At 44.6% G+C, this 70,641-nt stretch overlaps 4 protein-coding genes across 5 annotated transcripts; all 4 read right to left on the bottom strand.

The window, feature by feature from the left end:
• Nucleotides 1-22,634: 22,634 nt before the first annotated feature.
• Nucleotides 22,635-24,733, bottom strand: atp5pf (ATP synthase peripheral stalk subunit F6). Its single transcript, XM_080519976.1, has 4 exons — nucleotides 24,608-24,733; nucleotides 23,023-23,192; nucleotides 22,816-22,940; nucleotides 22,635-22,737 (listed from the first exon to the last, which is right to left on the bottom strand). The coding sequence occupies exons 2-4, from the start codon at nucleotides 23,190-23,192 to the stop codon at nucleotides 22,709-22,711; spliced, it is 324 nt and encodes a 107-aa protein (XP_080376102.1). The 5' UTR covers nucleotides 24,608-24,733; the 3' UTR covers nucleotides 22,635-22,708.
• Nucleotides 24,734-26,368: 1,635 nt separating this feature from the next.
• On the bottom strand, nucleotides 26,369-51,427 carry appa (amyloid beta (A4) precursor protein a). 2 transcript variants are annotated; one of them, XM_080519613.1, is made up of 17 exons: nucleotides 51,223-51,425; nucleotides 38,534-38,701; nucleotides 37,009-37,138; nucleotides 36,817-36,929; nucleotides 36,190-36,380; nucleotides 35,702-36,024; nucleotides 35,185-35,352; nucleotides 32,892-33,025; nucleotides 32,149-32,223; nucleotides 31,813-31,971; nucleotides 30,074-30,202; nucleotides 29,875-29,974; nucleotides 29,238-29,450; nucleotides 29,070-29,123; nucleotides 28,640-28,731; nucleotides 27,906-28,052; nucleotides 26,369-27,602 (listed from the first exon to the last, which is right to left on the bottom strand). In XM_080519613.1, exons 1-17 carry the CDS (start codon nucleotides 51,280-51,282, stop codon nucleotides 27,501-27,503), a joined length of 2,358 nt encoding a protein of 785 aa, XP_080375739.1. In that variant the 5' UTR covers nucleotides 51,283-51,425; the 3' UTR covers nucleotides 26,369-27,500. The 2 variants fall into 2 exon arrangements, with proteins under 2 accessions (XP_080375739.1, XP_080375740.1); XM_080519614.1 differs by lacking the exon at nucleotides 35,185-35,352 and having other exon boundaries at nucleotides 51,223-51,427.
• Nucleotides 51,428-51,900: 473 nt separating this feature from the next.
• cyyr1 (cysteine/tyrosine-rich 1) lies at nucleotides 51,901-58,799 on the bottom strand. Its single transcript, XM_080519973.1, has 4 exons — nucleotides 58,531-58,799; nucleotides 55,422-55,521; nucleotides 54,424-54,584; nucleotides 51,901-52,389 (listed from the first exon to the last, which is right to left on the bottom strand). The coding sequence occupies exons 1-4, from the start codon at nucleotides 58,595-58,597 to the stop codon at nucleotides 52,256-52,258; spliced, it is 462 nt and encodes a 153-aa protein (XP_080376099.1). The 5' UTR covers nucleotides 58,598-58,799; the 3' UTR covers nucleotides 51,901-52,255.
• A 3,968-nt stretch (nucleotides 58,800-62,767) lies between these two features.
• adamts1 (ADAM metallopeptidase with thrombospondin type 1 motif, 1) lies at nucleotides 62,768-67,883 on the bottom strand. The gene is made up of 8 exons (XM_080520059.1): nucleotides 66,906-67,883; nucleotides 65,623-65,963; nucleotides 65,392-65,524; nucleotides 64,813-65,270; nucleotides 64,534-64,720; nucleotides 64,243-64,421; nucleotides 63,903-64,078; nucleotides 62,768-63,812 (listed from the first exon to the last, which is right to left on the bottom strand). Exons 1-8 carry the CDS (start codon nucleotides 67,516-67,518, stop codon nucleotides 63,071-63,073), a joined length of 2,829 nt encoding a protein of 942 aa, XP_080376185.1. The 5' UTR covers nucleotides 67,519-67,883; the 3' UTR covers nucleotides 62,768-63,070.
• Between the last annotated feature and the right edge of the window lie 2,758 nt (nucleotides 67,884-70,641).

Raw genomic sequence — 70,641 nt, 5'->3', positions numbered from 1 at the left:
AAAAAGCTTATTTCCTTACTTCATTATTGACTTTGTAGGCTCAGCACTGATGGAGTGTCCAAGGTCGTCCATCAGGAGACGTTTCAGCAGCTGGAGGTTCAAAAAGAACAAAGAAATTAGTTACAGCCTCAAATCTTCACCTTTCATATTGTCAAGTACAAGTAAACACAATGAAATACTTGTTTTAGACCAGCTGAAGGCTGATTTTACACTTTAGTCTCAGACTTGATTTAATATTAGTCTCAGGCTAGTTTCAGACGAGACTTTCGACTAGCTTCCTACTCGATTTTGGACGACTTATAGACTAAACTTTTCAAGAAGATTGATTTAAAAGACAGGGAAAGCTACAGTATACTTTATTGTACATGGCTGTCTGTCTCTCACACACACACACACACACACACACACACACACACACACACACACACACACACACACACACACACACACACACACACACACACACACACACACACACACACACACCTGCATGTATAACGGTGTGCTGAGTCTCTGGGTCCACGTTTCTCTGCCCGTCACCTTCGGCAGTCCTCTGGAAAAGTTTCAGCCTCATTATTATATTATATAATATTATGTTATATCATATTAAGACGAGCTAACTATTGAAAATGCAGGGAAAAATCACATCTGCTTTATTTTATATTCTAATTACATGCCAAGCTTGACCAAAGTCAACCCTTTTTTTTAAGAAAATAGTTTACTGTAAGTAAGTAAGAGTAAGTAAGAGGGCAAGTCAGTCAGTCAGTAAGTACGAAGGTAAGTCAGTCAGTAAGTAAGTCAGTCAATCAGTATGTAAGTCAGTCAGTAAATAAGTCAGTCAGTCAGTATGTAAGTCAGTCAGTAAGTAAGTAAGTCAGTCAATCAGTATGTAAATCAGTCATTATGTAAGTCAGCCAGTAAGTAAGTCAGTCAGTATGTAAGTCAGTCAGTAAGTAAGTCAGCCAGTAAGTAAGTCAGCCAGTAAGTAAGTCAGCCAATCAGTAGGTAAGTCAGTCAGTAAGTAAGTCAGTCAGTAAGTAAGTAAGTCAGTCAATCAGTATGTAAATCAGTCATTATGTAAGTCAGTCAGTAAGTAAGTCAGCCAGTAAGTAAGTCAGTCAGTATGTAAGTCAGTCAGTAAGTAAGTCAGCCAGTAAGTAAGTCAGTCAGTAAGTAAGTCAGTCAATCAGTATGTAAGTCAGTCAGTAAGTAAGTCAGCCAGTAAGTAAGTCAGCCAATCAGTAGGTAAGTCAGTCAGTAAGTAAGTCAGTCAATCAGTAAGTAAGTCAGCCAATCAGTATGTAAGTCAGTCAGTAAGTAAGTCAGCCAATAAGTAAGTCAGTCAGTCAGTAAGTAAGTCAGTCAATCAGTAAGTAAGAAGGCAAAAAGGTAAGTAAGAAGGTAAGTCAGTCAGCCAGTAAGTAAGTCAGTCAATCACTATGTAAGTCAGTCAGTAAGTAAGTCAGCCAGTAAGTAAGTCAGCCAGTAAGTAAGTCAGCCAATCAGTAGGTAAGTCAGTCAGTAAGTAAGTCAGTCAATCAGTAAGTAAGTCAGCCAATCAGTATGTAAGTCAGTCAGTAAGTAAGTCAGCCAATAAGTAAGTCAGTCAGTAAGTAAGTCAGTCAATCAGTAAGTAAGAAGGCAAAAAGGTAAGTAAGAAGGTAAGTCAGTCAGCCAGTAAGTAAGTCAGTCAATCAGTATGTAAGTCAGTCAGTAAGTAAGTCAGCCAGTAAGTAAGTCAGTCAATCAGTAAGTAAGTCAGCCAATCAGTATGTAAGTCAGTCAGTAAGTAAGTCAGCCAATAAGTAAGTCAGTCAGTAAGTCAGTCAATCAGTAAGTAAGTCAGCCAATCAGTATGTAAGTCAGTCAGTAAGTCAGTCAATCAGTAAGTAAGTCAGCCAGTAAGTAAGTCAGCCAATCAGTATGTAAGTCAGTCAGTAAGTAAGTCAGCCAATAAGTAAGTCAGTCAGTAAGTAAGTCAGTCAATCAGTATGTAAATCAGTATGTAAGTCAGTCAGTAAGTCAGCCAGTAAGTAAGTCAGCCAATCAGTATGTAAGTCAGTCAGTAAGTAAGTCAGCCAATAAGTAAGTCAGTCAGTAAGTAAGTCAATCAGTATGTAAATCAGTATGTAAGTCAGTCAGTAAGTCAGCAAGTAAGTAAGAAGGCAAAAAGGTAAGTAAGAAGGTAAGTCAGTCAGTCAGTAAGTAAGTCAGCCAGTAAGTAAGTCAGTCAATCAGCATGTAAGTCAGTCAGTAAGTAAGTAAGTCACCCAATAAGTAAGTCAGTCAGTAAGTAAGTCAGTCAATCAGTATGTAAGTCAGTCAGCAAGTAAGTAAGTCACCCAATAAGTAAGTCAGTCAGTAAGTAAGTCAGTCAATCAGTATGTAAGTCAGTCAGCAAGTAAGTAAGTCACCCAATAAGTAAGTCACCCAATAAGTAAGTCAGTCAGTAAGTAAGTCAGTCAATCAGTATGTAAGTCAGTCAATCAGTATGTAAGTCAGCCAGTAAGTAAGTCAGCCAATCAGTAGGTAAGTCAGTCAGTAAGTAAGTCAGTAAGTCAGTAAGTAAGTAAGTCAGTCAATCAGTATGTAAATCAGTCATTATGTAAGTCAGTCAGTAAGTAAGTCAGCCAGTAAGTAAGTCAGTCAGTATGTAAGTCAGTCAGTAAGTAAGTCAGCCAGTAAGTAAGTCAGTCAGTAAGTAAGTCAGTCAATCAGTATGTAAGTCAGTCAGTAAGTAAGTCAGCCAGTAAGTAAGTCAGCCAATCAGTAGGTAAGTCAGTCAGTAAGTAAGTCAGTCAATCAGTAAGTAAGTCAGCCAATCAGTATGTAAGTCAGTCAGTAAGTAAGTCAGCCAATAAGTAAGTCAGTCAGTCAGTAAGTAAGTCAGTCAATCAGTAAGTAAGAAGGCAAAAAGGTAAGTAAGAAGGTAAGTCAGTCAGCCAGTAAGTAAGTCAGTCAATCAGTATGTAAGTCAGCCAGTAAGTAAGTCAGCCAGTAAGTAAGTCAGCCAATCAGTAGGTAAGTCAGTCAGTAAGTAAGTCAGTCAATCAGTAAGTAAGTCAGCCAATCAGTATGTAAGTCAGTCAGTAAGTAAGTCAGCCAATAAGTAAGTCAGTCAGTAAGTAAGTCAGTCAATCAGTAAGTAAGAAGGCAAAAAGGTAAGTAAGAAGGTAAGTCAGTCAGCCAGTAAGTAAGTCAGTCAATCAGTATGTAAGTCAGTCAGTAAGTAAGTCAGCCAGTAAGTAAGTCAGTCAATCAGTAAGTAAGTCAGCCAATCAGTATGTAAGTCAGTCAGTAAGTAAGTCAGCCAATAAGTAAGTCAGTCAGTAAGTCAGTCAATCAGTAAGTAAGTCAGCCAATCAGTATGTAAGTCAGTCAGTAAGTCAGTCAATCAGTAAGTAAGTCAGCCAGTAAGTAAGTCAGCCAATCAGTATGTAAGTCAGTCAGTAAGTAAGTCAGCCAATAAGTAAGTCAGTCAGTAAGTAAGTCAATCAGTATGTAAATCAGTATGTAAGTCAGTCAGTAAGTCAGCAAGTAAGTAAGAAGGCAAAAAGGTAAGTAAGAAGGTAAGTCAGTCAGTCAGTAAGTAAGTCAGCCAGTAAGTAAGTCAGTCAATCAGCATGTAAGTCAGTCAGTAAGTAAGTAAGTCACCCAATAAGTAAGTCAGTCAGTAAGTAAGTCAGTCAATCAGTATGTAAGTCAGTCAGCAAGTAAGTAAGTCACCCAATAAGTAAGTCAATCAGTATGTAAGTCAGTCAGTAAGTAAGTCAGTCAATCAGTATGTAAGTCAGTCAATCAGTATGTAAGTCAGTCAGTAAGTAAGTCAGTCAATCAGTATGTAAGTCAGTCAGTAAGTAAGTCAGTCAATCAGTATGTAAGTCAGTCAGTAAGTAAGTAAGTCACCCAATAAGTAAGTCAGTCAGTAAGTCAGTCAGTCAGTCAGTAAGTCAGCAAGTAAGTAAGAAGGTAAGTCAGCCTTACTGACCAAGCCATTAAAAGGCTTAGTCACCTCACTAAGCCTTTTAATAGCCTTACTATAGTCTTACCATCATTTCTGACCCATTTCCATCACTTTCCCAATTTTTCATATTTTACCTTATTATGCCTTGCCTTATGGTTTGGTTTTTTTGGGACCAATTTCCATCACCTTCCCAAACTATGTTATTTTCACCTCCTTTGGACTTTTAATAGCCTTACTATAGCCTTACATTTTTTTCAGACCAATTTCCATCACCTTACAATTTATCAAACGAACCCACAAAGTGCAGCTCTTCAGTGGGCGTGGTCACGAACTGCAGTCTCTGTCTTGACTCCTCCCACTGTTCCACTCTGGAGGGAAGGCTGGACGTTGTTTGCTGCTCCACCGTCACACCACATGGTGACGTCACTCAGGAACCTGGACACACAAACAACTCTTTCAGAAAACACTCAGGTTTCATCACAGCGCCTCAGGCGCCATCTGGTGGCTCAGTACAAACATAACAAGACAAGAAGCTGCAGGACCAAGAAAGAATGAATTCAGTCAATAATCTACTTTCACATTCTGGTGTTACTTTTTGTTTTTCATATTGTTTGACCTCGTCACATATTTGACCTGGTATTTAGTCCAGTTGCTGGTTAAATCAACACTTTGGAGATCAACCTTTAAATTCACTACATTTCATTAATCATTGTTGACTTCTTATTTGGAATATTTTACCTTCATTGTGAACATATTTTATTTTACATACATTTCTTTGTATTGGTTCAGTTATGAGCTTTTTAATAAAGGAATGTTTGTTCCACAACTCATCAGGTGTTATTTGGTTCTTTCAATATCAACTGGTCCTTCAGTTTGACCTCTTGACCTCTGGACAGTGGACGCTGTCTTCAGGGGAACTCGTCCTCAGACTCCAACATCACAGGTTTTACTAAACAACATTTTACCACTTTCATTTCACTAGAAACACAAAACTTCACCTGACCTGTAACACAACAGGACAACAGGAAGCACCGACGGTGTTTCACTGAAGAGAATTGTTGAAACAAACAACCTGGACTTTACTTTCTCACAATATGATTTACAACCATCGACCCTGAAAATAACTTCTTTACTGGAGCGATTAATGATTGTCAATATTACACTGAGGTTCTTTACAATAGTAAACTTAAGAATTCTCTGTAATCCACTTCAATAGTCGGAGCCTCTATGCAAACTTTGGCCACATCAAGAGCTTCTTAAAACAGTTTTCAAAACCATCAATGCAATTTGAATAACAGAACATGGATTCATGATGACAGAGAAATAGAATTTTCTATTGATGGTTTGAACAGAAGAAATGAGCCTGGTGGGGTGGAGCTTTGTTTATACATCAAATTAGAGTTACAAAGTGATGGAAACAAGAGAAATATTGTGGTAAGTTGTATTTATAGAACACCTGGCTCTGATCCAGATGTTTTTTCTAATTGGATGCAGGAACACTTTTCAGTTTGAAATCAGAAAGTCGTGTTTGTGGGGGAGATTTTAACCTCGACCTGTTAAACCCAAATAAACCCTTTCTAAATACTAAATACTTCATTCAGTATCGGTGTTTCCTCTCATAACTAAACCAGTAGAACAACAACCCATAGTGCTACTTTGACTGATCACATTTCCTCTCATGAAACAGAATGTGATCCAGTCAGCAGATTAATGATCACTGAATCAAAAAACAAGTATTGGTTTAGAAGGTACAAACAGAGAAAACTATTGATGCATTTAAAAAGGAGCTATTAACTCAGAGAGAATGAAACTAATAGATGATGAGTTTGTACAAGTATTCCAAAAAGTATCTGATCAAAACTGCCCAATGAAAAAATACTGTCTAAACAGAAAGTGTAAAGAAAACCCATGGATGTCTAAAGGAGTGTTGAATGTATCCAGGAAACAAAATTCCCTTTACAAAATATTTATAAATAATAGATTTATGACTTAATAAGCTGGAACATGATGGGATCAGGGTGCAGCTCTACAGTTGCTCACCACTTACTTCAAAAGTAGAAAACAAGGTGTGAAAATGGGTGATAATCAGTGGAGTTTCGACAAAGTGTGTGTGGAGCACCTCAAGGCTCCATTCTGGGCCCTAAACTGTTTCACATGTACATAAACCACATTTGTAAAACTTCTCAAATTCTTAGATTATCTTGTTTGCAGACGATACAAATATTTTTGCATCAGGAGACGATTTAAAACAACTTGTGTCAAATTGTTAACTTGGAACTCAAGAGTGTCAACAAGTTGGTTCAAACTAAACAAACTATCTCTAAATCTGAGTAAAAGAAAAATGATGATATTCAGCAACTGTAATTCCACTGCTCAGGAAGCAGTTCAGATAGAGGAGTTGTTATAGAGCGGCTGCAGGAAATCACATCCCTTGGAGTTTTTATTCATGATAGAATTACTGGGAAATCTCACATTAAATATATATGTATGAAGATTTCAAGAAGCATTGCAGCAAAAGCAAAGCACATTTTAAATCTCAAAGCTCTACACACCTTATACTATTCTCTGATTTTGCCCTATTTATATTATTGTACTGTGGTTTGGGTAGTACTTATAAAAACACAGTAAAACCAATAGTAATGTTGCAACAAAGATTAATTCATAAAGTTGGTTTTTGGACCACTCAAACTCATTATTGTTAAAATCAAAGATCATGACGTTTAGTGACATTGTTGAGTTCCAACAGTACAGATGTTCTATAAAGTACAGATGTTCTATAAAGTACAGATATTATATAAAGTACAGATGTTCTATAAAGTACAGATGTTCTATAAAGTACAGATGTTCTATAAAGTACAGATGTTCTATAAAGCAGGTGACAGATTGTTACCGACCAAATACAAAGAAGGTTCCAGATCGTTCTGGTCGTTATGAATCACGTGAGGAATTAAACTTTAGGACTCAGAAACATAAACTCAACTCTGGAAAGCTTGAGCCCGACAGTTCATGGTGAACAAACATCAACCTGTTCAAATATAAATACAAACAAAAGACTTTGAAATATTCAGAGAGGAAGAAATGCATTAGAGGGAGAAGTAGGATCACCTTGTGTGTGTGTGTGTGTGTGTGTGTGTGTGTGTGTGTGTGTGTGTGTGTGTGTGTGTGTGTGTGTGTGTGTGTGTGTGTGTGTGTGTGTGTGTGTGTTAATATAGTAATTTGCAATGTAACAAGTTCTTTTTGGTTCTTTCTGTTCCAGTGTAAAATTAACTTTTTATTGCACTGAATTTGGGGTCGGAGCTCATAAGCTTCTTGCTTCAGCCCACTGCTTTTGTGCAGAACGTGTACTGCTCAAATAAACAGATAAATACAAAATAAATAAAACTATATGGACGTCTTACATTAACATGACATCATTTAAAAAATGTATCAATTCCAATTGTCTCATTCTACTAGTTTCAGGTTTGACTCTATCTCTCAATAATCATTTAGTTTTGATAAAGAAACAATTTAAAATGGTCAAATCTGGAGTTTTGGTGTTGTGGTTTAATAAAATAAGATCAATTGTTACAACAAAATATTTCTAACATTATTATTATTATTATTATTACAACAAGAGAAACACATATTTAGACTAGTTTGACTTATTTTACACTAGTTTCATACTGGTTGTAGACTAGTTCCAGGTGTGGTTGTAGACTAGTTCCAGGTCTGGTTGTAGACTAGTTCCAGGTCTGGTTGTAGACTAGTTCCAGGTCTGGTTGTAGACTCACCTCTAACAGTGGTCGGTGAACACTGGACCTGGAGGAGTCCAGGTTCCTCCACCGTCCTCGGGGAAAGTTCCAGTCTCAGCTGGACGTCCACCATTTTCTTTGTTTGGTCTGTTTAACAAAATAAACATGTGACTTCAAGTCCTCGTTTCCAGCAGTCATTGAGTTCCAACATTTTCCTCCTGACAAATACAATGTCAAGATAAAAACATGAGACTAAGAGAAGAGAAAGACACCTCAGCTCCCTGGTTTCTTTTATTTAAATCTAAACTTATATTAAATTTACAATGTATTACAGTTCCCTAATAACACTGAAAGACTGGGAGACAACAAGACTCACCAGCCACTAAATGTATAAACTGTTATTTTAACATACATGCCCCATACCTGAACAAGCGTATTTGTATTTCACGATTTAATTTCATTTTATATTCATGCTTTTACTGTATGTATACCTTTGACGCCCCATAGCGGCTGGTTTGCTTATATTCCTCTACAGATGTTTGTATCATGTTATTAAAAATAATTAGAGAAATAGTTCAATACACTAAACCTCACCAGTAGTTTTATTAAAATGTATTGATCTTTAATGAAGTGTTTTACAATAATCACTGTCCTCTTGTGGTCACTATGTCAGTTGACACGACGGTAGTAGTTATTAATTTTGACCACAAGATGGCACTATTCTATTTCTCACTTGACAGTTTTTCGCCATCTTGTGGACGGATGATGGAATTACAAGCAACACTTCAGGTTGTCACATTGACTGCAAAGAAGTTTACAGTAAAATCTAAAGGACCACGATGTTCTGCCGTATTTTGTGGCATAAAAATGGGAAAATACTTTTTAAACGAGATCAAACTTGAGAATCAAACCAAATGAAAATGAATTCAGCTCCAATTCTGTTCATTGTGTCTATGAAGCCATGTTCTATGTAATAACAAATAAATAAATCCGTTTTCTTTCTAATAACATTGAAAGACGGGGAAACAAGACTCACCGGCCACTAAATGTATAAACTGTTATTTTAATGGACATGCCCCATGCCTGAAGAAGTGTTTATTTAATTTAATTTAATATTTATGCTTTTACTGTATATATATATATATATATATATATATATATATATATATATATCTTCGACGCCCCCTAGCGGCTGGTTTGTTTATATTCCTCTACAGGTGTTTGTATCATGTAATTAAAAATAATTAGAAAAGAAAGGTCAATACACTAAACCTCACAAGTAGTTTTATTAAAATGTATTGACTAAAGGCTTTAATGAGGTGTTTTTAGAATAATAAGAGCCACAATAGACGTTTCTATCTTTTCGGAAAACGTCTGCGGCGTTCACGTGTTAGCTCCGAACATTAGCCGACGCTAACGGCTGTGTGGTACGACGTCAGTTACACTTTAAACTTCTCTACTGACATACACCCGCGAGATATTAGTGATTACATGTGTCGCTGCTCTGATATTCTCTCTTACCTGTCATGAGTGTGTGTTTAGGATTTTATTGACTTTAACACGGCGCTGGAGGAGAGGTGGTGCGCCGGTAAAGTGTGTCCGGAGCGTTGCAGTGACTGCGATGGATGGTTCCTACCAGTTTCCGTTGTAATAGTGAGGAAACCCCGAAACACGAGTGATTTGCAGTGTTTAGCAGTGAAAAACAGGAAAAACGCTGAACACATTAAATTGTTTATGAAATAATTTCAACAGGTCTGGAACTCGTACAACAAATCTGTTCCAGATGTTTATAGAACGTTTTCAGACACAACCTCAACAAAGTAAAGTCTTGAATAAACTTTAATTTACCGATTCAGAGCGTTTTCGTTTTTACAAGATGCTGCTTTGGACCTATTGATATAGATAAAACTTCTTCTTCACCACCATACCGTTCATCTGACATTAAACATAAATAAATGAGAAACACACAAACCAAACCAGCTCTTCTTTATTTTTAAAGCTACAACTTTGTTTTAATTATATTTATTTTTTCAAACCACTCCACCAACATGTCTTCATCTTGCTCCATCCACCAGCACCACAGACTGTCCAGGAGTTGGCAGATGCTTTAGTCCAGGTCTGGGAGGAGATCCCTCAGACCATCCGCCACCTCATCAGGAGCCCAGGCATTGTAGGGAGGTCATACAGGCACGTGGAGGCCACACACACTACTGAGCCTAATTTTGACTTGTTTTAAGTACATCACATCAAAGTTGGATCAGCCTGTAGTGTGTTTTTCCACTTTAATTTTGAGTGTGACTCCAAATCCAGACCTCCATGGGTTAATACATTTGATTTCCATTGATAATTTTTGTGTGATTTTGTTGTCAGAACAATCAACTATGTAAAGAACAAAGTATTTAATAGGAATATGTCATTCATTCAGATCTAGGATGTGATGTTTCAAGCTCTTATTGTTTTATTACTTTTCAGCCTATTTTTTATTGCTTCTAAATTTTCACGCAATTATCTGTACTGCCTACTCCAAACATGTAAAAAAAAAAAAAAAAAACAAGGCCTCATTATTCATTTTTAATTTAGTTTTTTTTTTTCATCGTCCAGCAAAGCGACATTCTAATAAATCGCTTCGCGATTGGATGAGAATTACAAACATCTACCATTCTGACACCTTATTGGTTGGAACGGTCCGTCGCGTTAATGACGAGTAGGTCGAGCCAACCAATCCCGTGCATTATGCAAATGATCCACGCGTGCGCCGAAGGACGCCAAGTGGAGCGGTCGAGTAAAAATGGCTACCGAGCTAAATGCTAAAGCGAAACCGGAGAGAATCACCGACACACGTTGTGTTTACATCCAGGAAGGTGTCCGACTGAGAGGAAGGTGCTGGAGCAGCGGGCAAGTGGAGCTGCACGCGACCGGAACTGCGATCCAGTGAGAGAAGAGCAGCACATGCTGAGGTGACGTTAGCTGCTAGTGGTGCTAACAAGCGCAAGTCACCTGGTCAGGCAGCAGGTTAAGATGTTTGTTTATCTGTGCAGCAATTTGTGATGATCGAAATTATTGTAGAATAGAGAGATAGATCGATAGACTGATAGATGCTTTTGTTCAATATGACATGTTTACTATTTGCATGGTAGGCTTCTTTGTGTGTCTTCAATGATTTATCTGTTTTATGTATTTGCTGTAGATGGATGGTTGATTTTGCACCGATTGCTTGTCAATAGGCTCGACCTGACATTTATTCAGTAGATTGATTTATAAGTGCATTAGATCACTTCATGTCCAGGATCAAATGCAGTCACAATGAGTGACAGATGATCCACAAGAAGAGGAAGAGTCAAAATATCAAATGCTTTGCTGGGCCTGATGTGTCTGCTGAGTTTAGTAACGTTTCTATAGAAATATAGAAGAAGAAAAAAAAACAGAATGGAAAATTCAAATAATTATATTGATAAATATATGTATTGAATGTGTCGGTGGTGCCGCCAGGATTCAATTTCGTGCGTTTCAACAAGAAACGATTCTAATTAATTCCAACTCAAGGAAGAAATGAAGATCGGTTGGGCTTTACAGCGGAGGATGGTGACAGCGTCCGGAAATACAGATGAAAACAATCGATGGAACTCCCGCAGAATGACCCCAGAATCAGAATATCATGATTAATGTTATTGCAAGTCCAGTCAGTCTGTCATGGTGTTCTGGAGGGATGGTTTCAAGACACGTAAACAGCTGAATCAGCGCTCAGCACTGGCAGTGGACTCTGTTTTGTTCAGAGAAGAATATAGCGTCAGATTTTAAAGTTTTAAAATCTGGCGAAAGAACCAAATCTAATGTAAATATAATGTAAATACTGTGCATTGTTATTGGACATTTTGTCATGAAGAATTTACAAACTGAAAGTAGATTATTGACTAAATGCATTTAGTTTTTCTTTCACGTGCAGCTTATTGTGTTGTTATGTTTGTAGTGACAGGCTGTCAGAGGCTGTTTGGGGAAACCAAGTGTTTATTCTGAAACTGTTGTTTGTATGTCCAGGCTGATCACGCCACCATGTGGTGTGACGGTGGAGCAGCAAACAACGTCGTGAGACAGGTTGGTTTTACCCTACTGATGATGTGTTGTTGCAACAGTAATCCATGGCAAAATAAGTGAAAATATGAAAAATTGGGAAAGTGATGGAAATGGGTCAGAAATGATAATAAGACTATAGTAAGGTTATTAAAAAGCTTAGTAAGGTGAAAATGACAAAGTTTGGGAGGGTGATGGAAATTTAGTCCGGGAAAAAAAACGTAAGGCAAAGTATGGCAAAATAAGTGACAATATGAAAAATTGGGAAAGTGATGGAAATGGGTCAGAAATTATGGTAAGGCTATAGTAAGGCAGTTAAAAGGCTTATTGGGTGAAAATGACAAAGTTTGGGAGGGTGATGGAAATTTAGTCCGGAAAAAAAAACGTATGGCAAAATATGAAAAATTGGGAAAGTGATGGAAATGGGTCAGAAATGATGGTAAGGCTAAAGTAAGGCTATTAAAAGGCCAAGAGAGGTGAAAATGACAAAGTTTGGGAGGTTGATGGAAATTTAGTCCGGAAAAAAAACCGTGAGGCTACAGTGTGGCAAAATAAGTGAAAATATGAAAAGTTGGGAAAGTGATGGAAATGGGTCAGAAATGATGGTAAGACTATAGTAAGGCTATTAAAAGGTTATTGGGTGAAAATGACAAAGTTTGGGAGGGTGATGGAAATTTAGTCCGGAAAAAAAAACGTATGGCAACGTATGGCCAAATAAGGTAGAATATGAAAAATTGGGAAAGGGATGGAAATGGGTCAGAAATGATGATAAGGCTATAGTAAAGCTATTAAAAGGCCAAGAGAGCTGAAAATGACAAAGTTTGGGAGGTTGATGGAAATTTAGTCCGGAAAAAAAACCGTGGCAAAATAAGTATGGCAAAATATGAAAAATTGGGAAAGTAATGGAAATGGGTCAGAAATGATAATAAGACTATAGTAAGGCTATTAAAAGGCTTAGTAAGGTGAAAATGACAAAGTTTGGGAGGGTGATGGAAATTTAGTCCGGAAAAAAAAACGTATGGCAACGTATGGCAAAATAAGTGACAATATGAAAAATTGGGAAAGTGATAGAAATGGGTCAGAAATGATGGTAAGGCTATTAAAAGGCTTATTGGGGTTAAAATGACAAAGTTTGGGAAGGTGATGGAAATTTAGTACGGAGAAAAAAAAACGTAAGGCAAAATAAGGTAAAATATGAAAAATTGGGAAAGGGGTCAGAAATGATGGTAAGGCTATAGTAAGGCTATTAAAAGGCTTATTGGGGTGAAAATGACAAAGTTTTGGAAAAAGATAGAAATTGGTCCGAAAAAAAACATAAGGTAACATAAAAATAAGTGAAAATTGGGACTAATATTAAATCAAGTCTGAGACTAAAGTGTAAAATCAGCCTTCAGCTGGTCTAAAACAAGTATTTCATTGTGTTTACTTGTACTTGACAATATGAAAGGTGAAGATTTGAGGCTGTAACTAATTTCTTTGTTCTTTTTGAACCTCCAGCTGCTGAAACGTCTCCTGATGGACGACCTTGGACACTCCATCAGTGCTGAGCCTACAAAGTCAATAATGAAGTAAGGAAATAAGCTTTTTCTTCTCACATTCTCACTGATGGAGGCATCGACGTCATTCACACTTTAAATGTGACACTTGAAGGTGAATCTCGACTCACAAGCGTGAAATGAGTCTAAAATCAAGCCTAAAGTGTGAAACAAGTGGTTCATTGTTTCACTTGTTGACCTTGATAATAATCAAGGTTAAAGATCATTGGCTGCAACTATTGATCTTCCTTTTTCAAAGTACAACACCAAGACTCCACATTTTACCTTTTTAAAGTGTTTTGATCTTGTTTTTCAACATCTTGTAACAGAATGATGTAACTGCAGACAAACATGTGGTAAACTTATCAATTAATACTTTGATACCTTGATAAATACATGTGGAAATGTAGAATAAAGCAAAAACAAAAGAAAAGGTGCATCAATGAAGACAAAATATCCTTATTCCCAACATATTTGAATTCTTTCCTTTATTTTGAAAGTATTGAAGGATTCATAAAACATTTCAGCATTAATTCTCCTTTGCAGCCTTTAAAACAAACAGAACAGCAATTTGATCAGTTTAGCATTTGAACTTTTTCTTGTGGTTTTGTCAGTTTTTTTCTCTTTCGCTTTTTTAGTAATTGTATTTCTTTTTTCTTCACAGCTGCTGTGACAGAGGAGAAACTCTGCTTTCAGTTTAAAAAGGTAAGAACTGAATATATTGAAAATAGTGTTGATTGTCATTGAAAATACTTTATTTTGTTAAGAATTAAAAAATGTGAAAGTACGTAATTGGCTAAATTCCTGTCGTTTTTCTTTGTCCTGCAGCTTCTTGTGTTGTTATGTTTGTAACGAGCCACCAGGACTGTGTCTCCTCCTTGTGGCACAATCATGTCACTGCATTTATTGACCCGTTTCCACATTTATTTTGGAGGAAACTTTGTTTTTTGTTTTTAAATATATTGTAAATTGTTATTGGAAATACTCTATTTTGACTTTAGGAATTAAATAATGTGAAAGTAAACTATATAATTGACTGAATTCATTATTTCTTGGTCCTGCAGCTTCTTGTGTTGTTATGTTTGTAAGGAGCCACCAGGTGGCGCCACAGAAGATGTGTTTCTGAAAGTGTTGTTTGTGTCCAGGTTGATGGCGCCACCATGTGGTGTGACGGTGGAGCAGCAAACAACGTCCAGCCTTCCCTCCAGAGTGGAACATGTGGTGATGAACTGCAGTCTTCTGTCTTGACTCCTCCCACTGTTCCACTTCCCTCCAGAGGGCGAGTGGAACAGTGGGAGGAGTCAAGACAGAAGACTGCAGTTCATGACCACACCCACTGAAGAGCTGCACTTTTTGGGGGTTAATTTTATAAAAAAATTATAACTTTGTTCAGCATAACCCTCTGTCCTCCCTGGGGAAGGGCTGGACGGGAACCGCCACACCCACCGAAGTGTTTTGCCAGCCCTTCCCCCTCCACCCCTCCTTCTCCACCTGCCTGCCTCCCTCTCTCCTCTCTCCCTACCCCCCCAGAAGACTTTTCCCACCCTGCCCCCCCCAACTTGACCCTCCTGACCTCAGCCTGTAGTCTGAACCCCTCTAGTGAAGTGAACTGGTGTGAGGAGGACTTGAACCTCCGTCAGTCTGCAGCACCAAAGTGTGTCTGACAGACTGAACCACTGCACCACCATGTGTTCTGCTTCTCCTGCTTCTTCTTCAGCTTCTGTCTCTACTTTTTTTTTTTAGCCTCGTTTGTGGCGAATGTAAGGATAAATGGAACCCGAGCAGAATGTCCAGTGTGGCTGGTTGGCTCAGTGAGGAGGACCAGTGCCTTGCATGTGGGAGACCTGGGTTCAAGTCCCAGTGAGGGTGAAACTCCAAGCAGACATAAAAGTTCCTGCAGGTGAGAAAGAAAGTTATATTAACTCTTAATTCAACTTATGTGAAAATTTTCAATAAAAGCCCCGGACCGGACAACTCCTAATCTCCCTACTCTTCTTTTCTTTTATTAGTCCCTCTTTCTTCCGCCTTGACATTCCTACGGCTTATTTTTTGACTATTTTAGACTCCGCCTCTTCTTAATTATCAGTCCCTCCCTCAAGATTGAGTGTCCTTAACTTATACGATCTAAAGGGGACCTACCCCGCCTCTCCTCAACACTTGATTTTGATGTCAAGGCTCTCTGTTCTCCTGACGGTTCCCTGACCAGGATTTGAACCTTGTCTAGTTGGTACCTAAGCACTCCACGTGCGAAGGTTTATCATGTGAGCTGTCCGGCCACCTGGGATCCTGCAGTCGTTCTCACCTTTATACTCACTGCTTCTACTGAAACACTCAAGCAATAAGTTAAAGACACACAAGTCCTTGAGGAGGAATTGAACCCACGTCTGCTGCACCAAGAGCAGCTTTGTTCCTCACTGAGCTAAAGACCCTGAAGTCAAGTCTTGGACTCCTTCACCTTTATACTGACATGTATTGAAAACTGTTCTACAAAGAGACGAGAAGAATGAATTAAGTACAAGTTCCAATGTCAGATTCCACTTAATACACACTTTAATGGAGAAAGAAACACATAACATAGAACATATAGAAGTAAGGTCTCCACTGACCAGGACTAGAACCACCAACCTTCTACTCCAATGACAGTGGTTCTTCTCACTGAGCTAAACAACTTGGAGGTCTGGACCTCGACGGTTCAGCCTTTGTGCTCAAGGGTTGAGGAAACAAGACCAAACACCTTGGTGTGGAAGACTTCACCTTAACACACCTCACCCCACCTCACCACACCTCACCTCACCTCACCCCCCCACACCCCACCTCACCACCCCCCCGCCCACCCACCTCACCTGTGTGTGTGTGTGTGTTTGGGGGGGGTGGGGGGGTGAGGTGAGGTGTGGTGTGGTGAGGTGACACAACCCACCCCACCTCACCCCCCCCCCCCACACAGGTGAGGTGTGGTGGGGGGGGGGTGAGGTGAGGTGAGGTAAAGTGAGGTGAGGTGGGGGGTGAGGTGAGGTGGGGTGTGGTGAGGTGACACAACCCACCCCACCTCACCCCCCCCCCCACACAGGTGAGGTGTGGTGGGGGGGGGGGGGGGTGAGGTGAGGTGGGTGGGGGGATGAGGTGGGGTATGGGGGGGTGGTGAGGTGAAGTGAGGTGAGGTGGGGGGTGAGGTGAGGTGGGGTGTGGTGAGGTGACACAACCCACCCCACCTCACCACCCCCCCCCCCACACACACAGGTGAGGTGTGGTGGGGGGGGGGGTGAGGTGAGGTGAGGTGAAGCGAGGTGGGGTGGGGGGGTGGGGTGAGGTGTGGTGTGGGGGGGGGGGTGAGGTGTGTTAAGGTGAAGTCTTCCACACCAAGGTGTTTGGTCTTGTTTCCTCAGCCCTTGAGCACAAAGGCTGAACCGTCGAGGTCCAGACCTCCAAGTTGTTTAGCTCAGTGAGAAGAACCACTGTCATTGGAGTAGAAGGTTGGTGGTTCTAGTCCTGGTCAGTGGAGACCTTACTTCTATATGTTCTATGTTATGTGTTTCTTTCTCCATTAAAGTGTGTATTAAGTGGAATCTGACATTGGAACTTGTACTTAATTCATTCTTCTCGTCTCTTTGTAGAACAGTTTTCAATACATGTCAGTATAAAGGTGAAGGAGTCCAAGACTTGACTTCAGGGTCTTTAGCTCAGTGAGGAACAAAGCTGCTCTTGGTGCAGCAGACGTGGGTTCAATTCCTCCTCAAGGACTTGTGTGTCTTTAACTTATTGCTTGAGTGTTTCAGTAGAAGCAGTGAGTATAAAGGTGAGAACGACTGCAGGATCCCAGGTGGCCGGACAGCTCACATGATAAACCTTCGCACGTGGAGTGCTTAGGTACCAACTAGACGAGGTTCAAATCCTGGTCAGGGAACCGTCAGGAGAACAGAGAGCCTTGACATCAAAATCAAGTGTTGAGGAGAGGCGGGGTAGGTCCCCTTTAGATCGTATAAGTTAAGGACACTCAATCTTGAGGGAGGGACTGATAATTAAGAAGAGGCGGAGTCTAAAATAGTCTAAAAATAAGCCGTAGGAATGTCAAGGCGGAAGAAAGAGGGACTAATAAAAGAAAAGAAGAGTAGGGAGATTAGGAGTTGTCCGGTCCGGGTCTTTTATTGAAAATTTTCATATAAGTTGAATTAAGAGTTAATATAACTCTCTTTCTCACCTGCAGGAACTTTTATGTCTGCTTGGAGTTTCACCCTCACTGGGACTTGAACCCAGGTCTCCCACATGCAAGGCACTGGTCCTCCTCACTGAGCCAACCAGCCACACTGGACATTCTGCTCGGGTTCCATTTATCCTTACATTCGCCACAAACGAGGCTAAAAAAAAAAAGTAGAGACAGAAGCTGAAGAAGAAGCAGGAGGAGCAGAACACATGGTGGTGCAGTGGTTCAGTCTGTCAGACACACTTTGGTGCTGCAGACTGACGGAGGTTCAAGTCCTCCTCACACCAGTTCACTTCACTAGAGGGGTTCAGACTACAGGCTGAGGTCAGGAGGGTCAGGTTGGGGGGGGCAGGGTGGGAAAAGTCTTCTGGGGGGGGTAGGGAGAGAGGAGAGATGGAGGCAAGCAGGTGGAGAAGGAGGGGTGGAGGGGGAAGGGCTGGCAAAACACTTCGGTGGGTGTGGCGGTTCCCGTCCAGCCCTTCCCCAGGGAGGACAGAGGGTTATGCTGAACAAAGTTATGAATTTTTTTATAAAATTAACCCCCAAAAAGTGCAGCTCTTCAGTGGGTGTGGTGATGAACTGCAGTCTTCTGTCTTGACTCCTCCCACTGTTCCACTTCCCTCCAGAGGGCGAGTGGAACAGTGGGAGGAGTCAAACAGAAGACTGCAGTTCATCACCACATGTTCCACTCTGGAGGGAAGGCTGGACGTTGTTTGCTGCTCCACCGTCACACCACATGGTGGCGCCATCAACCTGGACACAAACAACACTTTCAGAAACACATCTTCTGTGGCGCCACCTGGTGGCTCCTTACAAACATAACAACACAAGAAGCTGCAGGACCAAGAAATAATGAATTCAGTCAATTATATAGTTTGCTTTCACATTATTTAATTCCTAAAGTCAAAATAGAGTATTTCCAATAACAATTTACAATATATTTAAAAACAAAAAACAAAGTTTCCTCCAAAATAAATGTGGAAACGGGTCAATAAATGCAGTGACATGATTGTGCCACAAGGAGGAGACACAGTCCTGGTGGCTCGTTACAAACATAACAACACAAGAAGCTGCAGGACAAAGAAAAACGACAGGAATTTAGCCAATTACGTACTTTCACATTTTTTAATTCTTAACAAAATAAAGTATTTTCAATGACAATCAACACTATTTTCAATATATTCAGTTCTTACCTTTTTAAACTGAAAGCAGAGTTTCTCCTCTGTCACAGCAGCTGTGAAGAAAAAAGAAATACAATTACTAAAAAAGCGAAAGAGAAAAAAACTGACAAAACCACAAGAAAAAGTTCAAATGCTAAACTGATCAAATTGCTGTTCTGTTTGTTTTAAAGGCTGCAAAGGAGAATTAATGCTGAAATGTTTTATGAATCCTTCAATACTTTCAAAATAAAGGAAAGAATTCAAATATGTTGGGAATAAGGATATTTTGTCTTCATTGATGCACCTTTTCTTTTGTTTTTGCTTTATTCTACATTTCCACATGTATTTATCAAGGTATCAAAGTATTAATTGATAAGTTTACCACATGTTTGTCTGCAGTTACATCATTCTGTTACAAGATGTTGAAAAACAAGATCAAAACACTTTAAAAAGGTAAAATGTGGAGTCTTGGTGTTGTACTTTGAAAAAGGAAGATCAATAGTTGCAGCCAATGATCTTTAACCTTGATTATTATCAAGGTCAACAAGTGAAACAATGAACCACTTGTTTCACACTTTAGGCTTGATTTTAGACTCATTTCACGCTTGTGAGTCGAGATTCACCTTCAAGTGTCACATTTAAAGTGTGAATGACGTCGATGCCTCCATCAGTGAGAATGTGAGAAGAAAAAGCTTATTTCCTTACTTCATTATTGACTTTGTAGGCTCAGCACTGATGGAGTGTCCAAGGTCGTCCATCAGGAGACGTTTCAGCAGCTGGAGGTTCAAAAAGAACAAAGAAATTAGTTACAGCCTCAAATCTTCACCTTTCATATTGTCAAGTACAAGTAAACACAATGAAATACTTGTTTTAGACCAGCTGAAGGCTGATTTTACACTTTAGTCACAGACTTGATTTAATATTAGTCTCAGACTAGTTTTATACTAGTTTCAGACCAGTTTCAGACAAGTTTTAGACATCCTGTGGCACATGAACTCGTTTTTAACAAAGATAATAAAGAGTACTTGGTAATAGTTTGTCATTATAACACACCATACTTTCCAGTGTGACTCTACTGAGCTGCTATAACGACAATAAACCTGAGGACATTCACATGGTATGTTTACTTAAAAAACTCCTATTAACATTTCTTCAGAAAACAAAACTGTGGCGTCGTTTTTACATATTTGGGAAATATACCTTAAATATTGTATATAGATAGATTTAATGTTTGCTATTAAGCTCATTATTACTCATACTTATTCTACAACTTTGAACTATTACTTGAGTATTTTCCCAGGAGCTGTACTTTTAGTTGAAGCAGAACACAGCTTCAGTCTAAATGATAGAATTTAATGTATTTTACTGATATTGAAACATATTTTTTACCTGTAATTATCAAGTTAAGCAGGTGTACTGAGTACTAATGAGCAATATGTTGTTAAAAACTGAAAGGGTGCATTTCAGTACTACATAAAACAAAACACTTTATGATAAAAATATGCAATAAAAAGTTTAATCACTTGATTTGTAATTACAGCTACGCTAAGTAATTAGCATGTCTCATCAACACACCTGGTTAGCCTCGTTAGCATGTTAGCCAGCTATCGCTAACGTTACCGTCAGCGGAGCGGAACCAAAGATATCAAACTTTCTCCTCTCGAAACGTTATATATTTGCATTTTCTCTCATTTCTTACCCGTTGTGGTGCTTTTTCTTCATGAACGGGGGTTCTTTCTGGAGATGTTAGCTCGTCCCGTTAGCACAATGCTAATCAACGTCATGTTTACAGAATAAGCTTCCAACACACTCCCTATTTTAATCTCACTTCAACTCCCGACAGATTCCAGACGATTAAATTTGGACTTTTCTTCAGTTTCAGGTGTTTTGTACTTATTTATAAAATAAAACGCTAACATCACAACAACGACGGGTCTGCAGGTGGCGCATGCGCAGAAATAACCGGAAGCCAAAGTCAGTGTGGTCGCTCCGGTGAACCTGACAGTGAATTACAGTATTCAGTAATAAAAGTGGGATTTTGGGGGTAGTTTTATTGTGACCTTTTGTTTAACTCGTGAAAAACACCTCATTCAAACTAAATGTCAAACTTGGGCCACTTTTCTGCACCACACCACATTTCATCCATTATTTCAGTCTTATATACATTGTTATGATGTTAATATACTGGTGTCATCTTATATACTGTTCTTATCCTCCATCATCCCGATCTGATCCTATGTACATCCTCTTTGTTTAATCCTACATAAACAATGCTTGTGACATCCTCACCTCACCTGATATACATCCTATATGCTTCACCCTGGTCTGACCCTTAAGATGCCATCCTCACCTGTCTACTCATCCAATGTAAGTCATCCTGATCTCCTCCTTTCTTCTGGTTTGATCCAATATAAATGACCCTGGATGCTGGTCTTGACCTATACACTTGGCCTATACAATCCATGATCCATAATCTTTGCCTTCTACTTACATAAATCTTTTCCAACTGTGGCTCGGTGAGCACGACCTTTGAGTCCAGCAGCTCTCTGGGACGGGTTGAAATTTCACTGTACAATAGTTTATATATGTGAACAATAAAGCATTGTTCTAAATATAAACTGGCCTCTTCCTATGCATTCCAAGGTATTTCTCAAAAAGTGACTTGTTCGGTCTTTAATTAACTTCTAACTGTTGTGAAGAAACTGGAAGGAGGGCATCCGTCAGGTCAGCTGTCTGGTAAAACATAAACAAAAAAAGTGAAATCCTGAATACGGTTCTGCCTCGACGCCATTCCCTCACACACTGATCCAAACACCACCACTCTTCCTCCCTGTGGCCTCATCACTCCCCCTCAGCTGCTACTGCAAGCTGATTAAAACACCTGGCATATTCGTCACCGCGGGGAACCACAGCTCACCTCTGAAGTGTCCATCCTTGCCCTTCTTCTTCTTCCACTCGATGAGTGGGTTCTGGTCTTTGTCCGTGTCTCCGGTCTGTTTATAGATAAAAAGAAAACAGCTTCAGGTTAAACAGTATATAAAAATACACCTCATAACCACAAAACTACAATAAACAGATGTAAAACAACAAGTCAGTGGAAGAAAAGTGTCATTAACGTGCAGAAAAGCAGCTCCAGGCACAATGTTCACACAAACACAAAAATCCCAGTCATAAATAGATGCAGGAGCATCAAAACATACAAAACAACCACAAAGGCTAAAGAAATCAATAAATAAATATAACTGCCGCCAAGATAAATCTGAACAGACACTAAAACGAGCACAGAAAAGCGAGAGATTTAACAAACAAAAAAGATTTACTCACCAGCTGTGATCCTGTCGTTTCTCCAGGTCCTCTCAACTCACTGGTCTGGATCAGATGAATGAATAAACAAACACCAACACTGAATGTAACCTCTCTTTCTTTATCTTACATCCGTGTGTAATCATTCTCGTGTATAGATTACAGCAACATCCACACCAACAGTTTAGACTTTTTTCTGTTGGAGCGTCTCCATGAATTGTTTGTCCCAAAAACAAATCCAACAGCTAAAACTGATCAACTCTGTCATTAAGTCAATTAAAACCACAAATCTGCTGGCTGAAGGGTGCTAAATTAAAGTTGTATTTTCCGTTTCGTTGTTAAACGTTACATTGGGTGAAACACCGCCACCTGCTGTTTGGAACGGTGAACCACAGTTTAACGTTTGAAATGAAAACATTAAATTTCTGAACAGTTTTCTTCAATCGTTCCTTCTTCCCAGGATATCACCTTTCGCGTCTCCACAGTGGCTTCCATCAGGGTAATAATTTGAATTATTTGAGTGGCTCAAATGTAAAAAAAAAAAAGTCTTTAAAACCCCAAATTTAAGGACTTAAAAATGAAATGACAATGTTTTTTAACCAATAAAAGGAGCAAACAGGAGTGAGACCGAGTCCCCAGTGCACGAGCTGAAGTTTGGCAGCAATGAGAAGCAGCTTCAGTTTGTCACAGGTTTTTTTTAATTATTAAATACGACAGATCTGGGCCATGTAGAGGAATCGCGATGCCGTTCACTTTGCTCCTTCGTCAAACTTGGGCTCTGGAAAGAAAACAGAGAAACGGGACATGAATGATGACGTGATGCTTCAGGAATCCAGCGCCACGCGTTTCAACCCACCTGTGAACTTGATCTCGGGGAACTTGACCATGTCTCCTCCTCCGAATAGTCTCTGCAGCTTGGTCACCTCATCGCTCACGTTCTTCTGGTAGGTGGGGCCGGCATCCACGATGCCGCCAGACGACCTGCGAGGAGTCAGGGAGACGGACGTGAGCAGGTCTGCTGTCACGCCGAGGCTCTACGGCGGCTGTGTGGAAGAGGACTTGCTTGCTCTTGGTGTTGTAGTCGCGGATCTTGTCCAGGAACAGCTTCTGGACCGGGTCCAGGTCCTTGGCCTTGTTGAAGAGGACGGCGGACAGGCCCATGTTCCTGCGGAGGCTAACGCCCACGGCGGAGCGCAGCAGCGACGACAGCTGGAACAACCGGTGGAGAGCCATCTGAAACACAAGAGGACACGGGGAACCGTGGTGCTACTCTCATCCTTAACGTAGGATCTCTTCAATTACAGACTTCAACTGGAGGTTTTCTATCTATTTTTATGCCCGATGAAGACAGTGATTTGTGTGCAAACGGAATACTTTGCAGTAGCTTATCCTGACAACTTAACACAGATCAGAAGTATGACACACATTCTCAATCGGGCCACATGCAGCCCAATTCTATCTTGAAATACTGTCACCATAACCGTTTTGTTATTAACTTTTTTTGATATGGTGTCAAGTATATGTGATTGAAATGCCTGTATTTTTGCAACACCAAACAATTGCAACCAAACTTCAACATAAAGCCAATGTTAATGAAACCTTTTGATGCAAAATACAGTGAAATATTTCCCAAAAGTTCTCCTATAAACCCATAGAGCATTAAATCGCTCAATTCAACAACAAAAAACGGTTTCAATCGAGTGCAGACCAGTTAATGTGCACCACATCTTTTTAACCAGGACAAGTTTATTGATGCAGCAGCATTCAGACACAAGACAATTCACGGGGAAAAAACTATTTAGATTAAGAAAGACATTACTACTCAGTGAGTCAGGAAAGCATAAATTCTAAACTGTATCATGATAAAGTTAATAGAATAAGTAAACTATTGTTTATTAGAAAGCCTGAGCAAGTCATGTTTTATAGCCTGATTTAAAAGCAGCAAGTTGTTTTTTTTAGAAAGAAAATCCTATATTTTCCCCACATTGGGAGACAAATTAACACTTTGCTTTGTTGCTGCAGCAGTGGACAAAATTATAAGTATAAAAAAACCAATAATTACAGTGACAATAATATAAACCGTGACATTGTATATATCTCTACATGAATATGTTGAAAGTCCAAATCATGTTAGTTTCACCTTGGACATTGATACGACTGCAAAACGTTTGCATTTCCCTCCTAATCAAGCACAAACCTTTATAATCAAAGTTAAACGCTTCCTTCAAAGTAAAGCACGTTACTTCATGATGAAGCCTCACAGTTGAACAGGCTGCTGCTGCAGCCGCTTCATGCTAGGTAGCGTTAGCCGGGAGCAGCTCATGCTACCTATTCTCAAATCATCCACTAATCATAAATACTTCCGAGTTAAAATGACTAGAGTTATCCTACTTGGCCTAAAGTAGAATGAAGACATAAGTCACTCATTTGTATTGATTCTAATAAAATAACTAACATTATGACCACCGCTGCGAATGCTAACATGTTTGCACGTCTGTCGCAATAGCCTCCTAAATGACTATTATATTGCGCCGTGTCACTCCCACACCTGCATCTGAAGACGTGTTCTAGTGTGGGTCTGTGCTTAAAAAGCCGAAAAACAGCCTTAAATAGTGCCTTTTGGGTGTATTTGTGTAAGCTGTACTCACCTTGGATTGACACTCGAGATATGAAGAACCGGAAGTGGGGGACCGGAAATGGGGGGACCGGAAGTGGTGGGCGTGTTTTGATTATACGATGACGTCACCACGTACCTCGACGTCCGATTAAAAAAGAAAAAAGTTGTATTTTTAACACGTTTGATTTGACTTTTATAAGAGCTATTATCGTCACATTGTAAACGTATTAAAATTATTTAAATAAGCTTTGCACCTTTCCTCATTGCAATTATCCTTCATTGACATTTGAAACTCTGGATTCAGACTTGGGTAACCAGATCAGTAAATTACCATTATTAGTGTTTTAATCTCCACCACATGCAACCTCGTTTCACGTTGCCTCACAATGTATTTCTTTATACTTTGCATTGCACAAAGGGAGCAGCACCTGTGATTTCATTATGTCTCAGACATAACTGCAAAGCCATTATTAAGCCGTATATCACGCTATTCTATTCTATTCATCTGACATGAAGTGATTGTTTTGCTGGTTTGTTTTTTTTTTACTAAATTTGTTGAATGTGCTGCATGACATTTTATCTCCCAACAGACTTTTCTAATGTTTGAAAAACATGTTCTTTGGATATTGATGCATGCTCTTGAAATCATCATTGTAGACATAATTAAAATCAAGTACCAAAGAAAAACAACTCAAGTTCTTACTAATATTTCAGCTCCTCGGTTCCTCCATCGATTTAAAAATATTTTACACTTAAAATAGTTCCATAAATATGTAATCATAAGGGAGGAGTTTAAAAATGCAAATAACTGGACCTTGATGTTGAATCTTTCTGCAAACACCAGACAAAGCTCCTCCTGGATTTGTATGTACATTCAAAACTTTATTATGGAATACAGTGTAGAAAGCGTTTTCCCAGTCAATGCAAATGACCTGCACAATATTACACAGTGGAAAACAGAAGGATCACAGAGAGAGAAAGAAAAAGAAAAGATGGAAAGAAAATCCTGCTTCCTCTTCTTCTACTCTACCGCTCTCTGCACGTCACTGGAGGAGGAAGAGGACGAGGAGGAGGAAGAGGAGTGGAAATCCATTATATATACAGACTGGCTGCCTGGCTGTCTATTCATCCATAACTGCAAGTCATTTCCTCTCCTCCTCCTCCTCCTCCTCCTCCTCTGAGCTGAATGATAAAACACCAGACTGAAAATGACAGATAATCTGACAGTTTTCAATGCGTGGGAGCAAAAAATCCTGATAATCCAACCTGCAGAAGATCAACGAGCATGACAAGCGTGATTTCCAATCCGTTCCGGATCGATTCTTTTTCAGTTTTTGATTTCAACATTTTGTTTGAACTAGAAAAAGAAAGAAAACAACTTGCGGTGATTTTGAAACATGCTGAGTGTTTCTGGGACAAAGAGTCCCCCTGACCCCCCCAACTGCAGGATTTTTAACCCCCCCACACTTCGAAAACTGCCGACCTCCCCCCGTTTTACCCAAACTACACAGCGACATGAATCGAACGAGAAAGAAACACAGCAGGAAGTGATTTTGGAGGATTTATCAACATAATATAGATTTGTTTTCATTCTTTAAGTGCATGAGGATCATTTACAAACCGAGATGAAGCTTTAAGGAAAGTAGCAGGTTTTTTTTCTTAAAAAAAGAAAAAAAAATCAATAAAAATAAAAGAGAAACACACTTAAAATCCCAAAAAGAAAATCACAGATTTTAAATGTGTATTTGTACATGATATCAAAGCAGAGCCCGTTCATCTAGATTCATATATATTTTTCATCGTTTTGAAGTCACGTGATCACGAGAAAGATACTAAATGTACAATCTTGCTAGAATGACAATCTATAATGTGAGAAAGGATCTCAGAGAGAGAGCAGCGTCAACGTCTCCTTTCTTTTTCTTTTTTTTTTTTTCCGTAGGTGTGTTTTTCTTTTTCCAAATCCCGTCATGCACTACACAGGAACAGCTAAGACTTCAGCATTACTTCAGTAACATTACACGTAATTTAAAAAAAAGGGACTTTACATCAGTTGACTTTTTTTTTTTTTGGTACTTTTTTTCGTCTTCTCCGTTTTCGTCTTTTTTTCTTTTTTTTTTTGAAAAACAAAACCATAAAGAGAAAAATTAAAAACAGCTCATTCGGAATACATAATTACTACATATTCAGCCTTTAAGAGCTTCGTGTGACTTAACACAGCCCAGCTGTTGTAAGAATGTAGATAAAATTAAAAAAAAAAGGAGGGTGATGAAGGAGGAGGAGGAGGAGGAGGAGGAGGGAGAGACTCCAGTGTGGACTGTGCAGTAGTGGTGCAGAAGGCGGGGAAACGCCGGGCCTCATTTAGAATACGTCACGTTGCCTATTTTTCAATCTAGAAGAGAGACGGATGAGGATGCGGTGGATTCTGCATGCAACCAGGTGTTGTAAATGAGGCCCGGGTCAGCATGCGCCCGTCACTGGTCCGATCAGCCTGCACACACCTGAAAGTAATAAAGACTAATGAAAAGAAATCCACCTAAACACTGGCCCTGACTCAGTGTGGAGAGAACCTGCTTCTTTCCCCAGAAACAAACAAAGCAAAATGAAATAACTAATTGATGCACCGGGCGGGCCTTTTGTTTTTTTGTTTTTTTTAATTTCTGTCATACATCAGCAGGCCCAGACGGAGCCACGACTTTGAAATAAAGTTAATTAAGTAATTAATAAGACGTCGTGCTCCAATAAAGTGAACGAACGTGGTGCAAACCGGCTCGGCCCAGGCAGGAAAAAAAAAAAAAGAATAGAAAGAAAGAAAGAAAGAAAGAAACCCCCAGCTACAGTTGTTCTGTATGTTTGTGACGAGATAAAGGAAGGAAGGATGAGGGAGGGAGGAGGGGTGAGATGTATGTGTGTGTGTGACAATCTCCTCAGTTCTGCATCTGTTCAAAGAACTTGTAGGTCGGGTTCTCGTAGCCGTTCTGCTGCATCTTCGAGAGGTGGCGCTCCTCGGGGGTGACGGCGGCATCCACCTATGGGGTGGGGGGGTGAGGGTGGGGGTGGGGGGGGAGAGGATCTATATTTAGAGATATTCTGGAAGCATTTTTACATTTTAAAATATATGGTTTTGTTGGAAATTGTGATGATGTGGCTTCATTATTGACACACACACACACACACACACACACACACACACACACACACACACACACACACACACACACACACACACACACACACACACACACACACACACACACACACACACACACACACACACACACACACACACACACACACACACACACACACACACACACACGCAGGTCAGTCACCTCGATCACTCCGTGGTGGATGGAGGTGTACTGCTTCTTCCTCAGCATCACCAGGGTGATAACGATCACGGTTGCTATGACGACGCCTCCCACCATCAGCCCGATGATGGCGCCCTTGTTGGAGCCCGCGTCCTCGGCGAAGAAGACCTGCGGGAGGCGGCGGTCAGGTGAGGAGGACGTCTTTAGTGATAATTACGCCGCTTCCCCAGTGCGGTTCCATTCCCCGCCGCCTCGCTTTGTCGTCTTCCCGATCGTCACGGTCTCGTCTCGCCGCTCGACAAAGGTGGAAATAATTCCTCCTCGTGGCCGTCGGGTGATTTACACAAAGGGGCGCTGATGCCGAATGACTCAGCTCAACTTAAAAGGAGTGACGGCTTCAGCCGCTCACAGACGGAACACGCAATCTCAACAACGCCGTCATCAGCCGGGCGATGAATCATCAAATTGTTGGCGAATTTCTAAATCTGATTGTTCGAGACATCTGGACATACATGAAACACTGCATGTGGAATAATCCAGCATAAAGCTGATTGAGGGGTGAGCGTTATGTGAACGAGTGGGAAATGTGATCCGCGGTGAAATGTGGGGATTAGTGGATTAAAGGTGAGGGGAGTCAGGTGAAAGGCTTTAGATCGAGGGTTTTGTGCCGGTTTGACAAGGAGCGGGATGAGATTAACGCCGTGGGAACACGACGACGTCGACGGCCAGCGGAACGCCTCCAATTGAGCCTTTACCAGTTTCTGGTGGTGGACTTCGTACTCGGCGCTCTGTCGGTCCTCCGTCTCCATCCGCAGCTCGGGAACGGCCTCCATCTTCATTCCGGTCACTGGCGAGGTCGAGGAAAAGCACAACCTATTATCGACGCCGACACGCGGCCGACGGCAGCATGTAGCGGCGGCGTACAGATCGCTATATGCTAATCTAAACAATGCTGTCCTAACACGACCTTCACTCTGAACGCCTCAGCAACATGTGGCGTCCCTCAGGGACTGATCCTTGGATCACCTTTGTTTCTGTTTTCAAACTCTCTGACGTAAAGTTCTGAATTTTGAAACCTCTGGTTTTCTGATATGGACACATTTCCAAAGCAGTGTTAAGAGCGGACTCTACAGCGTTTTATTAGAAACTCGAAAAACATAAATTTTTAGAAAGAGCAGAACCAACCTGGCCGTGTGGGAATTCCTCTGTCAAGGCTGGGGCGAGAGTCCACCAGCTCAACTGGAGCACAACAACAACAACAACAACAAATAAGCGAAATGACACTTTCTCAGCTGAAGAGCTCCACTGTCGTCAGCATATTTGCCCGGGTGATTCGGGGGGAAGGTGCGTTACCCTGGTTCTCGGTGTTGGGCTGGTTGAAGCTCTCGGGGTGGATGAAGCCGATGCCCCCCCGGCCCAGGGTGTCCTCCTGGGGCAGCAGGTCGCTCTGGCCGTCTCCCAGCTCCTGGTCGGGCATGAGGGCGTCGTTCCCGTAGCTCACCCGCACGTCTGTCTGGAGGTTGGCCAGCTGCTGGGCCATCTCGGCCTGGTCCCTCTGCAGGAGCTCTGCCGGGAGGAAGAGGGGGAAGTATGAACCTCTTACTTCGTCCATGTTCACTTATTAATGCACCTTTGAAATACACAATCCAAGACATAAACGCTCCCATATGAGAAGACACGTGACATGAATGTAAAAGCTTGGTGCTGGATGTGTGTGTTTGGTTCAGACAGAATCCCAGATGGCTGCGTGACGCATGAACTCCAGTAAACAGCGGCTGCAGGTTTAGAGCGAGAGAGGAGGGGATTTATCTCCCCTGCAAACGCTTTCATTTGACTGTGACCCGGAGAATTAGGCCAAACGTTCTTATCAAAGAAGAGAGGGAGCAAAAAAAAAAAAAAAAAGGAGGGCTGGAATTTGGAGTCCTCCACCGGTCTTCCATGTCCGACAAGCTCCGACTGAACGGTGGAGGATTCCGGGGTTGTGACTCACCGACTTGGTCCTTGATGTCGTCGGCCACGCCGGGCACTTTGTAGAGGAGGCCCAGAGACTGGTTCATACGCTCCTCGATCACACGCAGGTGGGTCAGAACCTGCACAACAAGCTGGGTTAGAGGTTTAGATCATAGATTATATACATTTGTATTTTTTACCGCCTTATATTTCGGTCCTCCATTCAACTCTGGGAGCACCTGAGGTCTGATCTGAGCCGCCTTCTTGGGGTCCACCATGCGGACGTGCTCAAAGTGTTTGAGGGTGTGCTGCCGGTCCTTCTGCTCGGCCCGGACGTACTTCTTCAGGAGGCTGAAGACGTGACGCGGCTGTAAGGCAAATTCACAGACCCGTGCATTCAGGGGAGCGAAGCCTTTTCCTGCAATTATACATTTCTGCAGCATAAATCCGCATCTTCTTTCCATAAATGTTCCAGATGGAAGAGGGACTTTAAAGATAATGTTGGAGAAAAGCTATTCACGAACCGTTAAACTCAAAGATTTCTGAGGCGTGAGAGTTCTGAGACAGATTTGACATTTTATTTTGAAAATGCGATGACAAAAACATTAATCTGTGCAAAAGAATTTTTCAAAATGCCATTTTCTTATGTTTAGAGTTACATTCTACAGTCATAAAAGTTCATTTCTGCAAGTTTAAAGTAAATTTTCTATGTGTAAAGTTAAACTTGATTGGTTTTAAATGGGCAATGTTAAGTTTTATATTTTATAGGTTTATTGTTCAATTCTACACATTCAAAGTAAAACATTTTTCATCAAATTGTTGTTAATGTTGAACGTTACATTTTTGTGTTCCAAGATCAATTTGAGAGGTTTTTCCGACATAGTTTTAGGCAGATTGAACAAGAAATATGATTCATGTCTATACCTAAAAGATTAAGATGAGTTATTTTGTTAAAAATCTATTTATAAAAATACAAATAATTTTTTTTTTTTATATAGATTATCAACAAAGGGTTTGTACATGGTTAAGTATGTCTATGCATGTAGGTGAGGGGTGTAGTATGTATATGTGCTTCCTTGTGTTATTCTCTTGAATCACATCAGTTCTGATTATTTCTATCCATTTAGGAGGAAATGTTCCAAGTGTTTCCGGCCGGCGCTCCAGATGTTCGGCACCTCTGCTCCAGCAGCAGCATCTCATCAGATGTGAAGCTTCCGAGACGTCGGATGCTGTTTTTAGTCGTTGATATTGAGCCGAGACTGCAGCAACTCTCCGTTTGATTAAAACAAGCCTGTCTGCTGCTTTCTCTCGTCAGACACCTTTTTACACTTTTAGCTCCTCTGCTTTAATGTCGACCCTTTTATGAGAAACACGGCTGTATTTATCTGGAACAAATCTTAATTTGTATGTGTTAAACCTTATTTTTCAGGAAAAATACAGGCAACAAACTCCTGTTGATATGAATTAATCGGCTAAAAGAAGAAGTTTAATATAAAATCACTGCAATATTTACTGTTTACTGTTGGAAGTGGTATAAATATCCCTCAAAAGTAGAAAATAGCTTATTTTTGGCAGGATTAGATTGAAGAGGCGTCAAGAAAAGAAGCCGAATTCAAATCTTGAAGAAGCTGCAACTTTAATCTGAAAGTCAAATCTGTAAAAGGAGCTTGTTTTTCTGCCGCTTCTATTCCGAGACGAGCCTCATGCTGCTAATGTGTGAGGTGTGAGATGTGTTTTCCTGTGTGAAGCTGTTAAATCCTTCCTCGCGGCTCCTGACCCCGTCACTGGTTCCATGTTCCACACAAATAAACCGTGTAAAGACACATGCAGGTCAAATATTCACGCATCAGGATGCGAGTTTGCAGGCTTGTTTTAAAGTGTGTGTGTGTGTGTGTGTGTGTGTGTGTGTGTGTGTGTGTGTGTGTGTGTGTGTGTGTGTGTGTGTGTGTGTGTGTGTGTGTGTGTGTGTGTGTGTTACCCTGGGCGGGTCCTGCTGCAGGGCCGTCAGGTAGCTCTCCAGGGCCAGGCGGCGCCGGTCGTTGAGCAGCGTCTCCACCCGGGCCATGTGCGTCTCCACCAGCTGCTGCCGCTCGCTGGCCGCCTCCTGCTCCAGAGCCTCCACCTTCTCCTGGAAACGCTGCACCGCCATTCAGTCTTTAGTAAATCACGCATTCACTACTTCGTTGTAAAAGACGCAAGTCATTTCCCGTTGTGGGAAACGACTCACAAGTTCATTTTAAACGCCGACGGATGAATGTCACGTATATTCCAGGTGGATACGACCAGTGTTGATGCGCTGCACCTGTCTTCTCACCTGGATGACGGCCTTCTTGTCGGCACGAGGAAGAGTCTTTGCGTCCCTCTCAGCTTCCTCCCACTCCCTCATCACCTGGCAGAGGAAAATCCTTCATTACAAGCGTTTCCTCTTTGATTCCACCCATCATCTTTATCGCGGTTTTATCAGAGCGCTGCCGTCCTTGGCTGCAAACTGTTTCTTCAGCTTTGTTACACATTTACCATTTTTTCTGAATAACTTGTTATTTAAGTCACGTTTCAATAACGAGCAAATCTATTTGTTCACATTTTGGGCACCACTAAGAAATGTGGGTTTGATGTAGTAAAAATGTATATTTAAGAGTAATTCTGCAGGAAAACCATCACTGTTCATTCCTTCGAAGTCTGAAGAAGAAGAAGTCTGAGTCCTTGGAAGGATTCCAGGCCGGACCGGACCTCTGAGGAGGAAGGCGGCCGTGTGAAATCGGTTGATGGAGCGCCTGCAGCTACTCGCTCCTCCCCACAAAAACCCTAATATCAAGTGCTTGTTTCTCGTCTGGCGCTTTGAACACGGTGACTTTGCCGCGGACTATCTGGCTCTCCGCCGGAGAGCGAGCCGCTTGATTAAAAAAAACACAATCAAAGTGAGAAACGGCTCGGCGGCCTCGGCCTCCAGGGACCAAATCTGCTTCAAAACACTCCGACATTTATTCTGCACAGTCACCGCGGCGGCTGGGTTCGGCATAATGACGTACAACACCGGACAGACCGAAGCACCAGTACCTGGGACATCCTCTCGCGGTGCTTGGCCTCCAGACTCTCCTTGGCCTTCTGGAAGTAGATGTGCTCGTTCTCGTCGGCCGGCGTCTCCAGGTAGTGGTCCACCGCGTCGGGGGAGCTGGGCGTGGCCGTGGGGACTGCGGCGGCGGCGGAGAACAAAAGACAAAGCGGAGGAGGTGAGGAGACTTCCGGGGACTTTCGTGTGCCGAATCTGGGACAAACCAGTCCAAAGTGGGTTAATGGCGTTAGTGTGAGCTCAGGAGAGAAAGAAAACACAAAAGGCGGCTGTAGCTGGAAGCCGACACCCACCGAGGAGCAAACAAGTGAAAGCCTCAGATGACCTGCAGTCCTTTGTAAAGCACAGCAGACAACCCCCGCCTGCACCCACTCCCATTTATATAACTTCATTGAGAGCGTGATCCAGCTCCCCTGCCAAACCTGACACCAGAGTTTATCCCGTGGGAGCAGCAGCCCAGGCGAAATTGAAAAAAAAAAAAATATATATATATATATATATATATATATATATAATTGGATGGGATATTGCGTGAAACTGGGATTTAACAAGAGGCGAGTCGATTATCTTTCCTCCAAACGTGCGGCTCAGGAGTGGCCGCCGGTGGATTCGTGAAGCCGTGAAGGTCGACGGCCACGTGAAATTGATTCACGCCGGCGGCGGTCGCACGGCTGCGCAAGACACAGGAACAAGAGAGGGAGGTTCTTCACTCCGACCCCAGCAGGGAGACGGCCGGAAATGCCAACGCATTTCATTTGTTTACATGAACACAAACTGTTCAATTTCAGTCATGTGTGAACAAAACGTGAATTTACAGATATAATGGGTGCTAAAGACGCATGTTTTTATCTGTTAAAAGACTGAGTAAACGACTGACGACGGACTAAACGACTGACTGAGTGTGTGAACGTCAGAAGTCACTGCAGTATTTTCTCAGCTCCCAAACTACTCATGCAGCTACAATGTGGCACTTAAACACTGTCGATAAAATTAGATCAAAATACAGGCGGACAGGGAGAGGACGAGTGCATTTTGCTGCAGGGAAACTCACACACACACACACACACACACACACAGACACAGACACAGACACAGACACACACACACACACACACACACACACACACACACACACACACACACACACACACACACACACACACACACACACACACACAGCAAGGTCATCCAACTTGACACACAGAAATCAGCATCGGGAGCTTCAACCTCCTGCTTCGAGTCACAAACGGCTTCAGGATGCAGTGAAGAAAGTTGTTTCTCCACCAGGAAATATCTCTGATGGCTCAACTTATCAAAACGCTGAAAATAATGGCGGCGATCATTTCCAGTTTTAACGATCGCGCCGATAATCAATCAGCACAATGTGATGTGGAAGGTGGGTTCGCTCTCGGAGCGTGAAATGCTGAAGTGATGAGATTTTTCTGACTGTCACCTTCGGAATATTTCACATTTTTAAAACTGCAGCGCGGCGGTTCCCCGTCTGGCTGAATGAGCGAAGTCATTTCCTCGGTGATGAGGAGCGAACGCCGCGGGCGGGCGTGAAACACGTGACGGAGAATCTCTTTAAATCATAAACTGTGCAGTATTTACGTTCACAAGAGCCGGGAGCGGCAATGCTTTGAAAATATTTGAAAAATAACCTGAAAAGACAACAGAATGTAGAAAACACTGTCATTTATGAAGGAAGTTTGTTACCTCTTGCCATTCCAGTTTCCACCACTGGTGTACGGAGTCTATGTCAAATGTAGACATTTTGGGGGAAATCGTACATTTCAGGAGGACACCTCTATATTTACAAAAAAAAAATTTCAAAGCACACGATTCAAAGGTCTTACCTTCATACACAAGTTTAGTTTTGCATAATTATTCAAATGTTTGATCAGAAAAAAGCAGTTAAAAGGGGGGAAAAAAAGCTTCTGATCCCATTTAAACCTGCATGTTTTACAAGCGAACGCAACGTAAAGCCGATTTGAAACAGACTCGACGTATTTAACGTGTGCGGCTGGCGAGATGTTAAACATACTGAACATGATCCTTGTTCCCACCGGGCGCAAAGCTCGGACTTTGGCAGACGAAGTTTGTTCGGGAGAAGCAGCAGAAGAGTTACAAGACGAGTAGTGACTTCAGAGGATTATTCAAATATCCGACGTGCAGGAAGTGTGAGAAGAAGTGAAGCACGCCAAGCGGGAGGCTGCAGCGGTTAATAAGCGGCGGTGGGACGACGGGCCGGAGGTCAGCGGGGCAGCGGGCGGGACTTACTGACGCTGCTGCAGACCGACATGCAGTACTCCTCTGACTCAAAGTTATTCCTGTTGCCGCCGCAGCCGCCGTAGATAAACTTGGCACAGCGGCCCTCCTCGCGGTCAAAGTACCAGCGGGACAGCATGGCCCGGCACGGACCCGTCTCCGCACTGGCCCAGCACACGTCTTGGAGAACACACACACACACACACACACACACACACACACACACACACGTCACGAACGCTATTGTGCCTAATGAATGCTGGGAGGTGATGAATGTGACGAACTGGAGAAAATGACAGCTGGGAAAATAACATGAGAAGCATTGAGGCGGTTTGAGAGGAAATAAAGGAGGCGTACTGTATAATAAAACAGTTTTCCCACACAAAAATACCTCAATATGTTGAGAAATCGAAACAAAAATATGGTTTTAAGATGCAGAACAGAAAAAAAAAAGAGCAACAACTAATTCAAGGTGTTTTGGCCCCCGGGCCCCTTGTTTGTGTTCCAGATGTTAATCAATGTTAATTACCCCGGACGACTTCCTCCACCGACTCCGTGGTGGTGGTGGTGGTGGTCGTCATGGCAACGCTGGTGGTGGGCTCGTCGTCGCCGTCGTCGAGCGTGTCGATGATGTCGTCGTCCTCGTCCTCGTCCTCCCCGGCCACCTCCTCGTCCTCCTCGCCGTCTCCGTCCCGGTCGGTGTCCAGCACGTCGTCCTCCTCCTCCTCCTCTTCCTCCTCCTCCTCCTCGTCATCGTCTTCCGCCACCTCCTCCTCTTCCTCCTCCACCTCCTGGATCACAGATGGTTTGGTTTCCTCTTGCTGCTCTGCTGGCTCCGGCTCCCGCACCATGCTGCGACGCGAGGAGGTAAAGGAGGGAGGGGTGAGGAGACACATGGAGGAGGAGGGGGGGCATGGCAGTGAGGAAGAGGACGACAATGAATGGAGGAAGGACGCATGCTTCAGATATTGTGGCCTGGTGGGACTGCTGAACTGAAACCATGGCGCGTTGCTGTACCTGTTGTCGGAGTAGTCGGTCTCCGCGCCGCCCCACCACACGTCGGAGTCGTCGGCGTCCTGCTCGGTGCTGTCGGCGTCGCGCTCCGCCTCGGCGGGGCAGCACACGAACTCCACGCCGCGGAAACGGTCGATGCCGCACGGCAGCAGCATCCCGTAGTCATGGAGATTCATGGTGCGGTCGCCGCAGGACTACGGAGACAAGGACGATGGGTGGATATGAAGGGTCTGCAGCTGGAGAACCTGGAGCTTCTTTTTTTAAACCGTTTTTTACTAAACTTTTGTCTCTTATTTCACACTTTGAAATGAGTCTTCCAGAAAAGAGTAAAACTTGGAGAGCGCTAAAAGGCTAAAACTGTTTCTATTGGGATAAAGAGGCAAGATCTTAGAATTAGCAAGCCGCTCTGAATTGTGTTTTTTTAACATGGAACCCACATACTTAGTTCCGCTGCTCATCCCACAAATGCATGTCTGAACAACCAGAACAAAACGTAGCCTCATAGAAGCAGCAGCTGCATTTAAGCGGCCACTTGTTTTGTCAATGTGACTGAATTCTTCCCGATCGGCCCGTTTCCATATACACTGAGCGCAGGTTGAACGCTGGTCGTATTCAGCAGTGGGTCCTCACCTCCTTGGCCACGGTGTGCCAGTGCAGGTGGCTCTCGCACTGGTCCATGCGCTCCTGGTGAAGGAACTTGCACTTGTCGGGTACGAGCAGAGCGTCGCTCACAAACTCCCCCACTGCGACACAGAGGACACGAGCACTCGGTATCACACACACACGAATACAAATACAAAGGGGGAACATCGGCGGACTCACCCAGGCAGCGGTACGGCACCACGATGTGCATGTGGCTGCGACACTGCTTGCGGCCCTTCTTGCACCAGTTCTGGATGCTGACCGGCTGGTTGGCCTCCACCACGTTGGTGATCTGCAGCTCCGGGTACACCTGCACAGACGGGTCCACATAGTTCTTTTTCCAGACACACCGGGACCAGTTTTCCACGCGCATTTAGCTTCGCGCAGCCTAATTACAAGCTGGCGGCGGCCGGGCGAGGTCACGTGGACTTAAGCGGCTTGTTTACCGAGCAGAGTTTCGGCATCGTGTCAAGTTGCCAAATTGGGGATTTTGGTGGCTAAAAACAAATCTGCTCACTCACAGCAGACTTATTTGTCTCTGACACACAGAACAAAATGTTTCCAACCAGAGTCACCTGCAAACTAAAAGTCCTCTGTGGATTTCCATCGCAGCGGCGCCGAGTTCTGTCAAGCTGCTTGAGAAACGGCCGTTGCAGGCGAGTCGCCACCCTGTGACCTCGTATGGAAACTCTCCACTCCTCACGCCTACTCTAGATGCCCCTAATCCCCCGCTGCATGCCCTCCCACACACAATCCAATTGCACTGGCTCAACAAGTAATACAGCTAATTACCGGATCCCGATCCTGCTGCAGCGCCGCACTCTGGATTCTTGCACATGAACAAGTTGATCTACGGCATCTGTTTTTATAAAGTGGGCCAAGCCTTCTGTGGGGGGGGGGGGTCAGGGGGACGCCTTTTCCCAGGGTTCAGATCGGGGTCAGCAACACTCAAGGGGGTGAATTCTCCATAATCAGCAAACTGCATGCACTTAAAACTCATAGCTTCAACCGTCATTTACATCTTTGATGAAGTCGTATTACAGTTTAAGCTGCCAGACGGCGCCTCAACGACAATGAAAGTCCTTCAGTGACGACTTCCAATAAAGACGCTGCGCCGCTACCTGCTCAATCACTGTAATTTGCTCTTGGTGTCGACTTGCAATTCGCATTCAAATGTCGCTGCGATGAAATGCGACGGCTCAAACCTCCGCGAAACGTTTGAGGGTCGTTATGAGGCGGCGAAATGGGGAGCGATATCTGTGACGGGCGAATCAATCTGAAAGCAGCGTCTTTAGTCTTTGCTGCCTAAAATAGATAAATGTCTTTTCTCAAAACCTTGAAGCTCACTTCTTCTTCTTTTTTTTTTTTTAAACACAAAACACACCAAGTCATCTCAGCATTAAAGCTGCAGTGTCGACGATTCGTGTGACGTCTGTTTTGTCCACTGGGGGGCAGTGGTCAGCCCAGTTCCTGCACCAGTGGAAAATATTGCTTCTTGCCCCAACCATAGATTAGAATTCACACTTTTGTCTTATCATATTTTTATTTAATAAACCTATTGCTGGTTAATATGATCATACAGGTTTTTATAACTCTCTACATGCATTGATTTAAATCAGCTCAAACTTTATTGCAAACTGGGACATATTCCAGGATTTTTTCTTCCTGCTGGAGTGAAAGAGAAGGTGAGCAGCTTGTACTGTACCTCCTGGCAGTACTGCAGGATGCCCTCCTTGGTGCCGATGCAGCTCTTGGTGCCCGACAGGTCTGGCTCCCACTTGCCGCTCTGCACGTTGATGTGCATGTTGAGTTTACCGCAGAACATGGCCACCTGGGGCTCCGCCAGCAGACCCATGGAAACATCTGTAGGCACCTACAGGAGACATGAGGGAGATTTAATGAGACGTACCGCTCCGGTTAAAACTCCTTGAGCTCTTGCGCTGAAAAATGCAGGACGCAATTAAATTTTATTGCTGGGGTGGAGGGGCGGGGAGAGATTAGCGTGCGAGATGAAAAGTAAGATGAGGGCCGGGGCAGACGCTTCTCTTCCAATTTAATTGAAAACGCCAGCCTGGACTTAAACACTGCTGCACTTCCTCGCGCCGTTTCTCCTGCCGCAATCTGCTCCAAAACACACGAGGCTGGAAATGAAAAACCCAGCGAAGGAGCGAAGCTGAAGTGGTGGACGCGCAAAAAATCAATACCTTAACAGGAATAAATCACCTCAAGCAACAAGCAATCAAACACTTCAGCCGTGGCGCGTCCCGTATAGGAGCAGTCTGTGTCTTTCCAGGACATGATGGGGTTTATTCTCTCTCGTAGTGCAGAACAAGCGCAGGATGGCCTGGAGGCAAAGCCATGAGTGTGTGTGTGTGTGTGTGTGTGTGTGTGTGTGTGTGTGTGTGTGTGTGTGTGTGTGTGTGTGTGTGTGTGTGTGTGTGTGGCAGGGAAAGTTTAGCATGAACCTATTAATTTCTGTGTTAATTCATGCTGGTTTGTGGAGAGGAGTCGCTGAATGTCGGCATTGTGCTGGCAAATGAGCTGCCGTCTAAATGAGAGGCTGAAAGAGGAGGAGATCGGGGGTTTGGGGGGGGGGGGGGGTGCCATTGTCTACTCCCTAATCTCGTTAATGGTTCTGAAGACCCTGGCAGGCAAACAAATGTTGTTTTGTGAGATGGATAGCAGATTTTTCTTTTCTCCCTCCCTTCTCTGATATGAGCGGGGGGTGGGGGGTGGGGGGGTGGGGGTGGGGGGGTGGGGGGGGGGGATCGATTCTGTTGCATCGCTGCACAGATCAACTTCTTCAGCTTTCAAAAGCAGACGTCTGTGTCACTCGTGTCCTCGTTAGTTTCACAATCTTTCGTTTACCCGGCGATGGTATTTGATCTCCAGTAAATGGATTTCACCCCCACCGTGCTATTCTTTCACTTACACCGTGACAGGGGGAGATGGGGAGTCGAACCTGCAACCTTCTGATTGAGAGACGACGGCCGAATTAATCCGAAGCCTTTAATGACGATCTTCAACAAAACATGTGACATTTATTTTCCAGATGCAACTTTCCTGTTCCAGAATACGGTAAATGTTAACTTCACCACGCCTTCAAAATGTCGGCCAACCTTTCATCGCGGTCGTTTTGATTTCAAATGACTTTTAGCGAGCGGAGGCTTGGCGACTTGCACCTCAGACGCACAGCAGAAGACACCCGAAGGCAAGTATTTCATCAGTGTGACGTCTCATGAATGAAGAGAGACCTTCACACACACACACACACACAGGAGATCAGCTTTCACTTCCGGGGGTCATATTTGCACCTTGAAAAGTTCACACCCCCCCCCCCCCCCCCCCCCCCCCCGGGGCAACATCACAAGCTGCCAGTGAAATCATTAACCCCCTCCCACACACACACACACACACACACACACACACACACACACACACAGAGCAGGGTGGAAAATCCCCTCTTGGCCGTGGTCCTCCTTCGACTCCAACACATGACAACTTAACCCTGGCGGCCATCAGTCATGACGCCAAGCCATCTGCACCAACCCGGTTCATTCGGGGGGGGGAGGGGGGGGGGGTAACAGGTGGGGATCACAGCCCATCCTGCTCATTAAACCCAAGAAAAGATGAAAGTTACTTTCTGACGATGATAAACCAAGAGCTTTGTGGACGTATGAAGGAAAATCAGCGCAGACCGGTTGCCGATATTCAAATTCTGTGTGTCCTCTTCTTTCGGCTCTATAATCACAGCCTCGCTCTGGTTTGTGCTGCTTGGTGTTGTTGGGAGGAGGACGAGAGGAGGGAGTGAACCTCGACTGGAAAGATTATAAATCAGAGTCTTGGGGACGACGGCGAAGGCAGGAAAGTGAAAGGGAAGAACAATAACCACAATTGCGGCGGACAGGGAGAGATTGGAGAACAGATGAATTGGACAATGAGGCTTCGGGCTCGAACAGAAGGTCGAGCTCTTTGTACGGCCAAACGTGACGGAGGAGGAGGAGGAGGAGGAAGAGGCTGGTGGATATCTGAGAGGCAGGAAAGAGAAATGGCTGCTTCACACAAAGTCGTGTCCATCGTCTTCTGCTCGGTCTTTACGGTGAATCGTTCCCTACACGTCTGCGTGTTCCCTCGGCGCGTCCATACGTGGCATTGTGTGCAGCGCCCCTACAGGCCTGGCGTGAACACTACAGCATTGTTGTAAACGGAATTGCTCCGTCTCTGTGTGGACACCAGCCTTCTTTCCTGTCCTTTACGTCTCAGCTCTGGTCCGCCGTCCTGCCCGGCTGCCAGCCGCTGATCCCATGGAGGGCGGGGGTAATAATCTGGGCACTGAGGATTATCACGGCAGCCCGGCCGGGAGAAATATCCCCCTTTGGTCTCAATCTGGTATGATAGCCATCGCCTTTGACGTCTGGGAATACGAGGCCGATCCCACACGAGACGGACCGCTCAAAAGATGATTTAATTGAAGTCGGAGCAAAAAAGCGGCGAGCAGAAATGAGACGCAAGAAACCCAGCAATTCATCAAAAAAAATGCTGCGCGGCCCCACGCTGCCGCCATTAATCTAATTATCTGACGAAAGAACCCTTTCGCTTGATAAGAAAATACCATTTTCTTACTTTTAAGATGCCAGAGGAGAAACAACTGTGGATAGTCTTGCAAACAAAAGCCTGAATGGTGCATGGTACGGTCGTACGTCTCGGCGGAGGAGTCGCGCGCAGAGCACTTGCAGATGTTTGCGTGTCTGCAGGCAAACGGCGGCACGGCATTGGGGTGGGGGGGGGATCACGGCGGTTATGGGCAGCAAACGCAGACCTAATCTTTCGGGCCTGCGGTCCCATCTGGGCCCACAAAATTAAGATGCACGAAGCCCGCGTCCATGTTGTCGGGGGCTTAGCGTGCAATGTTCCTCCACAAGCAGTAAAAAGCACTCAACATCAGCGCAATAATTTCAGGATGAAATCAAATTCATTTCCCCGAGGGAGGCGTATAAAAGAGAGAGAAGAGGAGGAAAAAAAAAACAAAAAACAAACAACATGGACAAACTCCCCCCCAAAAAAACTATCTAATAACGTAATGCAATAACACACAAGTTTATTGTCGTAAAGAGATTAACGAGAGATTATTTGGCCTTGCAATTGGACGGAGTGCTTTGCCAGCCTGAGGACGTTTGTGATGCGGCACTTTTGCACGACACACGGGTGACTTCAATCAGATCTATCGGCAGAATCAAGAGATGGCGTGCACGCGGCCGCCACGAGTCGGAGCTACAGAGCCGCCGGTGTGATAATCAGACACAATAACGCAATTTATGTAAAAAAAAAAAATGTATACCCTCACCAGACTGACATTAATAGAATAGAGTCTGAATTGCAGGGACACTAATGGCCTCATCAGTCATTGCATGTGAATGGAAGAGAAATATTACATCACATAAGTTGCGCACACACACACACACACACACACACACAATGCATGATCTCCCTCACATGGCTGAGGCACAGTTTAATCTATTCCAGTGGAGCACGCACGCACACACACACACACACACACACACACACACTTTGAAGTGTCCCCGTGGGCGCTGGTCCTGCAGTGCCATTAATTGTACAGTCTTATCTGTGTGGCCCAGGCCTGCCACGGGGGAGTTGGGTGAAGGTAGAGGCGGGGGCGGGGTGAGAGAGGGAGGGTTCCTCAGATCAGCCCTCATCCCCGAAGGGGGGCTGGGGAGGGGGGGGGGGGGGTAGCGCTCCCCGGGGAGTGAGATGTGTTGCAAGAGCTCCACACACACGACCCCTCCACCCCTCCACCCTCTCACATCTTTTCCAGACGTCTTCGGCCTCGTCCACAGCTAACGAGACGAGGGGGGGGGCGTCGCCGCCCCACACGCCCCCAGATTATGTCGGCTCGCGGTCGGTAACAAAGGTGGCTCCCACACGAGTGACGGGGCGTGTTGGAGATACAACAAACCGACACGGTTTCCCTTAAAGCCTGCTGCCGGCGAGCAGATCCCCGCACGCTGCCTGCTCAATTAGAAGAAGGTCAAACAGCCCTTCACTGGCCACTCATTAAAATACTGAGTGCTGCTGCGGCACGTTTCACCACTTTTGTAGTGTTTAACGTCGTATAAACAGATAAAAGCCTGACTTCTTGTTTCAGAAGAGTTTTGCGTTTAACGTGGCAACGCTTAGAAAACGATATACGGAAAAGGATGCTGGCTCTTCAAACACTAGAACTGCACAGTCGCCTTTTCCCCGTTTCCACGGAGACAGAGCGTTTAGAAAAAAGTAGTATTTTCATAGGCTCCGAGCATCGTTGTCCAGACATCTACATAAAATACTACAACTCACATTTAACTCTCATTTTTTTTTTATACGAATTTTCACTACAGTGCAGATGAGACGCTTTACAATTCCACTGAAGAAACAGAAGCACCGACAGAAACGGAACAATCTGGGCGTGGTTTTTGTTCTCCAGTGTGGGAATGAGGCTATAATGAAACCCGAGCGTTCATTCAGGCATTTCTTTAATCAATAAATCCGATTCCGACTTGAATGGACGTCGATCCGCTCGGCGGGAAACGTCAAGCTGACGCAATGGAACGTTCCCCCAAACGTGTCCTCGTCTCCGTTAAAAAGCTCCTCTCAGTGGAAGTTGTTTAAATGATTGTCTTCATTCATATTCAGCGCGATTAAGCTGCGACTCCAGGGTTTCCTCAGGAATTAACATCTCAGACAAATCTCTTTTAAATCTGATTAGGAGCGTGTAAGGGGAGAAAGAGAGACAAAAATAACCAACAGTTCTGACTTCTTCTGCCCACTTAATTTGTCGAGACGTGATGGAGGGACTCTCGGTTTCCTGAGTTATAATCACCATGGAAACGGAGGCTGCAGGCGGCCCCGGGGAACGGCCTGCGATAACCTCCCTCCGTCATGGCTGCAGCAACCTGAGGCAACACCATTACCAGAGTCACCTGGGAGCGGGAATTTCATCATCGGGGGGGGGGGTTCGCCTGGGAAGACAGCTGAGTGTGTGTGTGTGTGTGTGGGTTTGTGTGTGTAAAAGTGATAGTTAAACCACCGTAACGACCTGCTCATTCAGAGTAAACTGGCCCTGACCTTGCTGATGTCCATTAACTCTGCAGCCACACACACACACACACACACACACACACACACACACACACACACACACACACACACACACACACACACACACACACACACACACACACACACACACAATAAAGCTGCGTGTTAAACATTTGGTGGTCTGATAATTGTGTTGCCAAATAAAAACGATAGAAAAGATTTCTATCGAAGGATTTTTTTTTTAAATGATTGTTTGCTGGAAGCTTCAAAGTCCTTATGGGGATGTGGACTCGAGCACACACACACACACACGACACACACAATCAAACATACTTATACACAGAAACACGTACATACATCAGCATGTGCACACACAATAGAAGACACACACACAATAGAAGACACACACACAATGAGAAAGCGAGAGAGAGACAGACAGACACACACACACACAACTGTACAAACACAGGAAGCGCAAACAGGACTTTATCATGGAGCCCAAACAGGAAACAGATCCAGAAATAGACGCCATGGTCGAGAAAACTCGTCCACCTCCTGACGCAAATCTGTCCCCCTCATTCACATTCTGCCACACGCGCACACACACACACACGCGCGCATGGCTTGGCATTTCAAACAAGTGTTCCAATTTCACAGTTGGACTGCGAGAGCACTTGTCATCTACAATTGATGGTGTGTTGCCGCCTCGAAGAGGCGCGAGTTTCAGAAGCCCTCTGATCTGCGAGTCTCCAGCCGATGGCGTGCAGCTCATCAGTGACATACTGTATGGAGGATGACACAGATTTCAAAATGAAAAAAACAAAAAAGAAAGGTTAGAATAGATGGAAGGCGAGGGATGGGGGGAAATAACACGGAGCGGCCTAATTATAGTCCGAGTGTTGGGTACCGGGGGAAGAGGCTGCACTGCTATGGAAACCGTGCACGCCCAAGACGTCGAGCGCATGAGATCACTTCTGAGAGACAGACCCTAGAAACGACGAGTCGTGGCTTTTCAATGTGTCGATAGTGCAAAGAATCAAGTTTTCAGAACGACGAATCAGCAAAAATCGGCTTTTTTTTTTTAGCAGCTACGGGAATAATGGAAAGACGTCTGAAGAGCCAGGGAATATTCCTGTGGTTCTAAACAGGAAATGTTTCCCCCAAAGCATAATTTTCTCCGGTTTTCTGAGCGGCTCTGTTTAACTTTTGTGCCTGAAAAGCTCCAGAATTCCATTATAAATGTAATCTTGGTCGCCAGACAGGACAATACCGCGATCTCCTGTGGAGTTGACCTCTATGGAGGGACTAGTGGACGGATTCTGCAGCGCAACCGATAACAATTGTGGGCGTACGAGTCAACACCATTATCCCCCGTTTCCCCTGTTTCACCTGCGCATCCAAAAACATTTGAGATGAATTGGCGAGTAAAAATTAAATGGAGATGCGACAGGCATGTGGGATCAGCTCCAGACCCTTTCTTACCGTTTTCTGGGAAGGGAAACACGTTTAGAAGAATTTTGATTTTGCAAACTTTGCAAAACAAAACTGCTACTATGATAAATATCTCGCCTCACACTGGGGAACACGTGGAATTGTCCTCATTAGTCTCTTGGCTGTTTCAGCACACATCCAACACTGAGGATGTGTTTAATTCCAATTCTGCAGACTCAACTCAACAACTACAGTTACTGTGCATCTCTCTGCTGACTCAGCATTTACAGGATCAAAACCGCTCTGCCCATGCTGGGTTAATGAGTCAGTAACATCAGTGCTTCCCCCTCTTTTTGAGATCAACACTGCAGCGATATACAACGTTCTGCGAGTGTCCCGCTTCCAAGTGTCGGTAAAGTGCTTCGTTTTTGTGGAGAAGCTCGAGAACCAAACGCGAGGTCGTATCCGAGCGGAAGGTCAGAGTCGCTTTGGCCACGCCGCAGGCCTCAATGTGACTCGGGGCTCTGATGGCCGGACGATTGGCCACAATGGCGCCGCAGCATCGGCGCCGTGGCGAGTAAAGATGGAACGGCTCCGTGGAAGCTGCTGCTGAGTAATTGGTCCGTCCGGCGCGTTTCACAGCTTATTATTCAGATTCTGTAACCAACAGCTGCTTACTCAGCAGCGTCCAAATGAAAACCGTGTCTTTGTGGCGCACTGCTGATATTTACAGACGGGAAGAACAGTGGAGTGGTGATGAATGGTGGGAGCTTGGCTCTGGTATGAACGGTGGGGGGAGAACGCTCCCAGAGGACAGGCAGGCCGTGAAGTATGTGTTTGACCTATTAGAGCTCATTATAAGGCCGTCACGAGGAGGAATAGGTGAGAAATACAACAAGAAGGCTTTTCAGACCATCGCTTTGCAGGAGAAATTGTTGATTCTTATGAGTTGTTGCAGGATAATGTCCAATCCTGATCTGATATTGTAAAACAAAAGGGCTAAACCCATCTTCTGAAGCCGCCGTCCACACCATCAGACACTCGATATGCCTGCGTTCATCTCATTCAGAGGCCGGCCCGTGCAGCACAAAGCCGCCCTTTCAGCTCGCCGCTGGCCTCCGACCAGCGCCGCTAGATTCCTGCCATGCCGTGAAAAGAAGGGGATGCCGCCCGTCAGAGAGGGAAAAACACACGGGGGGGCAACTGGAGAGCAAAAAAAAAAAAAAGAAAGAAAGAAAAAGGACGTATGACGGGGAGTTCGATGCTGAAAAACAGCTGATTTTCATCCCTCATTGACACGTAGATGTGTCGTTCCTGATCGCCATGACGACAGGAACAACGTATGAAAAAGGTCAGGAATTCTTTTCTCCTCTACAGACAGACAGAGGTGGTGGTGCTGGTGGGGGGGGGCATTAATTGGGAGCACTGCAGTGTCACTGTTGTTGTTGTTGACACAACCCAGACAGACAATGTGGATCTCCCACAAGGAATTTTCATAGCCGGCTCTTGGCAGTCTTGCTTGGATTATAAAAAGGCTTGAGAGAAGAAAGATGGGGGCGGGGGAAGAAAAAAAACCAAGAGATGCTTGACACAAATTCCTTTCTCGCCACGCTTTTTTTTTTTTTTTTTGAAGAGGACAGACGCTCTCGACTTCTGTCAATATCCAATATTTCTGACAGGAGGAACGACAGGCTGCGTCTGACAGCCTCATATTAAAGCGGTGGGACTGCAAGAAAAAACAGACTGCAAAACCAAAAATGGAGCGCATATCTGGCAACATACTCTTTTGTATGTGGAAAAAAAACCTTTTTGACGTGACCAAAGAAATGGATCATTTCTTGGCCTATTTTGCTTTGAGCTGGATTGACCGGAAACCCTGTACCGGCTTGCTTGAGCTCATTTAAATGATCTAAATGTTAAACTTTGGTTTGGAATGAGAATACACACAACATTTAAATACTCGACAGACTACAACCTCGTTTTAAGGTTTTCTGGTCGCTACAGGAAGTGACAAGTCACTTTAATAGTGTGATTTTAAGAAAAATACACAGGCTGCAGTTACATTTTTCACAATTTAATGCAATAAAGTAAAGGAACCAGTGTGATGCTTTTAAAAATGGCTACTCTCCCTCATTCAGAAACTCACATCTGCCTCTCTATTCCAGACAGATTACCAAACGCACCATTACCGAACAGAATTTCACAACATTTTCGATCAAATTACTTTCTTTCACTCCCACAACCTGTTTGCACACATTTACAGCCAAATGAGGTTGACGTCTGCAGCGCTGCAGGAAATGATGTCCCTCACTGAATATATTTTCTGGAGACGACGGTAATCGTCTTTCAGCTGGACCCACTTCTTGATTCGACTCGAGCTTTACTCTGCGGTTTGAACCCCGACGCACCAATCAGAAGCTCATCGGGTTTTTAAGGCTCTTGGTGAGAGTGGGCGTGTCCGCCGGCGTTTGGCTTCACTGTGACGTCCAGACAGCAGAGCACCGGAGACTGGGCGCTAACATGACTTCCAATTGACAGATTAAAACGCTGAAAAACAGAAAATATCCCATAGCTGGACTCTCCCATCTCGCAAATCAGAGCAGCGGCTTTTCTATCAAAAGGTCACTTCAATTGTCAATAAGTCATACCCGACGTGTAAAACCTCAAGCCACCGTTGGTTTTCTCTTCACCATGCTGGGTTAAGCACAAAGTTCATACTCCTCCTCCTCGGAGGGCCGTCTAAAGCTTCCCTCTGCAGAATGCTAATGACAAACAGAGACGTACAGGCAGTGCAGGTGAGCGTGCACAATAATGCATAAAGAAAGCGATGAAGACGGGAGGCAGGAGGGAGGTACACGGGTGTCAAGTGGATTTCTCCTTCAAAAGAAGAGAAACTGCAGTGTGAGCAGCAGGGAGGGCGCCACAGACAGAAACACTGGCAGTGCCAACAGGCATAATGGCATTAAGGCTCGCTAATAAGGGAAGAGGGCCACGGCGCCCCAGGCTGAAAGACTGCAGTATGCACACAAACACACTGCCTGCACCCATCCAACAGCCATTTCCCGAGGATTTACAAACACACAAAGGCTGCCATCCAACTCCCACGCTCCACACGGTGCACAGGGCGGGCCCGCCAGGAAGAGCCGCTTCCTCCGGCCCAGTGCGTTTCAGAGAGCACCGGCGGATCGAGAAGCGCCGGCCAGATCGAGGCCTCGCTGCGTGTCACTTCAGGGCCTCGTTTAATCGCACGGACAATAAGCGCGGGGCTCCAGTCCAACCGGTGCACACTTTCCATTGCTCATCATCGCCTTTTGCCCTTTGATGTTCGGAAGAATGTAAACAGGCGAATCACAATGAGCAAAGGCGGTCCTGAAGTGACCCTCGCCGAAGGACTGCCGACAAAGGCGACGCTTTGCTTGATGAGCAGCGCGAACTCTTGGTTCCGACCCGGCTGATTACAGGTGACGTGCAGGAAACAATGTGGATCAGCCGCCACACGTCCCCTCCGTCATCCCAACCACAAAAAAGCCGACACTGAAGGGATAAATCAGCTACAACAAAGGGCCCTAAGGCGAGTGCGGCGGCCGATAATTGGAGCTACTGATGGATACATCATGCTTACAAAGCTTCGATCCAGATACACCACAGGTGACACGGCACAGCAGCTGCTTTGGAGCAGACCAGTGATTATCCCTATATGATGCGCACATTAAAAAACAAAGACACAAGGGAACTACGTCATGCTCTAACTGGAGCTACTGCAGCAAACACTACCAGACTAGATGATAATAGTAATACAATAAAAGGATTATAGTGCACTTGTGAAGAAGTCTGTGAAATACTGACTTTAGAATGGGAAAAATTCATGTCAAACTGGAAGTTTCCCACTTCAGCGAGCTCTAAAATGCAGATTTTGTATCAACGTAACGTGACGGCGTGTCTTTGCTAGTAGCGAAATGCTGTAACCCTTGTTAGCGTCCCCCGCGACAGAAAAACAACAGCGTCTCTAAAAGTACCTCAACAACATTGACTTTTATCATCTTTGTGTCGTGTCACGCATCTCTTGGAAATACTACACACCATTTATCTGTACATTTTCCCAGACGGGAAACGGGAAGTTCCCAACTGTAGGAATACCTCATGAAATCCTGCAATTAGCTTGGTAGCTTTCCACGACAATACAGACGTGTTTATTTAAATAGATTAAAAGCCAAGAAGATATTTAAACAGTTTAATAGATGGTAGGTTTGATCGACAGCGGGGATTGTGAAATACAGAGATAGCTGGACAGGTCGGCCTTCAAAAAGAGATTTGCAGTTTTCCAGACACTTGGGCAGGACTTAGGCAATCGTGGTGTGGCTTCAGGAATGAGTAATTTCCCCTACAGGAAGGCCACGCTGCCAATAATTTCCCCAACAACATTCAATACTGAAGCCAGCCTTTAAAACAGACACGAATGACCAGTTTGGGGGGAATTTTCCAGAAGGAAATCACATCTTCGCTTGAAAAAGGAGGAACTTAAATATCACTGTGGAAACGTATACTTCAAACTCCTGACTTTTGGGCGTCAGGTTACATTAAAAAAAAAAAAAAAAAAAAAAGGCACAGGACGTGTTAAAAATAGACATTTTTGAAGCCTGTTATGACAAAGGGAAATTGATGGCTTGTGACAGAAGCGGTGGGCAGTGATTTTGTGGCGTCGTAACGTCCACGGGGTCTCTTCTCGTGACATTGTGAGTCGTGGGAGAGACGAAAAGCAACAATGCGAGTGAAAATATCCCGTCGGTTTCCCAGTTTCTCCCCGAGCCTGAATAAATGCTGCAGTGCACCGCCGCCATCTTGCTCCTCTCCCCTCCGCCGACTGGGACTCAATGAAAAAAAAAACCCGCTTTTAAACGCAGACCCACACGTTTATCGTGTCCTTTTATTTCAGTATTTCACTCGAAAAACGTTCATTTACGCTTAAAAAAATCGAGCGTCGTTTTATTAACGCCGAGGCTGGAAATCTCAGTTGAGTTATTTCTATTCCTAAAACACGCCCACTCCCTTTAAAAAACGAGCCCCGGGGACATGGAAAATGACAAGACGCCTTTCTGTTTTTATTATTCATACAGAGTCTAAGCACTAAATTATCTCAAGGTGGGAATAAAATACATCCGTCTAAATACAAAAAAAGGGCTTCGCTTGAGAAAAACGCATCTCAGAGAGATGAAAAGGCGGATTGAACGACTCAAAACGGAAACCTGCACCTTCGACACATCCGATATGTGTAAATTACGGTCAAATCTGCTTGTATATTCATCGATTTTTGAGTAAAAATGCCCCCAAATCAGTGTCTCGTTCACAAATAGGATTCACAGCAATGTTGCGATCGCTATGTTATTACAACACGCACCTGGTCAAATCCTTTTTTAACTTAAACAACGCCACCAGAATCAATCTGATGCTGCACATTGTTTATAAACACCACCAAATAAATACAAAACAGTAAAAAAATAACAAACATACATGTTTCTAAACAACACAAGTGTTCATCCCGCGTTATCGCATTCACACGTCCCTCCGAGACCTATCAAATTAAATCAACTGAACTCAATTGAAGCAGCTGTGACTGGATTTTCTGCAACGTTTTGGAAATATTACGACGAGAAGTGAGCGTTTATGAAAAACGTGACGTATCTGGTTGATTTAGGATCAGTTTGAGTGCCAATAAAGGAAGCGAAAAGACAGCCAGAGCCTCAACTTTGAAGGAAGAGCAGCCCAACTTCCGGTGGTGTTCGCCGCCACCTTGACATATCGTGGCAATATGGTGGAAAACGCAAATTCTCGGATTTTTTTCCCCCCTTCTTCCCCCTCCTTTCTCCTTACCTCGACAGACAGAGCCGTGGCCGCCACGGCCAGCAGCAGTAGAGCCACTCGGTCCCCCATGTCGCCTCGGTGTCACGACGCTCCTCGAGCCGCTTTAGAGATGTCGCTGTTGTGAAGGGAAAAACGGAGCGTATGTGCGTCCGCCGCCGGTGACTCCCGTTGTCTGACGACGAGCGATACCGAGGCTGCACAGCTGCTCCGCGCCTGATCACCTGACCACAACCGAGTGGGATTAACGCACACGCGCGCGCGCACACGACCCCCCCCCCCTCCCCCCCGCGCGCGCGCCATCTCCAACCCTGCAAACGCGTTTTCACTTTTGTGCATTTTGGCACATCTCTGCGCTCTTTTTTGGTTTTTACGCTCAACATTTCATAAAGGTGCGAACATTTGACTCCACCCGAATTAAATGCAGAAAGAAAACCATAATTGCTGGGATATTTACCAGATATTTGACACAAAAACTGCAATTTGGAGTTAAATTTGAACCACTTTAGTGGAAAAAGTCCCACTTTGCCCAGGAAGCTGCAATCCGACTGGAAACTATTGTTGGAACTCAGCAAAAAAACACAAGACAGGACAGTCGGTATTCATTCATACAAACATCTTTAATCAACAGCACAGCCACTGAAAGAAGCAAGAAAACACGTATTTACAGTCTGAATAGCTTCTGTCATTCATTCAGTGTCACCCGTCAGTAAAACCAGCACGGCGAGTTCACGTTTCATTAAAATCCCCACTTCACCCGCGGCTGGAAATTCACAATTTGGATTCAAAGGAGAGTTCAAGTAAGGCAGCTTTTTTTAACAATGCGCGGCAGGTCCAGACCCGACTTGTTTTTAAAACGTCTTTAATCACCAGCTAGATATTCAAATAAAAAGAAAAATAACGCAGATTGTGTCCTGGAAAGACACGACGCGGGGCTGTCATGGCCCACGGGTGGGGGCAGATGGGTGGGTAACCTCCGACGTGACCCACATCCTCTGGTCGTTCTACCCTGGACGTTCCCACTTCCTAAAAGAGTCTCGGGGCTTCACTTGCCGGCGCAGCCCGGGTACGGAGGAGGGGGGGAGTTGGTGGCCGGCAGGGGCTGCGTGGGCGTGTAGGGGGGCGGGTGGAGGGCTGGAGGGTACATCTCACAGTCGTAGGGATACGGAGGCGGAGGACCTGATGTCAAGAACAACAACAAACGTCAAATCAATGAATGTGTGTGTTTTCATCCATGTTCCCCCCCATGCAACCTGCTCATGTTTACTCATAAATATTCTAATGACAGCTGCGTATTTTCCATGTAAATGCATATCAATGGAGGCGTTTGCATTCAGATTGATTAAAATATTACACGGTATTAGAATGTATCCTGGTTATGGTTGCTTGGACACCAATATAAAAGTAATACATTCTGCAAACTGGTTGTAAAAATGAGAAACCAAACTAGAAATGCACATTTAAGTGGCAATCATTCTTTTTTTGCTCCATATTATGTCCCACCAGCTCCTGAGGGAGAAATATTGCATAAGCAATATTGTTAAAATATTGGAGAAGCTGTGAATAAAATACGTTGTTTACTCTCTTTTTGCTTTGTTTTTTGGTTCTACCAGCTCCTGTTTTCACTCTTTTTGCTCATAATGGACAAACCAGTCATTAACTACAATCACTATTAAATACTCCATATAATCATAAAGAAATGCCAAATATTGAACAATGCGATGGTTTTTCCGTGTGAATCCAAGCCAGCTGTAACACTATTATGAGATGAGCCATGAAAAATATACTCTGGGTTATTAGTTGCACTGTTTTTGATTCTGAAGGTACATTTTGTATTATTTTTTAGCCAGTAACAACTTAAAAATGCAAATAATGTGCATTGTGCAGGCTTTGATGACCTACTATAGTCAAATTAGATACAATAAAATTGCTTATTTGAGGTGAATATTCATTTTTAATTAATTACAACTTTTTTCCCCCATGTTTTATCTGATGGCAACGTGACAGACTTCAACAGTCTGGCAATGACAATTACGTCCTCTTGTGGACGAATGGTGAAATAGCATTTTTTTTTTTTTTTTTTAATCAAAAAGAAGCATTAAAGACATGTAAAAAAAAAAAAAAAAATCATCTGGAAGTTCATTCATATATTTTTCAACAATCGTCTTTAATTGGTTGTGAGCGTATTTTGGGATTTACAGGATTTAATGTCTTAATCGAGAATTTGTTTCCCATTCAGCAGCTCACACAAGCGTTGTTGCAGATCACTGAAGTCACGAAATACGATCTGGAGGAACAGCTCGTCCAATGTAGCATGAAGGCGATACAGCAAGGAGAATAAAACACCATGAATAAATAATGAGCTCCGGGACAAAAAAAGAAACAGAAAAGTGACATTCCTGAGGCTGAGAAACACGAGGAGAAGATCACCCGTGTTCAAGTTTGTGCCGTTTGACAATGAAAATAACCTTTTTTTCCTTTTGGTTCGGGGTTGGTGCTCCAGGCCAGGGTGGCTCCTGGAACACATTACACCCCATTCTATTGTTGCAATTATAGTTTTCTATTCATATCTGGGAACCGGAGGACAGGAGATGAAGTTTCAGTGGGAAAACAAGCCGGACCTACAAACAACAGTCAGGAAATTGTTCATCACGACTTGGACAGTAATAAAAAAAAAAAATATATATTATCTAGGAGGGGGGGGTAAAACAAGGTGGATCAGAGAAGAGTGCTACATTTCACATTTGTCCCAACTTAAATTACTAAAGACTCATCTCTAATGTGAAAAATATAAATCACAGTTAGATATTTTACAATACAATTTGAGATACGAGCCGTGGATGCTGAGTAAACTAAACAAAATACAGTTTCCTGGGATTGTTATGACCCATGCTTCTGATTAAAAAAAACAAAGGTCTACGGTCCATTTGTGAGCTTTAATGTCTTGCCGAACAAGAACAAACACCACATTAACTGTCATCACAGGAGCAATGTCTGTTTTTGCTCCATTTTTGGGTCCCACCACCTCTCGATTTGAGAAATTTGTCACTTTAACCGCCAACGACGTGCAGTATTTCTACAACCATCATGCATTTTAATGAAAAGTCTAAGTTTTCAGTAGCGTTACTTTAGATTTCCAGGCCTTTCTTGTCTTAAAGAGATATCTGTTTCAATAAAAACGGACTTCTGGGCGCGCTGTGCGTTCTGACCCACCTGGGTATCCCTGGGTCACAGTGTTGATGTAGGAGGTGCTGAAGACGCCGACCCGCGCGCCGTGCCCGTTCTTGATGCACATGTTCATGCAGAGGAACAAGGCCACCACGGCGCCCATCAGGAACACCACGCCGAACACGATGCCGGAGATGGCAGTGCCCCTGGAACACACACACACACACACACACTGAGCCACGCTAGCCAAGTGTGAAGAAAACGGTCTCCAACACACTTCTGAGCCACTGCCATGGAGATAAAGTGTGATGTGTGTGTGAGCTGGCACAGTGAAACAGAGAAAGGAGTCACTGTTAGCAGGTACGCTACGTGACCGGCGTGAGTCAGCGCGTTGGACTCAGAAGAGCTTGTAGAACAGATCCTATCGTACACTCCTTTAATTGGAAAATCCATTTTAAATGTGGAATTATTTGTTTTGGTGGTTTTCTCAGCAAGTCCATTTACACTGGTGATTTTAAATGCTAATGAAGCATTTGTACTGTCAGATTGGCATGTTTAGAGAGACTTGTCATCCTTCAATATGAATATAATCAAACTTTCACAGATTAAGCCCCTAATATAACACATAAGTCTTTTAAAGGTATTTCGCTAGATGCTAACTAGACTCAAATGTTTGAGGCAAAAACACCAGATTGTCGCTCAATAATGTCCCGTTGGCAAAGATTGTTGTTTCACGTTCGCATCAGATTTTCAATAGTTATTTGAAAAACAGATTAAGCAAGCACAACATGCATGCACACCCCAAGATAAGAGCAGAAATCTCAGATTTTAACGGACATACAAGAGTGATGACGCGGCGAAACGCGCTAAAGAAAAATCAGAGGTCAAAAAGCCTGTGAGGTTAAAGAGCAGCTGGTATGTGCTTCGGTTCAGATCCCACCGCCGGGATCACGGAACTAGTCGACGCAAGGAATTAACTCATTTTTACATCCCAGGTTCCACTTGAGTCAGTTTGTTTGCAAAGTTTTGTGAGTTGGACTCACGAGAGGACGTCCCCCACGTAGGCGTAGTAGGAGCAGCAGAACGACGGCGATCCGTCGCAGCAGAACTCGACGCAGCCGTCACACTGGGCCTCGCAACCTCCTGCAACACACAGCAACAACATCTTCGTTTGGTTCCACACACTTTTGTTCAGAGTTTAAACAACTTCACCACAAGGCACCACCTAGAGGCCAGTTACTGTCAATGTTTAATGTCGGGTTAGATGTGTGTACGATTGTTCTCAACATGGAAGGTGTCAAACAGCTGCTTTCCAAATATTTTGGCCATTTGTTAGTCATGGTTAATCTACACATGTGTAATCTACACTGGCTACTGCTTCATGGATGCAAATGTAAACTGTTATCTATTGAAGCAATGTTTTGTAAATTCAAAAGTTCAATTCCAGGTTTAGACCTTTTTACTTTTATGTTACATGTTCCATCTTAGCCTGGTTTTGTTTTTCTTCAATCTAAAACTAGTTCTTAGTTGTGTCCACTTGCAATTTACAAAAAAGTTCTTGTCTCGCAACCGTCTTCACTGTGATGAGACCTTTCATGATTTGACCTCAAAACCCCCAATCTCACCATCTTGAGCTGAAAAGACTCATTTGATTTGCTTGTGATTGATAATGAGCCCTGTGAACTGAGGAAACCGTTTTAAAAACGAGGCGATCAATACCTGCGGAGAATCCAGTGGTGACGGGATTAAAAATAAATTCCCGGGGGGTGAATTCACAGAGGAACCCGCCGTTTCCCCTCAATTAAAGTTCAGATCCTGCACCTGCTTTCATCTGCCGATCTTTAATTCAAGTTTGTAATTACAAAACAAAGTCAAAGAGGTCTTTCTGATACGAAGATGACAAGGCTGCGAGCAGACGTCTGGCTGCGGGGACACGCTCGACTTGTTTGCCACTGGAGGCTGGATCGGACTCAAACTCAACACATTAACAAAGATGTGATAAATTCATCCAATTTTTAGTGACCAGAACCAGTTTTCTTTCTAATTTCATGAGAAAGTTACAATCTTTGTCTCGCTTTCATGTGTAAATGGGGATAACTGTGTGCTCAGCACTGCCCCCTACAGCGAGGCGGGGGGGGGGGGGGGGGGACCTTACGCTTCCAGTTACGATAAACACATTAACTTTTGGAAATTGAAGACGTATAATAAGATTTTATCAACCATGAGGGAAGAATCCAGCCCTTTTCCTTGCATGCCTCCAATCTTAAGGAGGTTACAGCCTGAGGGGAAGCTCAGCTTGCAGTCGCGTCACTTTCAATGTTTCGGAGAAAAGCTCAAATCTTTCAGATTAAATCATTCATATGTTTGGAGTCATGTATTCACTAGATTAGTATCACACTAATTAAATTTTTGGACAAATTATTTTTCACCCCCCCCCCCCCAAAAATCAGGCCTCTGCTCTATTTCTGAATGGCTATTTCCCCCCCAAAAATCTGTGTTCTTCAGGAAGTTGTATTGATCTGAGAGGAGAATAATCACAACTGGCAGACATTAAATAGGGTTTTGAATCCTAAAAAAAGCTCCTTTCAGGGTTTAATGAAAAAGTCTCCTCTGTTCGAGCCCATTTCCACCACTTTCACATTAACAAGGGTCAGTTTATTCAAAATCTCTCAATGACTCATCTTGCCTTGGCGTTCAAGCAGGACACATTTGTTAAAAACAAAAAACAAAATGGCTCCATGAAATATGAAGCTCATTGACATTTATACAGAATTGAGAAGGAGAGGATGAACGCTGGGGATTCAAAGTGGAAGGTTTGGAAACCTGCGACTCTGCGGAGAGGCCTGAATGAGCTGGCGAGCTCAAGATGGTTGAGTGTGGTCCATTCAGGAGCTGATTAATTAAGAGGTTTTTTTTGGGGGGGGGGGTTTCATCAGATCCACGACTGGCAATGTGCAAGTTGAGATGATTTAAAGAGCCTCGCCACACCTGCACGTCTCTCCACCCAACACGCTCGCGTGTCAGTAATTCGGTTTATTAACCCGCTTTGCTGTTGCACTTGGGTGAAAACTCTTTTATTCAAAAGCAGTGTACACACAGCTGCGTCTGTGTTCGTCTCAACCTGCTGCCACGACACGAGCCCTTTTCATCCCACTTTGTTTTTGTCCTCCCTCAGGTTTGCGCCTTTGCAGGGCAAACACTTCAAATAAAGGACGTTTAACAACTGCAGTGTGTAATTATTGGTTCAATGTGTGCAAAGGCAATACATTTAAACAAGTATGTGTTTCTATACAGTCTGCTTGAATGAAAGTTATAATAAAACATGATTTGCATCACAAATGGTCTGTTTTGATGAAATAATGAATTTTGGCCTTTTTTTAAATCACAACTTTTCAAAATGAAAGAAAAATAAAGTCAGGCACCCCCCATCCAATGATCTACTTCCTGCTTGACCCCTAACGTAACCCCTCCCCCAGAAAATAAAAGCCTCATGTATTCTTCCAAAAGAAAAAAAAAGGGAAAAAACAATATGCAACAATATAAACAACATAATGCATTTATCAACACGATGAAGGTATAAAAGGATTGGATCTGTGTGGTTTTGTTTTGTTTGACGCTTTTCTAGATTTCATCGTGCATATTTGTTTTTCTTTAGTGGAGGGTTAAAGTGCAACCATTCACTCCTGGGTGTGTGTGTGTGTGTGTGTGTGTGTGTGTGTGTGTGTGTGTGTGTGTGTGTGTGTGTGTGTGTGTGTGTGTGTGTGTGTGTGTGTGTGTGTGTGTGCGCGCGCGCGTGAAGGCAACTCTGCTGGTTTGCATGCCTGGGTTCAAACAAGTGCTGCCAGCTCACCGCAAATCAGGACTTTTTCTTCAACAAATATGAAACGAAATTGAAGAAAAACACTGTTTGGTGTAATCAGCCAGTCTTTTGATGGGCGCCACCTTCAGGCTGCTGCTGCTGCTGCGCTCTGTCTGGGTGGTCCTCTGAGGTCCTGGCTCCTGTCTCTCCACACACACTTTAAACACAATAGCACCATGTCCCCCCCACACACCCCTACCACCCCACAGCAGCACCGTCCTGCAGATTTCACTTAGATTACAAAGTTTGCACGACAAGATTACACCTGATTGCATCAATCTCCACAAACTCACCCATGAAGCAGCCCAGTAGCCATGTCCACCTCACCGCATGCGTCCACCTCCTCCCCGGGCTTTCCATGACCTCCTCTCTCTCTCTCTCTCTCCGCTCCGTGCGTAAAAGCGCTCCAACGCTCCTGGGTTTCGTCCTCCGGAACGGGAGATCCTCCCAGCCCGGCGCGTCTCTCCTCACCTTCGCCTCTCCTCTGGGAACATTGAGAGGTTTGTTTTGTTTCTCCCCCAGCTTCAGGGGAGTGGAGCTCCGTTTGTTCCAACACGTGTGCGCGTCCTGCTCCCGCACCTCCGACTGACTGCTGCTGCGGGGGGCTCGACTGCGCTCCCCTCCCCCGTGCGCCTCTCAAATTACCCTGCTTAGGTTTCCTGAGAGGGGGGGGGGGGGAAGAGAGAGGGAGAGACAGAGAGAGACACAGAGAGAGAGCGAGAGAGAGCGAGAGCGAGAGCGAGAGAGAGAGAGAGAGAGAGAGAGAGAGAGAGAGAGATGAAGTCATCCTCATTATGACTCCTGGTCAAAGCTTTGCAAAGTTGTTTTTTTTTGTGTGTGTGTGATTTCTTTAGAAGCGTCATATCGTCCAGTTCCCCGGTCTTCCACTGTGTGGCCAAATTATCATTCTCCACAGTAATATATCCTGTCATATGACATCTTATGTCATGTTAGATCATACTAGGTAACATTATGTCATGCCATATATCAAATCACACGATATATCATGTCATGACGCATATGTTGCAGCCATACATTACATTATGACCTATCATATGTCAAATCATACCATAGTACGTTAGGTCATGTCATCAATTGGCTCTTAAAAGACTGACCTTGTATTGCGCCATCACATTGTATTGAGCAATGCAGTATTCAGAGGCAGTTGGGTCTCATATGATTATATCATAACGTTGTTTTTTTGTTTAAATTGTTTAAATTAAATTGTATTGCATCTTATACTTATTCAGTATGTGTATATGTGTATATTTTAAGTGTAATGGCAGAATTTAAATTTAGTCAGTCTTGTTATCATTGCTTTGATGATTCAATTAAAAAAAAACGCATACTACTCAGAAGCCACACATACCCTCTTGTCCCCCCCACCCACCCACCCACCCACCCACCCACACACACACCCACACCCACACACACAAATGACCAAGAGGCTGCACTACTCTCAGCTTCACACCAGAGTGACAAGCAGCCAGCAGACAAACACAAACTGCATTTCATGAAGGTTTGCAGCCCCCAGGAGCAGCGACCTCCCACTTCAAATGATCAAACCTGATCATTCCATAACAACAACAAGTTAAGATCCAACCTCTTTGAACTAATCCAACATCTTGGAACACTTGAAGTGGACTGGCTTCTCTGGGACAGTGCGTTTTAAAATCGATTTGAGAGAACAGCCTCTCAAAGTATAGCTCGATTAAACAACAAATCTAATGCGGCGTTCCTCAGGGTTCTGTCCTTGGGCCCTTACTTTTCTCTCTGTACATGGTACAAGTTAATTGAGCATTGATACTCCACAGGAATCCAGGATGACCTCATGACCTCTATTGGTTGTCTGAGAGTGTATTCTAAATATACCACAGATGAAGTGACTGAAAAAGAAATGGCTCTAAAGCAAGCAAATAGCGAACCAAACTCTATGAAAGGAGCTGAAATGGACAGAGGTCATGGCTAAAATGGAAAACAAGTGAAATGGCTAAAATAGCAGAAGCAGCAAGGACACTCATCATGCTGAAACAAGTTAAATGGTTTTAATTGCTTCTTCCTGACGTTTCTGGATCACATTTGGCACAATTTAAACAAACTTTTATGGGTGAAGAGCGAGGGTGGCAACGGGATGAAGATAATTTAGTTCTGGGAAATGCCACCCACATGGAGGAGCAGCGATGATTCCTAATGTCTTCCAGATGTTTCTTTAGAGCTCGTGTGACGGAGGGACATGTGAAAACAAGCAGGTAGCCCCAAAAAAAAAAAAAAAAAAAAAAAGGTGGGAGATGGAGTTTTTAGAACTTGTCCACACTTAAATGCTCCGATTCAATGGTTTTAAAGAAAATGTAAAGTTTTCTGGTCTGGACCAGTTGTTCAGGCTTACAAGCTCACTGACACATTATACCATTACAGAGATTACAGAGATGCTCAATCTTCCTCTTAACCAGCTATAATTAGTGGATAATGATTTCCTTTGTGCTGCTTAGGAAGGAAATCATCAACCGGGGGTGCAGCATGGGTCCAGTTAGGCTGAGAGTCACGACTGAGGAGATCAGCTAACAAAACCTTGTAAACTATCAGAGTAAAACAGGATTTGAGCAAAACTGAAGCAAACCACGTCACTGATTTATTGCAAAGCAACTGAATGGGTGGTGAGCAACCAACTGATCTGATCAGCTACAAACAAGCTGGACAGACTTCAGGAGTTGAAGATGTCCATGTGACACTTCTGGACATTTACCAGCAATGTGGACGTTTCACCCCATTAACCATCTAACAAAAATCAACATTGGTGGAGTGTGTCAGCTGCTGTGATTCCTCACCTTGGCTGGGGACAAGTCGAGGTGTCTTGCCCAACAACACTTTGACATGTGGACACAAGATGTAGCATCAAACCAAGAAGCTTGTAACTGGAAAAACGAGCTGTTCTTAGAAACGGCTTTACGAATATTGAAATCACAACCACTGGTTGTGAAATCTTGGTTTTCTTGCTGCTCAAAGTTGTGCACCTCACGCTGCTGTTGCCGTTCCTCTGTCCAATAATCACTCACCTGTTTCTAATGAAGCACTTTAACCACGTGGAAGCACTTTTTGTTGTTGTTTTCAGTTCGGCCGGGGCTGAAAACCACTGCAATCTGTGTTTATTCACACCATGACCCGACTTCATTGGAATTGAGTCGTGCATGGTCAGATTTGTGGCGCTATGAACTATATAATGTGATACCTGGGTGTCATGTGTCGTCTGTGAAAGACCTTGCAGTGACTGTGCTTTAAAATTGGATTAAAATAAGGAAACACATCCCCATCTAGTGGAAACGGTAACAAACAGCAACCAGGTGTATGAAGGATGATTGATATAATTGAATACCACCATCTGGTGGACGCATTTGATACTTAATAGTAATAATTTAAGAAAATATTTATTTTTCTCTATATAAATACAATAGACGCCTGTTTATTCCCATCAAGTGAAACAATTCCAAATTACATAAAAACTATTTAATTTGTGATTATTAAAGATACAGTAAGTGGGAATTCTGCGTGTCCAACCACGTGATTAACGGTGGTAAAATCTGTCTTCAAATGATATTGTCTAATTATTACCAGCTGCGCCATCTGCTGCGCCATCTTTTGGCACATTGTGGTACTGAAGAAAAAGCGAGCACATGACAGCACGACACATGAATGTTTTTGAGATGTAGAAACTGTAGTTTTGAGGAGGATTTTTTTGTTGTTCTCTGTCCCTTGAAAAGAAATTGATTGGTGATCATTGACCAAAAAAAAACTCTTGAGGCATTTTTTGCACAAGTCAATGTGATACTTTATTCATGAACCTAGGACCATATATATATTTAACACTGTATAAATACTCTTTATATTCTACTTCCTTCTGTGATCTCAATAACAAATAAAAAATAATATTAAAAAAAGCCACATGATTATATTTAACAGGCTGTACAAAAATAAATAAAGATCGGATATTCTGTACAAAAGAAGAAGAAAAAAATCTTGGAAGTGCCTTCGCAGAAGGCAGGAGAGACTTACTTATGAAGTAGTAGCAGGAGACAAGTCCCTCTTTAGGTCTCCACACACACACACACACACACACACACACACACACACACACACACACACACACACACACACACACACACACACACACACACACACACACACACACACACACACACACACACACACACACACTCTTTGGTCTCGGAAGAGGTCCCTCACTGAAGGCAGAGTAGACGAGGGCAAGATATGGCTAAAAAGGTCAAAGTACGGTGTACTGAGGCGTTTAGAGAAACGGGGGTGTTACAATGTGCCGCTGGCAAAGATGAAGTGCTTCAGGTCTGCGATAAATAAATGTGGACTGAAGTTTGAACATAAAAACTACGAGCAATTCCTATTTTCCATACCTGATGGGGTGGACAAGTAGACTACAAGCTATTCTCTTTCACTTATATACTCTGAAACAACCCCCTACCCCCCCACCCCCCGCCCCCCCACCCCCCATCCCAACCCTTATTTGTCTGTCCAGCCCAGCTTGGACAAACACTATATACATGCAATAAAACTTCGACACACACGTACACACACTTTGTCTCTCATACACACACACATACACACAGGCATGACGCCGACTTGGTGAGCAGCGTGCTTGATCAGTCCGTGATGGTGCAACTGCAATGTCTGGCCCCGGAATGGATGGAGGGAATGGACATGCATTGGTGGTTGCAGTTAACAGTCACTGCCGGTTGCACTCTTGTTCTGGATGTAAACATTCACCGTCCACCTGGGGGCAGTGGAGACGAGAATCTATTGGAGTACTTAGCAGCCACTCTGATTGCAGAGCTCCAGCAGGGGTCGTGGTCTGTCTTTGGGGTCGCAGCTGTCATGGGTTAGCGTGCGGCCGTCTTGGCCGACGCAGCGCAGCTGGCGCTTGCGGAAGCCCCGCCCACAGGTCTTGGAGCAGAGCGACCATTCTCCGAGGAGCCAGGAGGGGCAGGGTTGCGAGGCACAGGACCGCGAGGCCAGGGGTCTCAGCTCCTCGGGGCAGTCCTTAGAGGGACGCCCCTGAGGGTCCAGGCACACCACCTCTCTCTGCTGTGTGCCTCCCCCACATGTCTGGGAACACGGACCCCACTCCCTCAGGGTCCACTCGGCCCCGCCCACCTCTCTGATGGCGTTGATGGACTGGCGGCGGCCTGCGTTGCTGTTCGGAGTCGAGGCGGCGTTGTTGGGTCGAGGTGCAAAGTAGCTGTACTTGACTCTTGGCCTGGGGGCTTCACCGACCGACAGCACCTGGATGGTGAGGGGCTCGGGGAGCGGGGAGAAGCTACGGAGGCGCTCCAGGGTGGCAGAGGAGCCACTGTACCGCAACAGCGCCCCTTGCAGCGCAATGTCCGTCTCCATGGTCATCAGCTTGTATTCGCCATTCAAGATGTACGTTCCATCCTGGCGACGCACTGCCAAGTAGCTGTTGTCGTGGCGACTGTTGCCTGGAGCTCGTTGCTTGACATCCAGGTGCGTGGCACCAGCAGGGATGGTGACGACGTCCTGATAACCGGGCCTGGAACAGGAGCAGACGGAGGTCAGATTTTTCTGTGATGAACGGTTCTGATACGTGCAAAGACACAACTTTAAGTTGAACGCTGCTTACCTGGCTCGCTCCAGAGAGCCGGACACTTTCTTGCAGGTGGAGCCATCCCCGCCGCAAACACCGCACTTGTCAAAACGTCGGTTGGAGCCAATGATGCGGTCGCATCCCGCCTTCACACACTGGCCTTGGACACAAACGGAGGTGGAGTCTGGGCTGCAGGGAGTGCCGTCAGCCACCTGGGGTCAGCAGAGAAACACACAAGATTAGTCAGAATTCTGTTATGTAAGAGTGAAAAGTGTTTTCCAGCCTTCAGGCTCCAAACATTACAATAAACTCCAACTTTGAGATCTTCAGGGGCAGAGAATAATAAGCACAAACTCTAATATTCACTCGCTCTCACCTTGGATTTGAGGACAAAGAAGTATCCAGTCCCCTTGGCTCGGCACACCAGCTTACAGCGGTCTTTGGGTGAGACTCCGGCATATTTGGGCACCCACTCGACGCCCTCGCCCGAACCCAGTGACACCTGAGCCGACATGTCGTTGTGGGCCAGACACTGCTCCTCACGAAACGAGAGGCCTGAAAAGTAACCCGGAGAGGGATTAGAGTTACTGCCTGCACAGCCTGGCAGGTGTGAGAGCCTTCACACCAGAGGTAAAAAGGGCTTCAAGGACACTTTTCAAATATTTACCATTGGTATCTGGGCAGGCTTCAGTGTTGCAGGAGCGGTACTGGATCCTCTTGCCCTCGCAGTATTTTCCTCCGTTCTTGGGCATTGGGTTGTCACAGGCGCGGAATGAGTACTGAACTCCTCCGCCACATGTTCGAGAGCAGTCCCCCCAGGGACCCCACAAACCCCAACCGCCATTGACAGGAGTCTGGAAGGAACCGCAGTGTAAGTATTACCATTCACAGTGAGCTGTTTCTGGATAATATGATGCTTGCTGGGTCTGACCATAAGGATTCTCACCTGGTGTTTGGCTGCCTGACTCTTTGTGAGGCACTGCCCGGCCAGGCAGAAGCTGTCGTGTCCGCACGATGTCCCGTCGGCCCAGGGGAAGTTCTTAGTCTGGCAGACCAGCAAGCCGTTGGACGTGGTCACCGTGCACCACAATGCTGCGCACGTCGTGCTCAGGTCTGGGCAGTGCTGGGATTCTTCGCCAAACGTGAGACGGCACTGGTGGTCGGCGTCGTAGACCGTCCCTGGGAGTGGCTGGGGTAGCGGCTGAGGCTTGACCGGCTTGTCCAGGAGGCAGTGGCCATGGCCATTGTCCAGGAAGGTGGTGACCATGAGAGCGGAGCAAGGAGACCACGGCTGCTGCTGGTCCAGGTTGGAGAGGGTGGAGGCCATCATGTGGGAGCCCCAGTGGGCACCGTTGACTCCAGAACACAACTGGGCGTCATCGTGAGGCATGTTGAAAACGTGGCCTGGAGAACAGATGGATCATCACATGTTTTGAGCATTTTAAAAGTTGACAGCAAGTCATTAAGCAAGATAAGCAAGTCATTTGCAAAATTTCACAGCTGGAAGTAGAATTTTTCCACTTACCGAGTTCATGAGCCACCGTAAACGCTGCCTGAAGTCCATCGTCTTCAATGATCGAGCAGCTTCTGTCAGGGTCGCACACGGTGCCGACATCCGCCATACCCAAAGTGTCACAAGAGTGGGCACCGCAGAGGTCCTAATCAGGTGAACCAGGAGAAGAACAGACATGAATACTCCAATGTTTCTTTCTGTGATTTGTTTTAGTTGTGTTGCACCGCTTCTACTCCAACCTACCGTTCTGGTGAAGAGCACAGCCGTGTCGTAGTGCTCGGCGTGACGGTCACTCGCAGGGTTGTGCTGCCGCTGCCACTGGCAGAAGTTACGCAGGGTCATGGCGGCGTTGGACGACACCTGAGGGCCTCGCTCCTCCTCGTACACCACCAGGAGCTTCACCACGGCCAGGCTGATAGAGTTGTGGATGCTGGGGTGGCGGTAGAGGCGCGACGCCACCGCCATGATGGTCAGAAGGTAAGGCTTGAGCCCGGCGCCGTGAAACTCAGCCATGGACTGGTCGGCCACCAGCATGATCTCGAGGTACCGAGGGGTGGAGACGAATCGCCTGGTCCTGCTGTGGGCTGAGGGGGACAGAAGGGAGAGAGCGGTCAGATCAAAGTAGGTCAGGTGAGCTTATTTGAACCTTCTCAGGTTGGTTTTGATTATTGATGGTTATTAACCTTATTTGGAATCGCCAAACTCTAAAGCCCTGTTCTCAATAACTTTTACACAATCTTTTTTTTTTCCCCCCATGTGGATGGAGGCTCAGAGAGCTGCGGATGTGCCTGGAGGAGCCTGGCTGCCCTGACTCAGCATCACACCACCAGCGGCTCCTCCTCCTCATGGGTCCACATTCCTATAACGACCTTCTCTGCTGGAAAATTATGCCAGTGAGAAAATCCTGTGTGTGTGTGTGTGTGTGTGTGTGTGTGTGTGTGTGTGTGTGTGTGTGTGTGTGTGTGTGTGTGTGTGTGTGTGTGTGTGTGTGTGTGTGTGTGTGTGTGTGTGTGTAGGGGGAAGAAATGAATGCCGGTGCGAGGTGTACCAGGAGGCGAGTTTACGCGTCTCAGCGCTGCCGGGCTCTGACTGGCCCCAACCTCTTGGCTCCCCTCAACTCCCCTCCCCTTCATCGTCACTCCTCCTCCTCCTCCCCCTTTCCTCTCAGAGTAAAAAAAAAAAAAAACAGCCACCACTCCTCCTCCTCCTCCTCCTCTCCTCCTTTCCTCCCTTCCTCCTTAGTAGTGAGCGCTGACAGCGCTGTCATTGCGCACGCTGCGCAACTTTGGCGCACGGACAACTTCAGCTGACAGCAGCCTCCCAGTTACAACAATCACACGCAATTTTCAAAGTTTTGCCTCCTTTTTTCGTTTCAATCTTTCGAGATGACGAATGTTTAAAATAAATATTGCAATTTCTTCCTAAATAACTAATTCTGCAGGAACTCTTGGTTGCCAGACTGGGAACTGGAGCTCTGTGCGTAATAAAAAAATGAGTAATAGAGTGTAAAATGCGCCCAGTCTTACCTGTCTGGTCTGCGTTAGGGGCTCCGTGACTGGCGTCTTTCTCCATATTCTTTGGCACCCTCTCTTCGTCCTCGTTGACCCCGCACTTGCTGGCCTCCTCCTCAGACGGAGCCTTGCGTGCTCTCCGGCGGACCGAGTGAACGTCCTCCTCCGAGCCCAGGAAGTCGCTCACGTTGAGGGGCTGGATGAAGTACTCTTCGCCCTGAAAGTAGAATCCCCCCCGAAGTCCGTGGCACAGGTTGAGCGCCGCCGCGGAGTGCTCCTCTCCATTCACCGTGCCCGAGAAGAAGCAACCCGGCTCGGCACCGCTCTTTGGCTCCTGCGTCGGTTCGGACTCGGGACTCCCCACAATATGGAAGACAAAACCCGGCGCCAGGAAGGTCTGATCGGGCTCAAGTTGCAGAACCAGCTGCTGGCCAAATACGTCCAACCGGTACACCCTCATCTCCCCCTCTTTCTCCTTTTCCTCAGCGGACAGAGTCCTCCAAGATTCGGCCTCGCTGTCCGAGCGGGCCGACGGGTCCAATCTGACCGGCACCACGGTGCTCTCCTCCCACGCGCTCACGCACAGAGCGCAAATCAAACCAACGGAAACACGTAAAACCCACATCATACAACTGATATCCGACCAGGGGATGTTTGCACTGAGAATAAAGTCTTTATTATAAAGAACGTAAATCCTTCTTTAAAAAAAAAGAAAGAAAAAAGTTTCCACTATGAGCTACAAAGACTTCCACAAAACTGTCCTCAGAATTACGCACGCGCGTAATGAGTTTAAAAAAGGATCAAATCCAGTGCAAAACTCATCTAAAATTCTGTGCAGGTCTGGATTGTTGCAAAGAAGTCATTTGATTAAATGAAAATAAACGCTGGAGCTCAGCAGTAAATTCCAACAGGTCGCTCTCTCTTTAACACTCTGATGTCTCAGCTCGCTGTCTTTGAGTTCGGAGGGAGCTTTTTGCGCTTTGTTAGTCTGCTCTCTGCTCTTGCCTTGCAGTCAGAACTGAGCCGGTCCCCTCCTATATATCCCTCTGCCTCGGGACCACCCCCTTTTCTGAGGGCCCTTTCATCAGAGAGGGAGAGGGGCCAAATCCCGTGCGCAAAGAAAACGCACCAACGACCTGGAGCGTTGCCATAATAATCAATCACTGTGGAGGATGGAGGAACTTTTTTTCTTTCTTTCTTTCTCCTTTTAGTCAGAGCCTGTCTGTCACAATAGTTGCACACTCACAGTGTCATCACTGCACCTATTATTTGATGGTTTCACAAACAGCGCACATGTATGACATTAAGTGTCCAAACCTCTGCATGTGTTACTGATCCTGCGCTCCACTTTGCGACATATGGAGACTGTTTCTGCATATAAAGAGCCGGGGGCAGATGTGGAGAGGTGCTTGTAGTGTCAGTGCAACTTGAGAACAGAGGCTCGGGGAATGGTAACCATATCATGTTGGCCAGGGCTCCGGCAGCCCCGTACTCACCCTGTGTGTGCCAAGCCGGGCTGTGGTGCGCCGTGGCCGGGTTCCGCGGTCCGGGGAGAGGGAGCGGAGAGGGGCCGCCGGGGTCTTAAGGTGGATTCGCCGGCTTGCAGGGCTGCTGCGCCCCACAGCCCGGGCAGACAGAGCCCCTGTCATCCGGCTGCTCCCCCCTCCCACACCCACCGAGCGAAGCTGTGAGAGTTTACCCGTTAGAAATAACCGTGAAAGAAAAGACCCTGTTATCACACATGGAGGAAACTCAACTCACAGCTACAAATTAACACATTTAATATACACACTCTCCAAACAATCCATTTCTAACACATGGATCTCGGGGTATGATATTAAATCAAATCATTTTAGATTAGATAGAATCAAACTACACAACAGGGATTAAGATTTGATTGTGGTAATCTCAATTTGATGATTCATGATGAGAACTGTCTGTATTTATTATCATGATTTCTCGCTTTGACGCACACAAGTTCCCTCCCACGTCACTCGGAGGTCCACCTTAAACGCAACAGCTCAGAAAAAAAGCCATAATTGTAAGATCATCATTTCCCAGCAGATGGCAGGCGCTGGTTTTGGACCGTGTCCATCCCGCAGCGGTGATTTTCCATGATGGGTGGAGGCAACGTGCTGCTCCGGTCGACAGGGGACGCACGCACACCACGTTTGGATCCGTGGTCAACCTGCAGCAAGGCACCGCGCGACCACACTGAGGCAGCACGTGCATACCACACCTTCTGCTCCCACAGAAACATCACTTTATTTATTTATTTTTTAACATTAATGAAGCACAAAAACGTGTCAAAATATGTATTATTATTCTTTATTTCATCAAGTTAAACAAATTGATGGATAGATAGATAGATAAATACTTTAATGATCTCCAAGAGAAATTCACAGTTCCAGCAGCAGCAATATGGAAAGACAGGGGCATGCAGGGTTAAAAAAAAAAAAAAGCAATAGGTAAAATAGAAGAATATACCTTCAGTATAAACAATAATTAAGCAAATAATTAAGCAATAAACAATAATTAAGATAAGTAGTGTGTGTGTGTCTCAAGGTGCGTGGTGTGTGTGTAGTAAGTCCAGGGCTTTGTGTCCGCTAAGGCCTCCCCCGAGAGGTGTTGAAGAGTCTGATGGCGTGGGGGAGGAATGATCTCCTCAGTCTGTCAGTGGAGCAGGACTGTGACAGCAGTCTGTCACTGAAGCTGCTCCTCTGCCTGGAGATGGTGTTGTGGAGTGGATGCTGTGGATTGTCTATTATGGACAGGAGTCTGTTCAGTGTCCGTCGCTCTGCCACAGATGTCAGGCTGTCCAGCTCTGAGCCAACGACAGAGCCCGCCTTCCTCACCAGTTTGTCCAGGCGTGCGGCATCCTTCTTCTTGAGGCTGCCCACAGTACTGCGTACAGGAGGGCGCTCGCTACCACAGACTGGTAGAAGATCTGTAGCAGCTTCTTGCAGATGTTGAAGGACGCCAGCCTTCTGAGGACGTACAGACGGCTCTGTCCTTTCCTGTACAGAGCGTCTGTGTTGGCAGTCCAGTCCAGTTTGTCATCCAGCAGCACTCCCAGGTATTTGTAGGTGTGAACCACCTCCACCCAGTCCCCCTTAATCCGAACAGGCTCCGGGTGCGGCCTGGTTCTCCTAAAGTCCACCACCATCTCCTTCGTCTTGGTGGTGTTGAGGAGCAGGTGGTTGGAGTCGCACCATGTGACGAAGTCCTGGATCAGCTCTCTGTACTCATCCTCCTGTCCACCCTTGATACAACCCACTATGGCCGTGTCGTCCGCGAACTTCTGCACATGGCAGAGGTCAGAGTTGTATTGGAAGTCCGTGGTGTACAGGGTGAAAAGGACCGGAGAGAGTACAGTTCCCTGTGGTGCTCCAGTGTTGCTGATCACAGTGTCGGACCTGCAGTCCCCCAGTCGAACGTACTGAGGTCTGCCAGTCAGGTAGTCTGTAATCCACGTCACCAGGTGTGCACCCACTCCCATCTCTGTCAGTTTGTCCCTGAGGAGCACAGGCTGGATGGTGTTGAATGCGCTGGAGAAGTCCAAAAATGTAATCCTCACAGCAGCACTGCCACTGTCCAGGCAATTGTCCAATTGACACAATTTGCTGTTTTTTTCCTGATTAGGAAACAATAACTAAACTAATTGACACAGATATGATCACAAAAACACTCATACTCATTACATATCCACTGGAGGAGTGGGTCCTCATCCAATAAAGCGGCCACGCTGATA

This window comes from Blennius ocellaris (genome assembly GCF_963422515.1).
Source record: "Blennius ocellaris genome assembly, chromosome: 24".
Lineage (NCBI taxonomy): Eukaryota > Metazoa > Chordata > Actinopteri > Blenniiformes > Blenniidae > Blennius > Blennius ocellaris.
Note: the sequence above shows the minus strand (reverse complement) of the source record. Positions and strands in the feature narration are given on the sequence as shown.

Coding starts and splice junctions, on each gene's coding strand:
- cyyr1 (XM_080519973.1), bottom strand. CDS start 58,597: ATGGAAAGCCCGGGGAGGAGGTGGACGCATGCGGTGAGGTGGACATGG. Junction 55,522..58,530: donor GCTACTGGGCTGCTTCATGG/GTGAGTTTGTGG, acceptor TGTGTGTTGCAG/GAGGTTGCGAGGCCCAGTGT. Junction 52,390..54,423: donor TGTGACCCAGGGATACCCAG/GTGGGTCAGAAC, acceptor TCTTGACATCAG/GTCCTCCGCCTCCGTATCCC.
- appa (XM_080519613.1), bottom strand. CDS start 51,282: ATGGGGGACCGAGTGGCTCTACTGCTGCTGGCCGTGGCGGCCACGGCT. Junction 35,353..35,701: donor GGTGGAGGAAGTCGTCCGGG/GTAATTAACATT, acceptor GTGTTCTCCAAG/ACGTGTGCTGGGCCAGTGCG. Junction 29,124..29,237: donor GCCCAACACCGAGAACCAGG/GTAACGCACCTT, acceptor GTTGTGCTCCAG/TTGAGCTGGTGGACTCTCGC.
- atp5pf (XM_080519976.1), bottom strand. CDS start 23,192: ATGGCTCTCCACCGGTTGTTCCAGCTGTCGTCGCTGCTGCGCTCCGCC. Junction 22,941..23,022: donor GACTACAACACCAAGAGCAA/GCAAGTCCTCTT, acceptor GACTCCTCGCAG/GTCGTCTGGCGGCATCGTGG. Junction 22,738..22,815: donor CCCCGAGATCAAGTTCACAG/GTGGGTTGAAAC, acceptor TTTTCTTTCCAG/AGCCCAAGTTTGACGAAGGA.
- adamts1 (XM_080520059.1), bottom strand. CDS start 67,518: ATGATGTGGGTTTTACGTGTTTCCGTTGGTTTGATTTGCGCTCTGTGC. Junction 65,525..65,622: donor CTGTGCTCTTCACCAGAACG/GTAGGTTGGAGT, acceptor TCACCTGATTAG/GACCTCTGCGGTGCCCACTC. Junction 63,813..63,902: donor GGCTCTCTGGAGCGAGCCAG/GTAAGCAGCGTT, acceptor CTCCTGTTCCAG/GCCCGGTTATCAGGACGTCG.